This window comes from Adiantum capillus-veneris, chromosome 30, assembly GCF_014529385.1.
Source record: "Adiantum capillus-veneris isolate H3 chromosome 30, ASM1452938v2, whole genome shotgun sequence".
In the NCBI taxonomy this organism is placed as follows: Eukaryota; Viridiplantae; Streptophyta; class Polypodiopsida; order Polypodiales; family Pteridaceae; genus Adiantum; species Adiantum capillus-veneris.
In genome coordinates this window covers 8,860,378-8,932,466 of record NC_140960.1, presented here as the reverse complement: position 1 = coordinate 8,932,466, position 72,089 = coordinate 8,860,378, and the positions used below count along the sequence as shown (strand labels likewise).

The window sequence follows — 72,089 nt, the reverse complement described above, 5'->3', positions numbered from 1 at the left end:
GGTTGGCAACCAAAAAGCTCCAACAAGTTAAGGATTTTCTCCAAGACCGCATGGATATGCAGAAACTCGCTCGTTAGAATGTCTGACAAGCGCATGAGACGTCGACAAGTTACATTTAAGGAAGGGGAGGAAGTATTTTTATGTGTGCCAGAATATTCAGAAAGTCTGAAAATTGGGCCAACACCTAAATTATCTCCATGATATTGTGGGCCTTTCAAAATACTCAAGCGAGTAGGTGATCGTGCCTACAAATTATCGCTACCTACACATTCTCGTATTCATCCGGTGTTTCATGTAAGCCATTTACGTAAGCGGTTATATGGGGACGACAATGTCATTGACCAACAGATTTTGGTTGATTTCCTTGAACCTCCTACCTTACCACATGAACCTGAATGCATTCTCGACTATCATGATTTACGTTCGCGTCATCATATACGTCAACAAGCCTTAATCAAGTGGAAAGATCGACCTGAGGAAGGCGCCACTTGGGAAAACATTAGTGTTCTTAAGAAGAAGTTTCCCACTTTTGTTTTTGAGGACAAAAACTCTTATTTAAGGGGGGAGTAATGTCAGGACAGGGGCAAGGCCGCGCTAGGCAGTGTGGAAAGGGAGTCCAACTAGGGAAAAGGGCTAGGAGCCATGCTATATAGTGGGAGGTTGGGAGGTGGACTCCAAGGCACTAGTTCCCCTTGTCTCACATTTCATGCTAGAACCCCCCCCCCCCCCCCCCCCCCCCCCCTCCCCCTCCTGGGACTCATCTTGGCAAGTGGAGACACCACAAACACTCACAAACACTTGTTTAAGTTCACATGGAGCAAGCATGTGCTACCTTGGACATGTGGCCTAGTCAAGCTTAGTAAACAAAGACTAGAGTCAATTTACTGAATGAGAAAGGTCCGATCTAACCCTAGTCTTTAGCTTTTTCTCTTTCATTTAATAAGAACCATAAGTTTACCTTTTAATTAATTAGCTCGGGTGCAAGACCTTTGTACAAACCTTGGAGGCTTATGAAGCTGACTTGGGGTTATAGCCTACCTGCTAAATTAGGATAATCTTCGACAAAAATAAAACTCACCCTCTGGGCTTTAAAACGTTCACCTCCTGTGCAAAACCTTAGCACAACACTTTGGAGGTGCTGCAAGCTGTTCCCAAAACCTGTTAAATTTAGACATTTTGTGGCAAGTTAGAATTCACTCTAAGGTTTTTGAGACTTCAAGCTTAAAGTCTAAAGAGTTATTCTAATGGCTTGAGCTTAACACATACACTTTCTATTTTTAAACTCATATTAATTGCTCTCAATCTTCTCCTTTGTCGTGCACCTTTTGATCAAGGCTGCTTGGGATATATTTATCCTTCCTTGACCTGTATCTGTGACTGAGATAATTAAGTAGCAATTACCTATGCTCTTTTATGAACTTTTTCCCTTTTGGTCCCAAGCCTTGACCGGTTGGTTTATTAACACTTAATCAATTTCACTTGTTCTCTTTTTATTTTCCGTGTTAAGTGGCCAATTTAAATTGGAAAATACTTTTAGAAGGTTAGAAATTCATGACAAAAAGGTATTTCTTGGGAACCCAAAATTTAATCACTCCTACAGTGCACTTGTTTCCAAATGCATAGTAGGATCTCTTCCCTGATTCCAAGCATCCCGTAGTGCAATCATTCCTCTTATAATTGCCCAAAACCTCAAGTCCAAGGTACTTGTCAAGTGGCCCTTTATTGTACACATTGCATGGCTTCTCCTTTTTGAGAATTTTCACAAGGATAACCTTTGTTGTGGAGCCATCTACTATTAGCCCACTATACAATTGAAAGATTTCCAAGACAATCTTAAGCTTTTGTGTATCTTCTAAACTATAGGTCCAAAAGCACTATATCATTTGCCTATAACAAATGCAATGATTATGCATTCTCAATCATAAACTCTTTTATTCCTTCTTGTTGCATAAACTTAGCTATCTTTGTGTTTCAATCCATTAGTCAGTAACCCAAAGAGAGTCAATGAAAGTGGGCATCCTTGATTGACCGTCGTATTTCTTGTGATTTTTTTAAAATTCCCTCTCCTATATCCACTTGACATATCACATTTCCTATCCCTTGCTTGTAAAAGAATTTGAAATTTCTACTTATAGTTGACACATATCCATACAAGCATATGCCTGCCCCTCTCTCTCTCTCTCTCTCTCTCTCTCTCTCTCTCTCTCTCTCTCTCTCTCACACACACACACACACACACACACACACACACACACACACACACATTCGGAGTCTATTTACCAAATATGCCAATTTTGGGCATGATTGATGAGCAAGCGGGGTGAAGCAAGTTAGTTGATAACTCAGAGCTCTCTTTTTTTAAGGGACGAGTGCCACTTTTATGATTGAACAAATTGCAGTGCATAAATGGATTATTTGATATTGGTCTAAAAGGGAATAATTTATTGACGACAATGCCATGGACTACGCAATTCAACGCGAAAGTTGACTCATTTTGTTGTTAACCGGGTACAAGGCACTTACAAACATCAAATTTGTAGCAAACGAGTGACTTTTTCCTACTTTTAAAAATGGTGCACTTATTATTATCACCTATTTTGAACAATTATTGTAATATCAATAAAATTTGGCATAGGACCACACTTGAAACATCAAATTGGAAATCACTCTCATGCATGCACATAAATATGAAACCAAGCATGAGAAAAGGAAAAAGAATGTAAAGCCTCCTCTTCTAAAGATTTCAATGGTACAAAGCTAGCACAATACTTGCATAGATTAGCCAATTGGATGACTAAAATTTTCACAAAAAACATTTTTCTAGGTGTGCTATGCTTGAGGTGATATGGTTAAGCGTTGCTAACCATCTTACACCAAGTGAGAATGAGCACATGTGAGTGTGTTTGTGTGTGTGTGTGTGTGTGTGTGTGTGTGTGTGTGTGTGTGTGTGTGTGTGTGTGTGTGTGTGTGTGTGAGAGTGTGAAAGAGTATGCCCCCAAGCACACCCCCAACTTGCCTTGGTCGACCCCTCCTTGTAGCTCAAGAATGAAATTGATTGGAGCCCTACAAGCCTAGACAATCACATGCTTTAGTCATATCAAGCAACAATGCTAGTATTAGAACAAGTGTCCTTCTTACCCCTTTGAGAGAGAGGGCTTGATAACTTCTTAAAGAATTAATTTAACTAGGTAAAATATTATTGGACCCCTTTAGAGGCCAATCAATAGGCTTTAGGCACCTTATGAGGGCGACATGGAGAGGAGATTGACATGTGTGCTTGTTGCTTCTTTAGACTAGGCTTGCATTGAGTAGAGGATCCCTTTTTACCCTACAACATCATTTCAAGATGGATGACTAATGCACTTGGGGCTTGGGAGACTTAGCTACCGCAAGCAAGTCTGCTCTTTAGTCCATATCATAGTTCCAAAGTAGAGTGACAATTTATACTTGGTGTTTGATATACGTCATCAACACAAACATGATTCTAAGCATGCAAAATACTTAAATTTGTGCACAATAAAAAGAGAATTAGTCTTATAAGACAAAGACATTGATAATTAAAAGAAACATTTATATTTGCTTACTCTAATGTGCCTGTATCCTATGGATAGACTTGGGTAATCCAAAGATAAAATCCATCGCTATACTCTCCCATGGCGAATTAGGGATTGTCAATGACGGGAGTAGTCCAGGTTGTTTTCCTCTATCATACTTTGTCTTTTGGCATATCACACATTTGAATACATACTCTTGTATGTCCACTTTTATGGTAGGCCAATAGAAGTACGTTTCTACTCCTCGAAGACTAGGTTCAATCCCTCGATGCCCCGCATAGGGAGGAGCATGGGATTCATACATGACTTTCTCACGAAGGGAGGGAGTAAAACATAGCATGTTGCCATGGAGAAGATAACCATCCTGCAAGGTGAATGGTTCCTCTTTCTTCCCTAAGGCGAGGGCTAGCATTATGTCTTTAAATCAGGGTCAATACGTACTCATCTATCATGGAAGATAGATCATTGTGAGTTGCTATAGACACCGCATCAACCCTCGATCGTCGTGATAGTGCATCGATACTTGATTATGTTTACCAGCAATGTGAGCAATACAAAAATTAAATTGCGAAAGAAACTTTTCCCACCTCATTTGCTTGTCGGAAAGCTTTGTTTGTGTCATGAAGTACTTGAGACTTTGGTGGTTCGTTCGCAAAATAAATGGCATCCCCAATAGATAGTGCTTCCATGTGTCTAGGGCATCTAGAACAACTACAAGGTCTTTTTCATATATGCCCAAGACCCGTTCATTGATATTGAGCCTTTGGCTCTCATATGCTATGGCATGCCCTTCTTGAAGCAAGACCACTCCAAGGCAATCACCACAAGCATCACATTGGACCTCAAATGGCTTTGAAAGATCCGGAAGCATAAGCACTGGTTGGGAGGTAAGCTTCTCTTCGAGCTTGTCAAAAGCATTTTGCTCTTTAGCAGTCCATGAGTACTTAACGTTCTTCTTTGTTAAGTCATATAATGGTCCTGCTATTTGAGAGAATTTTGCTATAAAGCGTCTATAGTATGCACACATACCAATAAAGCTTCAGCTTTGTAGCTCATGTAGATTCCTTAGATTAGGCCAGGTATGGTACGACCAGGATCATTAGCATCTATATACATGTTCTTTTCCTTGTACTTGAAATAAAACCTTCTTTCAGGAAACTTTAAATTAACAGTCATACGATCAAACCATGGTGCCCCTAGGATGACATCTTCATGTTTGAGAGGAGAGACCGAGAAATCTTCTTTGGCAACATAGCCTTAGACATGAAGCCTCAATTTCCCAATCAAGGAAGTAATTGCGGCTTCTTGCCCCTTGAAGGCTCCATCGGCTACAACAACATCTCGCATCTCATGAGTTTGAATGCCTTGGTGGCCAACTCCATTGATATGAAATTGTGAGTAGAGCCAGGGTCAAACAGGATGAAGGCATCATGCTCCCTTACCTTTTCCCAAGCATAGGAGAGAGGTGATCCTTTGCAATGAGTATCCTCTTTTGGAGCTTTGATCATGGAAGCTCTAGGAGTCTCAATGCGGGTATTTCTTTTGGGGCAAGAATGATAGCCATGTCCTTGCTCCCCACACTTGAAGCATTTGTGGTCCCTACAAAAAGCTTCTAGCTCTTCACGAGAGAGAGTATTTTACCTCTGTAAACTCCCTTCTCCTTGGATCGATTATTGTTGGTGTTGTTGTTGGAATTGCCTTGGGCAGAGTTTTGGGCATTGTTCTTCCCTCTTGATTCATTTTTGCCTTTGTTTTCCATGGGCTTGGCATTCCTTTTAGCCCCTTGTTGGAAATTGATGCGTGAAGAAACCATAGTGTGGTGGATTACTTTGATGATAGTAGAAGGCCGTTGGGAATTAACATACTCGATCATTTTTTCAAGTAATCCCGCACAAAATTGTTGCTTTTTCTCAACAAAGGCTATCTTTGAAAGACAATAGCCTTGAGATGTAAATCCCAAAACTTGTCAACATATTTATGGATAGACTTATTGGACAACAACCTCAAACTCCCCCAACTTGCCTTGGTCGACCCCTCCTTGTAGCTCAAGAATGAAATTGATTGGACCCCTACAAGCCTAGCCAATCACATTCTTTAGTCATATCAAGCAACAATGCTAGCATTAGGACAAGTGTCCTTCTTACCCCTTTGAGAAAGAGGGATTGATAAATTCTTGAAGAATTAATTTAATTAGCTAAAAGCTTACTAGACACCTTTAGAGGCCAACCAATAGGCTTTAGGCACCTTATGAGGGCAACATGGAGAGGAGATTGACATGTGTCTTTGTTGCCTCTTTAGACTAGGCTTGCCTTGAGTGAGGGTGTGTGTGTTATCTCTCATGCCTCTACTTGTAGGACTCGCCGCACCATATGTAGGGATCCTTGTTGAGTTCTGGAACACCTTAAGCCCCTCAAGCACCTTAGTCATGAAGCACCTCAATCTTGGGCCGGGTTCCCACCTCAAGCACATCCCTAGCTTGCCTAAGGTCCTAGGTCTAAGGACTTTTCACACTAACCTTGGGTGGTCTTTTAAGCTCCATTAGCTAGCATTGCTCTTTGACAAACTATCTCGCATTTGGACCCATTGACTTTGGCCCCGTGTTGGGATAGATCCATAAGCACATGTCTTTATTTTAACTCTTGTTCCTATTTATTCTCCCACATTAAATGATCAGTTTAATATGATAGAATCATTTGGGTTAGTTAGATATTAGATTTTATGACACTTAACAGTGGGCAAAAAATGATGGATGTAAGTATTCCAATGGTTTTCAAGCTACTAATTAGAGAAGTAAAGCCCAAAAGTCTTCTAATTTTGACATGTCTATAGTTCAAGAAACCATTCATTAAAAAAAGGACCACATGTCTACTCAACCAAGCAACCACAGTGACTCCCAGTCAACAATCCTCAACGATTCACTCTGCATATCAACCATAAGCCCAAATCCAATGGAGATGTTTTTAAAAATATTAAACGTAAAAAATGTTACCGCTTTTATCATTTTGCAGATAAGTGTTCAAATTCAAAGGGCAACAATAACAACTATAACAATAATAAGCCTCTCAACAACAATCATCATGGTAAGAATTTTTTATCTGTTATAGCCAATCTTCTAAATATTTTGATGGTAGTAAAGAAGTTAGCACAACACTTGCATATATTAGCCAATTGGAAGATTAAAATTTTCACAACAAACATTTTCTAAGCGTATTATGGTTTAAGTGTGCTGCTAATCGTCTTACCATTAGTATTGCTTTATGGTGGAACTCTAGGAAACAACATACATCCTCACACATGGCATGCGTTCTAAAGACTATTCATAACGCTAATTTCTATCCACAAACCCAAACCCAATGGAGATGCCTTTAAGAATGTTTAATGTTATAAATGTTACAGCTTTGTTCATTTTGTAGATAACAAGAACAAGTATAACAACCACAAGCTTCTCAACAACAACCATCACAGTAGCAATTTTTGATATGCTATAGCCAATCTTTTGAAGATGTTGATGGTACCAAGGAAGCTGGCATAGTACTTGCATAGATTAGCAAATTGGATGATTCACTTGTATTGCACACTCAAGATAAGAGGAGTGATATTTTTCATCTTCCCTCACCCCTACCGCTCACTACCACCAAAGGCCGCCCATTTCCACCTCTGCCGCTCATGGCAAGTGGCCCTTTTTTGAAACCACCACAACTCGTCTTGATCCTCCATGTTGCACCACCAACTTCCAACTCTCATCCTCCAATCACCCTCTATGTGTGTGTGTGTGTGTGTGTGTGTGTGTGTGTGTGTGTGTGTGTGTGTGTGTGTGTTATAAATAGCACTGTCTCTATCTATCCATCTCCATCTATTTCCATGATTTTCTAACATAACGTCTCTCTCTCTCTCTCTCTCTCTCTCTCTCTCTCTCTCTCTCTCTCTCTCCATGTCCCTCTGCATTTCTCACACTATCTCTTTTGATTTCTCTTCCCTTCCTCTCCTTTCTTTTTTCCTCCTTTCTCACCTGCATTGTCTATATACCTCCTCACACCCCCCCCCTCCCCCTCTGTGTGTGTGGGTGTGTGTGTGTGTGTGTGTGTGTGTGTGTGTGTGTGTGTGTGTGTGTGTGTGTGTGTGTATCTAAGGTAGCATCATCTCTATTTATCGATCTCCATCTCTCTCTCTCTATGTGTGTGTGTGTGTGTGTGTGTGTGTGTGTGTGTGTGTGTGTGTGTGTGTATTTATCTAAGGTAGCACCGTCTCTATTTATCGATCTCCATATCTCTCTCTCTCTCTCTCTCTCTCTCTCTCTCTCTCTCTCTCTCTCTCTCTCTCTCTCTCTCTCTCTCTCTATATATATATATATATATATATATATATATATATATATATATATATATATATATATATATATATATGTGTGTGTGTGTGTGTGTGTGTGTGTGTGTGTGTGTGTGTGCGCGCGTGCGTGTGTGTGTGTGTGTGTGTGTTTATCTAAGGTAGCACCGTCTCTATTTATCGATCTCCATCTCTCTCTTTAATTATTTTAGGAAACCTCCTCTCTCTCTCTCTATATATATATATGGTGGAGATCGATAAATAGAGACGGTGCTACCTTAGATAAACACACACACACACACACACACACACACACACACACACACATATATATATATATATATATATATATATAGAGAGAGAGAGAGAGAGAGAGAGAGAGGATCACATGAAGGGGAGGAGCTGGGAGCACAACGGAAGAAGAATACGCACACACAGACTCACACACACACCACCATAGCCACACACACAGGTTGAAGGGGGAGAGCCAACGTAATGTGTGCCCCCTTTCTTTCTTCTCTTATCTTATGCACTAAGGCACAATACACATTGTACTTAGTGTTAGTGGCTCACACAAGTGTATAGCTGTACACTTAGGGTTAGTGGCAATCAGTGATAGGAGGTTTGCCACATGGCCATTAAACCTAACATTCTCCCACTTGATGGCCAATGTGGGAGACTATAAGAATGGAAGAGAACCACTCTTCGCCCAATGCCCATCAACTCACGACAGTGCTGAAACTGATGGCTGGAGAGACTCTTAGTGAGTGCATCCGCTGTGTTTTCTGACGTAGGAATCTTCACTAAATCAAGGCTCTTGTTTGCCAGGCATTCATGACTGAAGTGATAACGCACATCAATGTGTTTTGTTCTAGAATGAAACACTGGATTGTTAACCAAGGCAATAGCACTCTGACTATCACAATGAAGAACTGACTAGGCGAGCAAGCCAAATAGGTTCTTTGCATGCTTCACTCAATGCAACATACTATGCCTCTGTGGTAGAAATGGATGTACAATCTTGAAGAACAGATCTCCAAGAAATAGCAGAACCAGCAAATGTGTAAATCCAACATGTTGTTGATTTACGATTCTCAACACAGCTTGCATAGTCACTGTCTACAAATCCCTGAATGGATGACTCTCCACGACCATAGCATAACTGTCTATCTGCAGTGCCATTCAATTATTTGAGAATCGACTTGACAACATCCCAATGCTTTTTACCAGGGTTAGACATAAATCTGCTGACAACTCCCACTGCATGTGCAATGTCAGGTCTTGTAGCCACCATGGCATACATGAGACTACCACAAGTTGAAGCATAAGGAATTTTAGCCATCGCAGCTTTTTCCTCGGCAAATTTGGGACAATCGTTCTTGCTAAGTTTCAAATATGCAGGCAATGGAGTACTCAAGGCCTTCCCCTTCTGCATGTTGAAACGATCAAGAACCTTGTGCACATGCTCTTTTTGAGAAAGGTACAACAACCTCTTCTTACGATCACGAGTAATGCGCATACCCAAAATGTGATTGGCTTCACCCAAATCTTTCGTGTCAAATTGACTTTTCAGCTTGGTTTTCAAGTCAGCAATGTCCTTCTTAGAATGACCAGCAATAAGCATGTCATCTACATAAAGGATAAACATAATAAGCTGTCCATTTGGTTGTCTTTTCACTTAAAGACATGGATCCTCATTACTGCGCTTATAGCGTAGGGAACGCATAAATGCATCAAACTTTTGATACCATTGTCTTTACAATTGCTTCAAGCCATAGAGACTTTTTAGAAGCTTACAGACCAAATGTTCCTTGCCCTTGAGCACAAACCCTTCAGGTTGCTGCATATAAATCTCTTCCTCGAGATCACCATGTAAGAAAGTTGTAATGACATCCATTTGATCAAGCTCCATATCTTCAGTGGCAACCAAAGCAAGCAATATTCTTAGTGTCGTCATCTTGACCACTGGAGAAAAGATTTCCTAGAAATCTACACCATATTCTTGCTTGAAACCTTTGGCCACTAAACAAGCTTTGTAATTCTCAACATTGGATGCAATCTTCTTCTTGTAAACCCATTTACAAGGCAAAGCTTTCCTACCTTTTGGCAATGGAACAAGTTCCCATGTTTTGTTCTTTGCAATACTGGATAGCTCCCTCTTCAGAGCATGTTCCCACTGAACCTTATCATTGGCTAGCATAGCCTCTTTGTAACAAGAAGGCTCACCACTATCTGTCAGCAACACAAAGTCCACGCTTAGAACAAACTGTTCTGGAGGATGTGAGACTCTTTGAGATCTCCTCGACTGATCAGAGCTTGTACTAGCCTGTGTAGTAATTGGCACTGGAGCTATCTGTGCAGGAGGTGATACATCGAAAAACGTCACTTTCCGGAATTCAACCTCTTTCGTTGGCTGCCTATGCATCTTGGTCTCATTGAAGACAACATCACTGCTACGGATTACTGATCGACTTTCCGGATCCCATAAACGATAGCCAAATTGACCATCTACACCATAGCCAATAAAGATGCATTTCCTGGACTTAGGGTCAAGCTTAACACGCAACTCCTTGGGTACATGTGCATAAGCTTCACAGCCAAATGTACGGAGTTTTTCATAAGACAACTTATGTCCCGACCATAACTCCAAAGGTACACAAAACTGTAATGAAGCATGTGGTGATCTATTGATCAAATACACAGCAGTGTATAATGCTTCAGCCCAAAACGCTTGCGGTAAATTAGCATGTGATAGCATAGACATAATCCTCTCTTGGATGGTCCTATTCATTCGTTCGGCAACACCATTTTGTGCAGGGGTATAAGGAGCTGTAAACTTGCGCTTAATTCCCCTACTTGAACAGAAGTCTGCAAACTCTTTGGAGACATATTCTCCACCATTGTCTGAGCGTAAATCTTTCGACTTATGTTCAGACTGAGTTTCCACACTAGATAAGAACTTTTTGAAACAAGAAAAAGTCTCATCTTTAGACTTCATGGCATAAACCCAAACATGTCGTGTTCCATCGTCAATGAATGTAACATAATAAGACGCACCGCCATGGGATTTAGAAGGCATAAGCCCACATAAATCACTATTCACAAGCTCTAAGGGATTTCTTTCTTTGTCAAAAGATTGTGTACGATGTGCTCGAGTTTGCTTACCATATTGACAGTGTTCACAAAAGGGAAAATTAGAAAATGATAAAGACGGTAAGTAGCCTAAATGAGAAAGAGTTTCCATTCCCTTCTTTGACATCTGACCTAACCGGCTATGCCACAAAGCAACAGTTGGCAGCTTGGTTACAAAAAGAACATTGTTCTTGTCAGATACATAAAGAGGATAAAGTGTACCAAATTTAGAACCATGGGCTAAAATAAGATGACCTTTTGCAATACGCCAAGACTGCTGATGAAAAGTGACTTTGTAACCCGTCATCAAGACGTCCAACCGAAATCAAATTTCGTGTCAAAGCTGAAACATGACGCACATTATGTATGGTAAAGCTCACCCCATTTTCCATAACCATAACAATATCACCTATGCCCACAATGTCACAAGAGTGGTTGTCACCTAACGTAACAGTGCCAATGGTTTCCTCATATGTAGTAAACCAATGCCTATGAGGTGTGACATGCAACGAAGCGCCCGAATCAAGAATCCATGTATGGGACACTTCACACTAACAAGTAGCTCCGCTGGCATAGAACTCTGCAAAGATAGAGTTTCTTGTGCATCATAAAATACATCATCATTTTCAGTCAACATATTGATGTCTTGTGCATCACAATCACCTTGCACTATGTTCAGTTCTTCAATCTTAACTGAACTCTTTGGTTTCTCCTCTTTATCATCATTGTCTTTGCCTTTGCTTTTACCTTTGTCACGCTTCCAAGCATAACAATCCTTCTTTATGTGACCAAACTTATCACAATAATGGCATTGAACATTGCGACGACCAGGAGACTTTGATCTACCCTTTGAAGCATCTCTATTTCCCTCTTTCTTGGATTCACGATTCCAAGAATGACCTTTACAATGTTTTCCATCCTTTTGCACATAATGAGCTTCGCCATGATGCAAGCTATCCATAGCCTTGCGGCGCATTTCCTCTCACAAAAGAGAACTAGTGACATCAATGTACACTAGCATACCAGTAGGAGTAGAGTTACTGACAGCTGTGCAAAAGATATCCCATGAGGGTGGCAACAAACAAAGCAAGAAGATTGCTTTCATCTCATCATCAATATGATCCGTTGTGCACGAATCTGGGCAAATAGAGAATCAAAGTCATTAATATGACTAGCAACACTGGCTAACTCCTTCATGCGAAGGTTAAACGGTTTTCGCATCATGAAAACCTTATTACTTGCCGTATCCTTTTCATAAGTGTTGTATAGCTTTTGCCATAAAGCATAGGCAGATTCACATTCTAGCACTAAAAAGTACACTGACCCAGCAAGGTGCAATTTAATAGTAGATCTGTAAAGCTCATCAAGCTCCTCCCACTGAAACTGAGTCAAGTTCATCTCTTCAGTCCGTGTCGCATAAATAATAGGCAATTTTTGTTTCTTTTGGACAAGCACATCTTGCATCTGATTCTTCCAATGCTGAAAATTAGTGCCATCAAACTTCTTTATGTCATAAATGTCACGGTCTTTGCTAGTAGACATGGTGACAAAACTACCAAAATATTCTGGGAAAATTTTGGCAGAGTCTCCTTTGTATTTGGGACTATGTCAACCAAAATACGAGACAAAATGACCAAGTATGTCACTCACAAAGCATAGAAGAGAGCAATGCCTCTCAAAAGCACACTGTATAGAGACCAACTGAGGTGCATAAACAGTCAAACTAACCATAGATCGCCAACTCGGCATCAAAATTACCTATACCACTCTATACATGTCCTATGGCAAGGCCTCGTAAGGGATGCTCCGGCTACCTGTATCACCGAAGGTATCTCCACATTTGAGAATACCCCAGCTCAATGAAAACCTCACGCTATTGACCCTCAAAATGTAGGTTATGCAGCAAAAACATATAGCCAAGTCTCAGAAATGGCTATCTTCCGGACCAAGTCTCAGAAATGGCCGGAACTGCCGTACTAGACAAAAGATGGCTTCACAAAAGCGTACAATGACAGTATCCACAAAGACGTACAAGTCTGTCAAGACGCTCAAACAGGCGTCAAAAGCATGTGCCTTCAACTAAACATCCCTGCGGGGAGTCAATCCGCTCTCAAAAGAGCTCAAACACTGTCAAAACTGTCAACATATACATGTACGCATAAACAACTGCTCCCACTGGAACCATAATATCGCAAGCACTGAAACCTGTAACCTATGAGCCGATGCCAATGTCGTAAGCCCGAATACCAAAAGTGAGGTCAAGAAGCACAAAGAAAGCTAACCAAGCCGCTCTATGTGCCTGTACATGTACCTGTACCTGTAGTCGAAGAAGACAATGTTGTCAAGCTCCCACTCTATGTGTGTGTATGAGGCCACTCCGAAAGAGGCTACACACTCCCAAATGAGCCGTGGGCTCTCATAGATGGAAGAGACTGCAACAATGGTACCTGTAACTGGCTATGGAAGCACTACAACACAAACTACCACAAGAGGGCTGAAAATTTCAGCTCTTGAATTGTAGCTCGAATGGGGTTTCTGATGGCTCGAATGGCTCCAAAAGGGGGGTAAAATGCCAGGACACCGCAGGACACCTGGTGGAAACGCTCTCGGGAAGCTGAACTTGCCAATGGCAAAATTGGAATCCTGTTTGCACTCTTGAAAGTGTGCGCACGCGGGAAAATGATTTCGGGAATGAACCCGCTCTAATACCAGATGAAGGGGAGGAGCTGGGAGCACAACGGAAGAAGAATACGCACGCACATGGTTTGCCTCAGCAGGCTAGCACGACCCTAAGCGAACAAGCCACGACCCGTTTTGGCGTGGTCAAGCTCTACGTCCTCCTCCTCGCAAGCGGGGTTGCCTACCCAACAAGGTCTCGTCGAGAACTGTCAAGGGAGCTCCACGGCCTTGCCCTCATGCACATGAAAAAAGTGTTCCACGCCTTCCCAAAATTAGCTAGCTCTTGATACCAATGTGAGACAAGGGAAACTAGTGCCTTGGAGTCCACCTCCCAACCTCCCACTATATAGCATGGCTCCTAACCCTTTGCCCTAGTTGGACTCCCTTTCCACACTGCTTAGCCCGGCCTTGCCCTTGTCCTGACATGAAAGGCAAGAGGGGAGAAGTGTTGGGAGCTCTAGAGACGTATTATATGCTCAAGCTCTTGGCTATGGATGCAAATCCAAGCCAATGAAAGTTTCTTCTTTTCCATCTCTACTATTCTATTACCAAGTTATACTAAGAGCTTACCCATGAGCAAGTGTACATGGAATATCAATCCTCTTGCTTGAAAAATACTTCTCTCCACCTTCATCTTCCTCTTTTTCCGTAGTTCCTTTCTCCTCGCTGAGGTGTTTAGGGTTTGGGAAGGAGGATTGTGCCATGGAATCTTGAAGACACTATCTTCTTGATTCAAACAAGGCTTTGCAAGAGCACAAACATGCATTGTATCAAAGCTCTCTTTTGAGAGGATTGTAATACAAATCTTTTTGAAAGAGGAACTGGCTCCAAGAAAATCTGGTCCTCATCAAGTTGTCAATCTTAATTGGTTAATCTCTTTGAATTATGTGCATGGTTAAAGTGTTTTTAATGTGTGTTTGTGTAAAGAAATCAGCGCAGCACAATCTATGTTCTCATTGCTATCTCTTTCTCTCTCTTAAAGGAAAACTTTCTCCTTTCATAGTTAAATTCCACTAACTCTAAAAGCAAGTGTTAGATTTTGTGACATTGTTATCAGAGCCGAGGTTTCTCATTTCTTGCCTAAGAAGAGAGGTCCTTGATTAATCTATGAAAGGTTGGAGTTGCTCATTGCAATAGGGTAAGTGGGACTAGGATTTACTAACTTGGTTGGTATGCTTGTTTATAGGGTACGTGGGACACCATTGAGAATTATGGTCTTAATAATGGAGTCTTTTAAGACTTGCCTACGATTAACCATTATTGAGCTATTAGCAAACTTGATAGGAACCGGTGGCAACCTAATGATATTCTAAACCAGGGTGTAGTTTGAATGCTCAAAAAAATACTTAAGCACCCCTTTACGTTGGTTGAAGCCTTTGAAGCTCGAGGTTCATAGGAAAAAGCTCTTAAATTGAAGAGGAAATGATTCTCGTGCAGGGCCCTGCTATGGAAAAAGTCTCCAAGCCGGGGATGTCAGAGTGTGAAGCAAAAAAGGGCTTTAGACCCTTTAAGCCGCAAGGAGGATGAGGCGGGGGCATCTAAAGAGCGTGATAGTAGGTTCCTACACGCAAAACTGTGGCGCAATGGGCAGGGAAAGATTGTGGTGAGGGATGACACGTGGGGTTTCACAGTAGCAAACAACAAATTTTGATGATGTTGTGGCCGTTGTGAGTGTGAACGCCCAATAATTAACTCCAGCCAAATGCCTCGAGAATTCAAGAGACGTGAGTACCCATTCAAACCTCACGTCACAAGCCTATTTAACTACCCTGTAATCAATCAAACAACACAACCAATCATTTACACCTTATCGTGTCTCGCGTCTCTCCCTCCTTCTCTGTGTATCTGCACCTCTCTCCCTCTCTGTGTTAATACACACATACACACACACACACATATACACACAATGTCTTAATGTTCTCCTTCTGCACCTCTGATAGTGGGAGGCCCCCTAGCCTTCTACTCTCACATGGTATCAATCGCCGGGACGGTCTGGAGACCCTGGGCATGCGCACCAATATGCAAGCGGCTCCACCTTTTCCCATTGCCATCGGCCTGCCTGTACAACCCACTCCAGCCCTTGAGGCTGATGTCGAACACAAGAACGTCCCTGCCTTGCTGCCTGTCGTAATGCACACGACCAATCTGCGCCTACTACTATCAATGGCCATGCTCCTACGTAGCCTGATATTTTGTCGTGCTGGCGAACCATACTTGAACATGGCACGTTGTGCAAGATCCGTCACCAAAGGCACCTTCTTGTTGCAGATGCCACCAAGCCAGATGTTGCCAAGAATGTCGTCAATGCTCCTGCAGCCCAATCTGCTACCACTCTTGTGGATTCTTCACCTACTGCCTGCGCTACTACTGAACATGTAAAATGAGCCTTTGTTGACGCTGGCAAACTTTCTACTATAGAGCATTGTTGTCTTGAGAGCTACATGGCACAAGAGCAGTAGTAGAGTGTCGGGAAGAGCAGCATCAAAAGCTATCAGAGGTGCGCTATTATTGTATGCGTCAGCATGATCAACATCAACCTGCTATAGATGGTCATCCAGGGAGTACAGAGTACAATATGGAGGTAACTCCTCTCCATTTTCATCGACCATGGATGAGTCGGCTTTAGAAACATTGGAAGGATCATCACGCCAACTCATGCTTATTATAGGCATGAATGATGATTGTATGGCAATGAGAGGGTGCCAAGCAATCTAGCATAGGGAAGTTGAAATACCTAAAGAACTATGACCATTGGCTCCGATACCCACGTGAAAGGTTATGGAGGGTATAATATGTGGCATTCATTATGGGGGGGGGGGGGGGGGGGGGGGGGGGGGGGGGGGGGGGGGGAGAGAGAGAGAGAGAGAGAGAGAGAGAGAGATTAGTTTAAGTCAATGCACAAAAGATTAGAATGTAGACATACACACTTGATTATTCAACCAGAGAAAATGATTACCTAGTGCTTAAACCTATACAAAGGTCACTTGACTCTTCATGAAAGGGCAATATGCCTCTTGACCTTTGACCCTTCTATTTGGCTCTAAACATGACTCTTGGGACATCACTTGTCAACACATAAGCACACATGGACTATCACATGATGTTACACACGTGGCAGTCTACATGGATAGGGTGAGTTCTTGCGGTGCAACAAACCCCGCACCTCAACAATTCATGCTAGTTATCATGTGTGCACCCTTGGCATGAGAGTAGTCGACTACTGTGGTGCAATAGCAAGTGTAACAGGTGCAGAATGCTTAAAATTAAAGTGATGATGCAAATCTATGCTTGAATCCATGAAGTGATGTTGTGCTATCAGGAAAGAAAATGAATACCTAGGAAAAACAGCTGCCTTGCAAAGCTTTTTGAAAACACCGTCAAGAACACTTAAGGATCAGCGCACTCTTTTAAGTGTCCCCTTGGCCAATTTTGGCTTCAATTGATGACTACCAATTACCCTTGTGAGTATGAATCCAAGCCCTCATGGCAAAACGCAAATAATGCTCTAGGAGGGGGGGGGGGGGGGGGGGGGGGGGGGGGGGGGGGGGAGAGAGAGAGAGAGATGACGAGATCTTCCCTACTCTGCAACGTGCATTCACCGAGCTAGAAAGAGAGAGATTCTGTGCAAGTTGCTTCGTGTGTGTGTGTGTGTGTGTGTGTGTGTGTGTGTGTGTGTGTGTGTGTGTGTGTGTGTGTGTGTGTGTGTGTGTGTGTGTGTGTGTGTTTTTAAAATTATTGGACTGGGTTGAGAACAAATTGAGGTCTAAATTGCACTATTGGAAATTATTCACTTGGCTGCTACATGTAAGACTCATAATAGTATAGTCCATTTTGGTGGCATACATTCAATTTTTCCTACTTATGTTGCATTGGCCACCTCGTCGCCTTCGAGCCTTGATGTCTCGTATACTAGAGCACTTCTGGTTTACTTCCTCTCAGAAAAAGGGTCTGCATTTGCTTGCGATGGATAAGTTATGCACTCCAAAGCATTGTGGTGGTCTGAATATTCTGCATTCGTGTTCTCCTGTTAGCAATAAAGGCCAATTTGTTATTGGTGTTGGTTGAGCAACAGCAGCCTTGGACGCAAATGTGTGCGTTTTTGTGCTCTCATGTGGTTTCTACACCAGCCTTTGGCCATTGGCAGCCGGCGTATTGGGATGTGGTTTTTTGGCAAGTTTGAAGCCACAATACATGAATGCCCTTTTGCTTCCAGTCTACTAGCGGATTGGAAATTGGACACGCAAGATTTGTTGTGGCATGGTAGAGATGATGCCTGTGGAAACTCACTTCGATTAGAAAGTTTATATTGGAGTCGAGTTTTTGATCAAACTCTTGTTCAACGCTCTCCCGGACAAGCTTATTTTCTCTCCCAGAAAGGTATCCACGGGATAATTAATGTGACAAATGTTGATGGACAGGTGTTCTCATTTAGACAGTCTGCTCTTATCTTTGGGCTTGAGATGCACTATAGGCGCATGTGGCACACCATTTAAAATCTGGTTGGCTCAATATCTCCTGTTCCACAACTGGTTATGGAAAATCAAATTTGTGATTGGCGCTATGATGGTTCTTCCTTCTCTTCGATTTCTGCAAAGAAAGTGTAATGTCATTTGCAGTCATCCTCGTGGATCTACGAGCACTGTAATAAGGTATGGAATATGAACAAGAGTGTTACATGGTGGCGGAGTATAGTCATGAAAGTGTGGCATGAGAAGTTGCCTCTGAAGGAGTGACTGTTTATGTGGAGATGCATCATTGGGGTTCTCCCAATTGGTAGCTTTTTGCGATATAGAAGATTGGCCTCTTCGTGATGCGTTCAATGTGGTGCAGCCATTGAGAACATTCCACATTTATTGCGGTCTTGTCCTCGCTACAGTTTGTGGATTGCATCTCTGTAGCTCTTCGCATGCATTTCCCTGGCATGCATTTTGGTAGACCTTTCTGGATCTTTGGAGTACTTTAGCCATTGCTTCGGCTGTATGCATACTTTTTTGGCTGGTCAGATTCTGGGTGCTCTGCACGGTGTGGAGAGTACGTAATTCCGTCATGTTTCAACAGATTCAAGTGGAGTATGTTTCCTTCTGCAAGACATCTCTCTGACAGTCTCTCCGAGTTGCCTATGACTTGGACGAGCTTCCCGCTAGCCATTTCGAGCTCTACTTTAATTGTTCTGATTTCCTGTTTGTAGTATTATTCATGGGTTTTCCTCGTCTTGAGGTTTCCCATAGGTAATTCAATCTGACATTACAAAAAAGAAAAAGTGTGCGTGTGTGTGTGTTTGGGAAGCTTCACGCGTCCATGGCATCGACCTTCCTCTCCCCTCCTTGCATGCCCACTCCCCCAATCTAATTGAAGCACACTGTGAGAGGCTTAGGGAGGACAAGGAACCACATTTCCCACCTAGCCTCCTTGTCTACTCTAATATATACACCCCTACGTGGGTTCCCCATTGGATTGTACCTAACAGTTGACCCACACTCAACGGAGCCTATATCCATAGAAAGTGAACATACATCAATGCCCTGCACGAAATTCCGTACGCCCTTTGAAACAAGAACATGCATCATCATGTAAGCCCTTATTTGGTAGTTATCCCCATCCAATTATCCTTAGCCACAAACATTTTGAAAACATTTGTTGGAGGCCAAAATGAGCCTGAATGAAAAATCTGAGGACACCAAGCTTTTGGAGGTTTCTCGAAGTATTTGTTGATACCTGATAACGCTCACCAAATCCCACAAAAATTTGAGAATGTGACTGGAGGGTTCTCGGCAACAGTAACAGGAGGACATGGCATGCTCTAATACCAATTGTTAAAATTAGGGTTACAGGGACACACACATAGCTTGAAGAAGATGAAGAAGCTCAAAGCACACAACAGAGAGTATATTGCTTAGTGCACAAATAGAAAGATAAGATAACCCTAGAGTGATGGGCGTATATACAACGCACAGGGAAAAAACCTCCTATTAAGAGGAAAAGTGCCCCGATAGTCCTAAGTGTGCTCACACACACCACCATCACATATATGGTAATAGCATTGGCAAAGACCATGACATTTGGATTGAGAGAGCAAGAGAGAATCTTTGATTTTTTTATGCATAAGCATTGACCATTAGAGAGAGAGAGAGAGAGAGAGAGAGAGAGAGAGAGAGAGAGAGAGAGAGAGAGAGAGAGAGAGAGAGAGAGGCCTTGAAATGGCATAAAGCGAGAGTCTGATCATCTTTACTTTGATAATTTCCCACTATTATTGGTTTGGGGGGGGGGGGGGGGGGGGGGGGGGAGAGAGAGAGAGAGAGGCCTTGCAATGGCATAAAGCGAGAGACTGAGCATCTTTACTTTGATAATTTCCCACTATTATTGGTTTGGGGGGGGGGGGGGGGGAGAGAGAGAGAGAAAGAGAGAGAGAGAGAGAGAGAGCAATGATGGTGCCACGTGGAAGAATAGAGGAAGAGAGAAAGAGAGATAGAACAAGAGAGGGAGAGGAAGATAGCTTGCATAACGTCCAAAGGAGCTAGCTTAGTTGGTTGAGTCTTTGTTCTTCCGAGACCCCGATCATGGGTTCAAAGGTGGCCAAGAGACCATGTGCACTCATAAGGACGTTTGTATCGATTCGCACAGGATGTGTGCGATTTGCTACAAAAAAAGATAGCTTGCATAGGCAATGTGGATGCCACATGGCAAGAGAGAGGGAGAGAGATATTTTTTGGAATCTACTTGTCCAATTCTCAAAAAGCACTCGCCATGAATAGCTTGCAAGAAAAACACGTCCTTTTCTATGCACACACAAAGCATATTGATAATTACGTAGGATGACATTAGAGCTTAAATATTTCACTACTAAAGACAACTATGCATATTTCTTCACCAAAGCTCTTGAGAAGGAACAACAACTACTTCAATATCTTCATCAACTTTGGGTCGGTCCTTGGCCAACTTAGAGCATCTTTAAGAGGGCGGTGTTAGTATACACTCAATGCCCACCTCTCAACTCTTTAACGTAAGCACTTCTCTCCAAGTGCGAATAGCTATGCTTGCATTTTGAAGCCATGTGGCATTGTGCCAGATGGTAATGTAAGCAAGTCACAAAGCAATTGTTAGCCAAGAATTGTTGAAAAAAGAGGTCTTGCTTTTCAATGCTTTGTATAGTAAGTGTGGCATACTCTAAAAGGTGAGATGGATAAATTCAAGGATATCAGAACAAAAATTTGTGCTTACTTTGAAAAGTTGATGTTGAAAGTTAGGGCTGCTCGATTAAAAGATTTATGCTTGGTAATGTTTTGGTGGACATGTATGATGGGATGTAGCCTCTTGGGAATGCACGACTACAGAATATTCCCAATAGAGTCTTAGCATAGAACCACAAATTTCTAATGAAGAGAAAGGGCTCCCTTCAAGTGTAGTCACCTGTGCTTGCATTTCTATTTGAAACAAGAAGTCATTCTTGGTAATGCATTGATCAACATGTATGCAATTGACAAGCTTCTTCTCTAGGATATAGTCTTTGAGCATGCATTGATTGCACAAAATGCTGTCATGCTTGGCAACGGTTTTGTCAAAATATATCCCAAATTTTGAAAGCTAAAAAGATTAGCATATTGTGCCAGGTTCCATTTGTCACTCGTCATGAGACTAATTCAATGTCGTCGAACCAAAACCTTTATATTGGAGCTATCTTTATGAATGATGTCTTAAGTGGCACCAGATCCTATATTTTTGGATGTAAGATTTCCATTAGAATCTTCAAAACTTGTCTGTTGTTTTCTTAGATCAATGTGGCAAGCATATCAAACAATGACACGCGAAAATCTAGTTCTTTACCTTCCCATCATATCTCGTAAGTGCGGTCCATGCGACCATTCAAAAACCAACAATTCTTTAAGAACCCACAAGTTTGTGCAAGCAGGCTATTTGTCCTTCCAATCTGCCCTTGCAGAGTGGAAACACAAAGAGAAATCATCAATATAAGAAATTGGCAAATTTCAAAATTTTGACAAGACAATATAACATGCACACGGGACTCACCGCCCTCATAGATTCAGCACGCAATATCTCTCTAGGGGATGCAATCCTCAATTTACCACATGTTTTTCAAAGTGCAAGCAAAAATTCGCATAGAACTCCTCTTATTTGAGTTGCTAACAATAGTTTGAAGCTTTCCACAGTTTGGCCTTTGGACCATGGATGGATAGTTTAGAATTTGGTTTTTGACTTGATATTCTTGTTTATCTTGTTGTGTAGATCATCCCCAACACTTCAAAAATAGCACATAAAGCCTCCTACTACCCTCAATAGATGGATCGATAGTTTGCAGGGTGGGTAACTTTATTAAATTTTGGCCCTTCTTTGCATCTTTGTCCTACCCATCCTAGTTGTGACACAAATAAGTAAAAAAGTACAAGTTATATGAATACATATTTGTCGACATATATATTACACAAAACAAAAGAAAGACTTGAACCTTGTGACATCCCCCTTGGCTGCCTTATACTCTCACCTCACCCATGCATGCTTCTCAAAAATAATGGAAGTCTGCATGGTTTTGTAAATGCAGGCCGTTGAAGATTCACGTGCATGCAAAATTTGTAAATTTGGGGCTCTAGGGCCATAGCCATGACCCCAAATGCACCCCAACCTTTGATGCCCTCAATATTTTACACACCCATTCATATCGATACATTCATTTCACTGCAACATGTGTCATTGCTCAAAGATACGAAAGCATTGAGCGGTGAGAGCCGCATAACCTTTTCAAAGAGTGATAAAAAGAGTTGCGAGGCAAGTCAAGAAACATTTACAATCAAAAGTGACACAGCTTCTTCTTCTTGTTCTTCTTTTTATATGTTAGGAGCAGGCACATTTTCCTAGGCACACTGACCAGTCCTTCACTTTTTACCTGCAACTTATGTTCAAATTTCTGGATCATTCCTTGATCGAAAGAGACTCTAGAGGTTATTTTTTTTACACCACAATTTTTGTCCATCACCAAGCTTCTACAAGTGGAAATGATGAATGCTCATATATCAACTTTGTATGTCATTTCTCCATTATGAGACCCCCACACTTACACTATACCTAAGGATACTTTGCAATTGAAGCTCAAACTCTTAAAAGTAGCAGCACCTTTATTAATTTTTGCCAACACGTTGTAAAAGTAGAGGTGCTGGTTCTAGCCAAGTCATCCTTTCAAAAAATAGACTTATCTTTTTAGGACATGATTTAGTAATAATTCCATAAACAGCAATATCCACGCTTTTGAAAGTGTGTTTGTCTGTGCATGTATGCACATTCATTTTTTATGTGACAAACAAACCCCTTGCACACTCTCTTAATTTCTTTCTACTTCATATTTTCAATACTCATAAAATAAAAAAAATGTAAGTAGTTGTAGTAAAGCTTGTCGCCATTCACTTTCACTATGTCTTTATCTCCGCTCTCCTCATAAACATTTCTAAAAAGAAAGATGTAGATGATGCAATTCATCACAAACTACAATTAACCTTATTGCCAATGTAAGTTGTTAATTAAAAAAATTACAACATTACAAAATTCATTCAGTACTTTTAACTCAAAGCCTTGTGAAAAAGTCCTTCGGGGAGCATGTCTCCTTTTCCTCTCTTTTTTATCTCTTGTTATAACTACATAGGTATTAATTTTAGAAGTGTTTGGAGATGCTCTCATGAGGGTTATGGTTTCATCAAGGTCCGGGGTCAAGGGGGCAGGCCATCCTGGCCGTATATCAACTAGAGATTCGTGCATGTATCTGCAGCATGTCAACACACGGAATCCAAACCTACAGCAACCACTGGGGAACGGCAAATTGTCTCCTCTACACTATTAGTGAGCACTACGACCAGTCATGCACCTGATCCTCCTCCCTTTACAAATAATGTTGGCTCTGTCTGCCCCCTTCCCCTAGACCCTTGACGGTCAGAAATGGACACTTTGTGTCCATTACCCCATAATACCTGCTCCCCAATGGCTCCCGGCCTCCACCGATCGCTAAGGGGTCGTAGGTATTATGAGGAATGGACACTTTTAGTGTCCATTCCCTACCCCTTTAAATCTCTTGGGACAAAATTTTGTAGGGTTTATTTTGCACAATAGTGTTGTACTCTTGGAAATGTGTGGTAGCTAGTTCATTTTTGTCTCCAACATCACCAGGATGACCCCTAGCCCAATGCCTATTTTGACAGCTAAAACATGCTCTTCCTTATGTATATTTGCTACTGAGATGTTTTCGACCCATTAGTAAGCATACTCAATGTTTGTGATTCACGGGATTTGAAAGGTCCTTGGAGCTTGAAAGGTTGTTCAAATGCATAGCCAGATGGTGTTGGAACAAATTCAAAAATACATACGATTTTATAATTACTGAATTGTGGAAAATCGAAGAAGATTTGAGCACATGACGAGCACACCTGCTTTACAAAACTATGGACGACTAAAGAGGCCAAAAACAACATCACTGAGAAGCTCAAGGGCTAATTTGCATTAAGAAGTCCAAAAAACCTCATTATAAATGCTTACAAGGATCACCAACCCCTAGTCAAAGTCAGAGTCAAAGTCTACCCTCAACTGTCGAACGCTGTTGGAGAACTCAATGACCAAAGCACCATCTTTTTAAAAAGCGCCTCCTTATTTGAAACTGAGATAAGTACAATATCCTGATCCACTCACCTGTACAGGATTCACTCCAATTATTCACAGAGATTGAGGACGCCTCTTTGCCTGTTACACAAAAATACATGGCATCCAAACTGTGATGAAGTGATTGTTGAGTGTGAAGCGCAGAGTGAGTGCATTTATAAAAGCAACAAGAGATCACTTGCAATTTGCAAATTCCATCAGCTGTTCCCTAACGTTGAATGATTTAGCCTAGAGTGGGGCATAACAAATTTCCTTGTTGCAGGATTGTACAACGAGTTTCCTTAAGCTCCCTTACTGCCGATTACAATGGGCAAAAATATTCACAAGGATGATAAAAATAATATGCTTTTCCTCACTTAACAAGTACTTCAAGCTTTCGGTTGACTTCTTTGAATAGCCCATACCAGCTTGGCGAGTTCAGCTGCCCTCTGAGTCTGTTGCACTCGTACGATCATCCGGTTTTTCGATGTCAATATCCTCCCATTCTCCAGTTTCTATATAATAAAAGAATATGAATTTAGGAACTTGCACAAAGAGAACCAATCACTGCCTGAATAATTATTTTGAAACAAAAAGTGACCTACTGACGCATGTAACAACAATGGAATAGAAAAAATTACGGACCTTTCTTAAGAGTCAAAGCAACCACAGCATCGTTCTCTACCTGCACAATATAGCGTTAAGCCAGGAGAAGAGAGCATTTGAACAATATAAAGCTATGTCTCAAACACACGAGGTCACTATGACTGGTTGACATGAAGGTCATAAAAACGAGTATACTCCTCTCATTTCTAGCAGACAATATGGCAGTGGTATAGGAGGAGGTGCCCGACTCTGTTTCAAGTATCATGGACCATGAGGTCACTGCCAGCTAGTGGACATGGTCATAAAAACGAGTGTAACTCTTATTTCTAGCAGACAATACAGCTGCTGGCTGCTGCAAAGGAGATGACGCCTGCCTTTATGTTTCAAATAGCAAACACTGTAAGGTCACTACCAGCTGGTGAACATCAAGGTCATAAAAAACAGTATTTCTAGCAGACCATGTTGCAGCTGTATAGGAGACGGCACCCACCACATAACATCAAGAAAGGTGTTCCTTGGTGTTCCAGACGGCCACCTAGTGTTGCTGAAAATCCTATGCCTACGCATATTGGTTTTGCAAGAGCAGCATTTAGGCTTTCCGTCTACATGAATTATAGCACTTTATCCTTTACATGCTTGTCACATTTAATGTTTTTGGTACACAGCAGTGGCAAGCTGATGGACACTGCAGAGTGCATTCACATAAAGTGTATACTATCTAGGTCACCTCTCACTTGGCCAATTTTTGTCATGACCTTGTGTGAGCGGGTGCCTGCTTGTTTACGTTCTATAGCAAGTTCCATCGTTTTCCCCATTTTCAGGACTAGGTAAGGTTTTGGTGTTTGGTGTGGGGAGGGGGAGGAGAAAAGTTGGTGGTAGTTCTAAGGCCTCTTCTACAACTTTTGCCTTGACAGAAGCATATCTCTTGCAGGTTGTAGCTTCAATAGCCCAGTTGATTGCTGCCAGAAGTGGCAAAAGACCACTCTCTGGTGGTTCCTACTGGAGATATGTCATCACAAGATGGTGGCATCCTAGGTTGCACATCATGTTTGAAACGAGGCTCAGGTCACCTTACAGCTATAAAGGTCACCCCTTGCCCCATGTGTTTCACTTGATCAAGGAAACGTTTCATCTGTCTGTATCTAGCAAAATGCGTTTCATGATGATCTTGATTCTTGAGAAGGTTCCTACTCGTCAGGTGACTCCAGCATGTGACTTAAGCTCTTATGTCACAGGTGGTTGAACTAGATTCTCTTGAGGAGGCTAAGTCTCACTCTCGCTGGAGATAGGCTATGATAGGTTAAATGTCTTTTATTGAGGACAATGATATTTGGGAACATGTTCCTCGTCCATTCCACGACAAAGTAATCCATGCAAAAGCGGGTATTCATGGTGAAGTTTCATTTTGATGGCTCTTTAGACAAGTACAAGGCTCGTCTTACTGCTGAAGGAAAGATCAATAGGAAGGTTTCAACTTTCATAAGACTTGCTCCCCGCACAGCACAATTCACTACCATACGGGTTGTCATAAGCACTTGCTGCACATCATGGACAGCATATTTATAAGCCAGATGTCAAGTATGATTTCTTGAATAGTGATTTAGAGGAGGAAGTTTATGTGGAACAACCCCCTGCTTTTGTCATTGGTGACATTTTAAGAAATCGTGGGATTTTTATTGGCATTGCCTGACCAAGCTTTAATCCTATAAGTGACCCTAGGGGTCGCTTCTCAAGCATAAGACCAGTACTCGTAGTACAAGCACCGGTAGCACCATGCTCTAGCGTTTTTGCAAGCAGTACCACCATCAACATCCATGGCGTTTTTCCACCAGCGTTTTTAGTTTACAATAGCACATTTTCTTTGCTGTCAGTTTTCAGCCCTAGCGCTTTTAGAAGTTGCAGATTTCAGCCATAGTCCCAGTGTTTCCAGATTCAGCCCTCAGATCAGCCAGCATTTTTCAGTTTTCAGCCCACTCTCGACATGGGCCATAGCAAATCAGCCCATAGCCTCGTCAAGCTTGCAGATCCCATTCAACATCCCCAGCATTTTGCATTTTCAGCCCTTAGCTCGCAGATCCAACACCTACAACAAGATATACCTAGATGAATCCAGGATAAGCCCAGATTCACCCTTGAAGGAAAGTGCAAGGTATAGACCCATGGTAGTCACCCACAAGACAATATAACCATCAGCTCCATCATGCATAGTATTGACTAAATACCACGACATCCCCACTAACGACCTACAACAAGATCCCATCAACATCTCAGCATCTAGAACCATTGTATCAGGCTATCAGCATTTGTGCAATCTAAAGCAAATACCTCTCTAGCGATAGAGAGGAGGACCCTTGGAGGGGAGATTGGGACCCCATCTAGTGTGAGCACTGTCCTCTCTCTCTCTCTCTCTCTCTCTCTCTCTCTCTCTCTGAACCTTCACTTACAGTATCATTCTCTCTTCTCTCTCTAGTCTTTGCACGCCTCTCATGAAGTTAAAGGAACTTTGAGTACGCACCAAGCACTTATCTTGAGCATTTACCATAAATCACTTCCACTGCACATTAGAGCAAGGCTCTCTATCAACATCAGGAGCTCACCTGCAACCTTGTCATATCAAGATCATCCATTGTGTGTCCACCGCTGAAGACCAAGAGGGTTAGGACTCCTTGAGCCTAACCCTAGCCAACTTGCAGGTCCTGGCTGAGGGGCCTAAACCCTAGAAGCAGGAGAAGAAGTTGTTTTACCAACTTACTAAAATCGGCCAAGCGGCCTAAAGACTAAAGAGGGTTAGGATAAAAAATCCTAAGCCAACCCAACTTACAGGAACCCGCTGAGGGGCCTAAACCCTAAAATAAAGCAGATCACACACACACACACAAACCCTAGATTGCATGGAGGCTAATGACGTGGCATGTTGTGCGGAATTCCACGAATTGCGTTGTAGATTGATGATGTGGCAACATTGTAGGGACAGCCCTTTGGGCGCTAGCTTTTGGACCGGATGCTTTTAGGACTTGTTGCTTTTCATGTGACATTCTACAAGGAGGTGAAGCGGAGCAGAGTTACCAAAGTGTAACCTGTTGAAGCAATATAAAGAAATACCCAAAGAGGTGCCATCGTTTGAGAGTGGAACTCCGCCACTCCATGTCTCGTGTGGATTCTCTCTCTCTCTTTCAATTCTTGGCTTGAAGTGCTAAACGTCTGTTAAGGTCTATTCTTTTAGTTGGCATGTGGTGCCCGCTCGTTATAGTGGTATCAGAGCTCAAGTCGTATGCTTTTTAAAAAGCATACCGGTCCTCCCAAGAACAGACAAAGCAGCATAGTTTCTGGATTTCACAGAATACCTGTAATTTCTCCTCGACAAGCTTCCTGACAATCTCAGATCTCTCAAAGCATCTTCAACACAATCTCCCGGTTCTGCACAGCTTTCGACAGTATCTAAATTACATGTTACCTCCTCTATTGCCTCGGACTGTTCCTCCTCCTCCGGCACCAAAAAGCACAAGGGCTTCTATTCGACAAACTACTCAGTCTTCAATTGGGATCGGGGGAGTTTTCAAGAATATGGTTCGATCACCTGATGTGTACCCAGTGCAACCGCCTCTTCCACTATCATTGCCACCCTCTCCCCCACCTCCACCCAGATACAATAAATGGCGTCCTTATGGTTTCCCCTATTATTATCCACATCCTAGATTTGCACAGAATCAACCAAAAGACAAGGATGGTGGATCTACAGTAAAAATTTTCACCTTTTCTTGCGTGAAAGATTGGAAGAAAGCCTTGCAATTTCTGAAACAATTTGACAATATCTAAGCCTTGGGGAACTACATAGAAGAATCATATATCTCTCGAGCCGCGGGATTGCTAAAAGATAATGCTATGCACCGGTGGAGTTCCATAACTACCTAGCCGCATGCTCCAAGGACTTAGGCAAGCTTTCAAGAATATTTTTTTGCTCAGAGCCACATGACATCCCTATTTGAAGTATAGCTTTTGGCAAAATGGGGTAACCTGAAAATGCTTGCCACGGAAACAATGGAAGACTACAACCGAAGGTGCCTCGATGCAGACCTTCCGATGTTTTTTCTTTAAGCTGATTACCTTGGAGGACCAATGCGAGCGCTACACCATCGGGCTACCATCAAGCCTACATGAATATTGTCTATCTAAACAAGTATCTACTATGCAAGAACTGATGACCATGCTACGGTTGGTTACAAACTATGAAAGGAAAATTGGAGTTTGTTGAGCATCCGACCAACACTCACATTCCTTCCCCACAACCGAACAAATTCTTGGGATTGTTGTGACAACTCGACTCAATCGACAAGACCTCGTTTGACCCAACGCCAACAAGACACTCTACTACAAGAAGGCCGATGCTTTGAATGTTTCTAGACGGGACACACTTACAATAACTATCCTACTAAAGGACTCGTTCTTGACATTTATGGCATCGCTCTTGCAAGTTCTAATGAATTATGCAAAGCCTATGGAACGATCAATGGCTTCAAGGCACTTATCTTCTTTGACACAAGAGCCACCAAGAATTTCATCCATCCCGAATCCTTAAACAAAGGGATTTTGAGTACGACCAACTCATTGGAGAACTTAAAGCCGAGCTAGCCACAGGGCAAACTCAAGAACTTGTACCCCTCATTGGTTCTCTTCGAGTCACCATCCAAGGATACCATGGCAAAGCAGATTTTCACAACATGCAGTTAGGCAACTGTGACACTCTTTTGGGCATGCCTTGGCACGACAAGAATGATGCGACCATCCAGATGCAGCAGAACGACAAGCCAATCGTCCTTAAAGTTTTATTAACAGAAACCAACCCCAAATGATTCTAAGTTTGGTTTGTATTAGGATACTCTTTGAACCTTGTTTCACAATACAGTTTGAAAAATTGCTAGAAATAGAAACTAGCTATTTTGAGCTTGTTTTGGTGTCGATTTGAGATTGCTTGGTTTTGGTGCTGCTTTCAATAATCTCTGAATATCTTTGGCTCGGGCTTTCCTGAGAGAAATCATGTTAGTTGTAGAACCTTTGAACTACGCAAACCGGTGCTCTGGGGAGCGTTTAGTTGTACTTGGAGCCTCCAAGCGACGCAAGTAGCGGTTTGGGGACGTTTGGTTATATCAGTCCTATATATCTCATGGCCCGGACCTTCTTAGGTTATTTGCGGAGGGAGTGATGAGGTAGTCTTTGAATACCTTCATGCCTAAGACCGTTTGTCTGAGAGGAGTCTTCATCAGCACACGAGGGTACCATTCTTGGGTATTCCAATTGAGCCTAGCAAGGAGGGAGCCCCTCGCGTGCAGATTAGGCCCAATTGACAGGCAAACAAGAGCCTTCAGAGCATTTTCTAGATCTGCCCCAACATTTTTGCTAGGCAACGAGAGTAATGACGAGAGATCCATCTTGGGTGTAGTTCCCTCCTCAGGGCAACCTTTTCACAGGCTTTGTGATTGTGCCATGGGAGAGTTTCCCATCCAAGATGCCGGCTATGGAAATGGAGAGTGTTATGTCCCGCTCTTAGGAGAGCAGAGGATTCTTTCGCAAATTCATCAAGGATTACTCTAAAGTTGATGCTTCGCTTACGCAACTTTTAAAAGGAGGGGTGAAAGGGCCGAAGACTTCAGGTCCTCACCGTCAAAGTAACCCCCCTGTTGTCTGGAATGAGCATCGCGACGAGAGCTTTCGGACACTAAAGCACTTGGTGACTACTGCGCCAATATTGCACATTGTGGATCCCAGCAAACCGTTTGTGGTTGAAACGGATGCTAGTGATTATGCCATTGGTGCGGCATTATACCAGGATGGACGTCCTGTTGCGTTTGAAACTAAGAAACTTTATGACACTGAGATGCGTTATCCAACATATGAGAAGGAGCTTTACGTTGTAGTCCACGCCTTGAGGAAATGGCGACACTACTTGCATGGCTCTACAATTGTTGCATGGACAGATCATCACTCTTTGTGCTATGTCTGTGATCAGGGTGATCTCAGATGCCGGAAGGCTAGATGGGTTGAGCTTATGCAAGAGTTTTGACTTTGAAATCCATTATAGAAAAGGATCCAGCAATCGAGTTGCCGATGCACTTGGCAGGATTCGTGAGGTTAATGCCTTGTCTATGGCTGAAATCTCGACGGATTTCTATCTCTCTCTCCGAGGGCTATGTCGTTTCGATGGCCATTTTGGCAAGATATGGAACGAGGTCGAAGCGGGGCATGACTCACGTACAAGCTTGGGTGATCCAGAGACCCAAGTGAGTCGTGTTGGAGAGACGAGACAGCGACAATATTCCGTTAGAGGGGGACTATTGTTCAGAACATCGTTGGTTTGCCAAATACTAGTCGAGGTGGTGACGCTATTTGGGTTGTGGTCGATAGACTCAGAAAAATGGCGAAGTTTATACCAACAAAGTCGACAGTAAAAAGCCATGAGTTGGCGGTTTTATTTATCAGTCAGCTTTATAAGCTGTATCATCTGCCAAAGGATATTGTCAGTGATCGAGATACTAAGTTCACTGGCCGATTTTGGCGAGATGTGTTTGCTCATCTTCAAACGAAGTTGAGTATGTCGTCTTCTGAGTTGAGTATGTCACTTACCCGTGGAGATCTTGAGTTGAATTCAAAGGGTGCTATTGCTTCCAAACCGAAGGCTAACTGAAATGGGGTGTGGTTGGTCGTGGCTTTGAAAGAAGTGCGGTAAGCCCAAAGAGTGCCGTGGATAGCTTGAGCCCAAGACGCCGGATGTAGATGACATGCTTTCCGCAGAAGGGCTATCAGAACCTTATTTGTACTCTCGGCCTGTCCATTTGCTCTAGGGTAATAGGAAGAAGACTTACGATGAAAATTCTTGTAATTGGCGAGTAAGATTGAAATCATTTCATTAACAAAGTGACTGCCCCTATCACTGGTGATCTCCAGGGGACATCCAAACCTACACAAAATATTTTCATATAGAAACTTGGCTACAGTATTGCTAGTGCAATCAGTTGTTGCCATTACCTCTGTCCACTTGGTTGCATAATCTGTAGCCACCAGCAGATACTTCCGGTTACCTGGTTGGGCCGAGGGAGCAATTGGACCCACAAAATCTATGCCCCATCTCTCATAAGGCAGCCATGCCATAGAGACCTGCAGAGGACGGTTAGACTGCTTGCTTGGTTTAGGTCCACAGTGCTGACACATATCACATACTTTCACATAGGCAATTGCATCCCGGAAAACGTAGGGCCACCATAGACCACTTTGTAGAATCTTCTGGGCGGTGATGTCACCAGGGTAATGGCCACTAGTGGGACCATTGTGGGCATCCTCCAGAATATTCTCAACTTCATGAAGGGAGACACACCGTCTCAGAACACCATCTCGTCCGGATTTATAGAGCTGACCCCCAATTAGAGTGAATGGCCTCGAGTTTAAAAGCAATCTTCTCTTTTGCAGTGGAGACGCATTATCAGGGTACAGGCCAGTGGATAGCAAATGCAATACATCGGCGTACCATTTCGGAGTGGTCTCCACCTTAAAGAGACTGCTATCTGGAAAGTCATCTGCAACCCCTATTGCTTCTTCACCTGTGTGAATGCGAGAGAGGTGGTCAGCAAGGACATGATGTTTGTCGAGCCTAAGTAGCACTTCGAAATCAAACTCTTGAAATAAGAGTAGCCATCGCCATACTCGACCTACAACTTGCGGCTTATTAAGCAGATAGTGCAGGGCATGGTGATCAGTAGTAACTGTGAAGTGAACTCCTAATAAATAATGACGAAATTTTTGTAAAGCATACACAATAGCCAAACCTTCCCCTTTTGTGGTGCTATAGTTGCGCTCTGCCTTGGTGAGCAGGCGACTTGCATAGTGAACAGGGCGATCCACGTTGTCCTCCGTACTCGGTTGAGTCAGCACAACACCCACAGCCAATTGACTGGCATCAATATGCACATGAAAAGGAAGAGACCAATCGGGAGCCAATAGAATAGGCACTTCAGTTAGACGTTTTTTGAGGTATGCAAATGCTTCAGCCTCAGGTTTGGACCATTGAAAGGGGACAGTAGCACTAGTGAGTCGGGTCAGTGGTTGAGCCACCTGTGCATACATGCGTATAAACTTGTGATGATAGCCTGTGTGGCCTACAAAGCTCTGCACACCTTTTGGGTTGATGAGAGGTGGTAACTTCAAGATTGCTACTATCTTCTCTAGGTCGGGCGCTAAACCTTTAGCAGACACGACATGGCCTAGAAGTGTACCTTCAGTGACCAAAAATGACATTTGTTCGGATTGAGCTTCAGGCGTGCCTCCCTGCACCTCAGAAAGACAGCAGAGAGCTGAGCGAGGTGCTCCTCTATATTTTCCACTAGGGTTGAACACTGAGCACCCGAGAAAGTTAAAAAATCATCCATGAAGATGCGAAGATGATCCGTAAGCAAAGGACGGAATATGAGATATACTGCTCGATTGAAGGAAGGTGGAGCGTTTTTCAACCAAACGACATTCTAGTGCAGATAAAAATACCCCAGGGAGTCACGAAAGCTATTTTAATTTGATCACCTGGATGGATGCCCAACTGATTGGATCCACTGAACCCATCCACGAAACTGTACAATACATGGCCTGCTACATCTTCTAGCACCCACTCAGTGAAAGGTGTGGGCAAACCATCTGGGATAGTTACCTTGTTCAGAGCGCGGTAATCTACGCACACACGGATTTTATTGGACTGCTTCTTAGGGGCTATCACCATGGGTGATAACCACTCAGAGTGTTCCACAGGCACAATGATCCCTGCCTCTTGCATTTTTTCTAGCTCTGACTTGACAACCTCTGCATACTTTGGGTTGAGCTTGTAAGCTCGGCCTCTGACAGGCTTAGCCCCTTCAACCAGAGGGATAGTATGGACACCCAATTCTGGTGGAATCGCTTCCAAATCCTTGTAGGACCAAGCAAAAACATCTTTAAAAGAGTGTATAAAAGAGACTACCTGATCGAGTAACGCGGGATGCTCCCATAACCAAGTTGCTAAGAGGACGTGTTGAGGGTTGTCAAGGTCGCCCAGGTTGACTTCTTTGACTGGGTCTGGAGGTGTAGTTGGAGAGGGACCAAGGCTAAGAAAGGTTAGGTGATGCTACCTTCAAAGACTTCTCCAAGGACATCAAAGGTTGAGACAACTCTTGCCGTTCAAGATCCTTGGAGTTGGTTCCTAGATAGTGTTGTTGCACGGCACAAGACCTGTTATCCAATATGCAACAACACTATGGATCCGTTTTCATTGGCGAAAAATTGAAAATTCCTATTCACAACGAAGGCACCATGGGGTTGATTCCAGATGGTAGAGGGAATATGCACACCTCCAAGGTACTTAATGCTCCAAAGTTGGGTTTCCATCTCATGTCGGTGCACAAAGTGTGCAAGTTAGGCATGGAGGTGGTCTTCACGGAGGATGCACTTTCATACGAGATTTGGACTCCGGCAAAAAGGCCAACGGGGCACGCTGGAGCGAGGTCTCTACAAACTACGAGCTCTTTTGCAGTTACACGTTCACCTAAAGGTGATCTTTAGCATTAATGGTTTGGCCATTTCAATGTTGATGCTCTTTGTTGTGCTTTTCATTATCAGACAATAGCGAGGTTACCACATGTTGGGAGTAAGCAAGGACGATGCACTTCGTGCATTCGTGGGAAGTTGTAATCACTTACGGTGAGGGATTGGACGGAAACACAGAGATGACTACAATCTACTAAACTTTGCAACACTTCATCGCTTCAAAACATCTTGAATGATTGAGAGAGAGAGAGAGAGAGAGAGAGAGAATCCATGCAAGACACGGAGTCATGGGGTTCCACTCCCAAACGGAAATGGCCCTAAAGACTAGCACCCGTTTCAATATTTCTTTATTATTGCTTCGTACAAGTAGAACTCCAAGAGGGGCCAACTCTCTGAGACTCTATGTCCAGATGCAGCAAAAGTAGCCCTCGAGACACTTATAAACAGCACAAAGAATGCCTAAAAGCAGAGCCCCAAAAGCACTTGATCCAAAAGCTTCTGTTCCAAAAAGCAATTGCTCCCAAAAGCTAGCGCCAAAATCTGCTAGATCAGCCAACACAAAACGAGAAAATCCGTACAACATGCCACATCATCATCTGTTATACAAATCGGTCCTCTGCTTGTCTTTTAGTGCTCTAGGCCTCTAAGCCTCTGCGTCTAGATGCCCCTTTTAAAGTCCTAAACTTCTTTAATCTTTAGACCCCTTGGCCGGGCTCTGTAGGTTGGTAGGTCTTCTTCTTCTTTTGCTAGGATTTAGGCCCCTTGATCGAAACCTACAAACCTCAATCAAGTTAGCTCAAAAATTCGAGGGTTGTTCTAAGGTCGATCTCGAGGGTTTTTCCAAGAATCAATCAGTATTTCTCATTCCATAATGATGCAACATAGATAGTACAATACATCAAAAAGGAAAGAAAATGTGCACGGTATAGAGGATTTTGGCTCCGACAAAGAGATTGGCATAATTAACCCCTCTAGAGAGAGAGAGAGAGAGAGAGAGAGAGAGAGAGAGAGAGTCTGTGACTGGCTAAACAAATGCAGTGATTAGATGCGCCTATTACCTCGACAAACAAACCCTAACCCTAAAACCCGTCACATACCGCTTTCTAAAATCAAAGCAACCGTCCTTGATTGCACGATATAAAAGAATGTCCACGCTTTTAACATTTCCACAACTAAAATCCCTCGAGTGATCATGCAGTGATGCATACTTGTGCAATGTGTATAGGAGATAAGCTAGCTATAGACACCTCGAGTGCATCAAAAAGTCTGTCATGTGGCCAGTATCATAGCCAATGCCTATAAAAGGACAATGGATCATGCTTGGGCGCTAATCGCACACCCAAGATCATCATAATCATCATACTTCCAGTCAATATGGAAAGTATGGCATACGTGTACAACATTTCAATGCATATACAAATGACATTGGATCTCATAAGAGGGCACGTTCCCAACCAATGTCTCTTTGGATGCGATCGACCATCCAAAGTTTGTGGGGACTCACAAAAGTGGACATCTTCCTCATGATACAACGGATGCATGCCATCAGCCATACCATGTCAAATTAATCATCATTCATCATTCATCATTCCTCATGATCATAAATTCATTCAAATTCATAAAACAAAACAAAATGCATGGTTCTTATTGTCAATTGAAAAATTATCGCATTGATTCCTAAGCCGCCGTTGTTCCAAATGCTTTCAGATGCATGTTCATCACTCTTATTACCTGTTATCTGCACACAAATAACAAGAGCTTCCAAAAACATTACATGCTAAATTTTTTTGCAAAAACCCTAATTTGCTGCTGAAAACCTTGATTTTCCAAAGTTGTCGGAATAAAATTCCATTCCCGTCAATGCGTAGGTCTCAAAACATCAAAAAGCATGTTCTTAAAGCTATTTAAGGCAAAAACAAACTCTTATTTCTTCTTCTCCTCCGCTTGCCCTTTCTTCTTCATCCAACTCCATAGCTTCCATATATATGTTGATGTAGAACCGGTTTGCTCGTCAGAACGGTAAACGAGTCACACAAGAATCGTAAAGTAGTCACTAAATTAGCTTTTCCTATCACATAAAGCTAATTTAGTAACACGTATTGAGCATGTGTCTCCTGTGAGTGCTTTTGGGTCAGTGAATTTCCCCTTCTCCGTTGTGATCTCAATGTTGTTAGAATCGTGCTTCGATTTGCAAAGGGCGAGGAAGCAAGCTCATCTCTAATACCAAGGTAATCACTTTCGGTGAGAATTCAGACAAAAACACAAAGATGACTATAATTTACAAAACTTTGCAACACTTTATGTCAGGTGCAACGGAATTGATTATGGTGAAGATCTACGTTTTTTTACACTTCCACAAATCCTTTTTTCTTTCTTTCCTTGCGTTAGTGATTCCTTTTAGGTTCAATGATGATTCCTTTTACTTTTCCCTGAAGAGAGGGAATGAGAGAGTTTGGTAGAGATGTGTAAAGGGAGAGAGAAAGAGAGAGAGGAGGAGAATGAACCCTCTCAAGGACCCCCCACACCGTTGCCAATGTGGTATTTGCTTTAGATTGTGGTAATGGAATGTACACATATGCAATACCTCAAGTGCAGACTCTACTGACTCGAATGATGATTGTCGCCGCGGTAACTCCTCAAGACGAGGCACCTCCAGGGCTGATTTGATGCTCCTTTGAATCCTTCTCGATGTGGGATTGCGGATGGCCACAATAGGGTAGATCTAGGGCTGAATTGAGCTCCCGATGTGAGAGGAATGAAGGGATGAAAACGCAGACCACGACGAGGCAGATGATGGACAGCAATGAAGCACTCGATGCCCGCAAGGGAATGGGCGAGGTGAGGCTCGATGGGCTGCCAAAGTACAGGGCCGCAACGGGAAGAGAGCGAATGCAGATCCACGCCGTTTTCCGCGACGGAACGGGGCTAAATCTGAAAACGCTGGCTGATCTACTGAAAATCTGCAAGCGCTAGTTGGTCTGGCGTTTTAAGCAAAAACACTAGGGCTGATTGTTGGCTGCAGAAAACACTGCTGATCTGAGCAAAAACGCTGGGCTGATTGCTCTCCTATTCTTAGTAGTCCGATTTTATTGATGGTGTGATTCTTTTTGAGTCTCCAGTTCCATGAGATTTAGGTTTCGCTATTCAGTTACATAGTAAGCGGTTTTAGTCCAAATTGTCTCGGATTTCTTTCTGGTGGTACTCGTTCTCTTTTACTAGGATTGAGCAAGAGGGGGGCCTCCTATGCCTTTACCCTCAGTTTTGATGCATTCTTTGGATTGGTCAGCAGCAATACCTTCTGCAGATGCTGGTTGTGCTGGCTTGAGGAGATTCTTGATAAAGCTGGATTTATCTTCAGCGGACAACATTTTACTTCTCGGACGTCTTTCGAGGGTAGCAATTGGATTATATAATGCAGGATACTTTTAAACTGCGAAGTTTGTAGCAAATATTCTCGTCCACGAACAGGGTTGCATTCGTGCGTACGTACGGTACCTTTCTGTACGGTACTATACCGTACGGTTCTGTACGATGGCAAGGGATAAATTTGGGCGAATTCAACGTGCATCATGGTGGACATATAACGCGAGCCCTTTGGGCCTTTTTGTGTGGTCTGGAGAGCAAATTGAAGTGTGTGCCAAGGGTTACTTCACCTTACGATTTCCAAAGAGCAAGTTTCTGCAGAGAACTTCACTTCCAATATGTTCATTTTCAGCATTGTAATGTAAATTTGTTTATGAGTCTATGGGTTTTTCAATAAATATGGCTTTTTTACAAATGGTGCATACCTATTACGTACCTGAAAGGTGGTTCAGTACGGTAGTACGTTCTGTACATACCTGAAACATGCCTACTACGTACCTTTCCACCTTGTCCACGAAACCCTCTGTTTACAATTGCAGATTGCTCACTCCAGCTTCCTGGTCCGACTTCCTTTCCAGGAGGTGAGAGGGGCTGTTAGAGTTCACGCATCTCTCTTGATTCACATCGTCAGTCCCAGTTTCTCTTCGGGACAGGTGTTAGGGAGTGGGTGCTATTTTGTGGCTGTGCCCGCCCAATGTGAGGTAGGTTTCTCATGTCGGGATATGTCTAGCCATGTTTAGCCTTGGGTTTTGGCTCGGTTTTCCTAGCCACATAGGCTTCCTTTGCCATAGGGTACCTCTCCCCCTTGGACTCCAGTACCCTCTGAGAGCCCTAGTAGCTAGCAAGTCCCCTCTGCTAATTTTTTCCTCATTTATGCAAGGTCGTGGGGGTTGAGGGCTGGGTCGGGCAGCGAAGGGCAGGACCTATATATGGTGCATGGGAAGTCACCTCCAAATGCATGCAGTTCAGCCCCAGAGTGGAGGCGCCCTCGCATGGGTGCTCCAGAGGGCAACAGGAGGAAATCCGCAACATGCAGCCCTAGCGTTTTCCACCATGCAAACCTAGTGTTTTCCACCAACAGCCCTAGCGATTTTGCCTGGCATCCCCCAACGTTTTTGGTGGGCAGCCACGGCAGGGTTTGCAAGTGATGACAAGCTCCTTGTGAAGGTGGTCCTTTGCTAGGAGCGATGGGAAGTAGATCTTCCCCTTCAAGTTATCCCCTCAGGGCAGCCCATCCCGTGGGATCTCAGTCGAAGGTATAGCACTATCTTTGTGTGTCGACCTAGGAGAGCAAAGATCCAGTTCTGTCTCTCTCTAGTTCTTCCTTGATGCCAGGACGTGGACCAATGTTGGGGTTGTCGCCCATGTTGTCGTCATGTCAGTGGTCTCATGAGCAAGAGCAGTCGCAGTTGTGTGTACCTCGGGTCTATCCAATTGGCATGTCAATTCTATGCCGGACCACCCTTGGTCACTTGTATGAGCAGATGGTTATCAGCATGGAGAGCCTTTCCCAAATCTCTCTCTCTCTCTCTCTCTCTCTCTCTCTCTCTCTCTCTCTCTCTCTCTCTCTCTCTCTCTCTCTCAGATGTCCTATCTCTTTCTACCTCAACGATCTCTCTTCTCCACAGGTGTGCCTTGTTCATGTGTTTGGCATTGCAGGTGTTCTAGATCGGAGTCGAGGTGTCCACCGGATCACAAGCCACTTCTTGTCTTCATTGCATCTTCCGTTGCCACCTTTGACAAGGTATCAAAGCCTTAGGTATCACAACCACCTTGGAGGCTTAGATTTGGCTAATCCGTTACCGTTTTGGACATGATTGAGAGAAGAGAAGCTTGCTGTTTTTTTCTGGTTTTCTCCAAGTTTGGAGCACATTTGGGTATGTGGAGGCCTTGGACCTCGTCTACGACTTCCCCATCTTTACCCTTGACTAGCCCAACCTCTCTTCACCGAGGGGAACCCGATGGAGGCTTCAGGATGTGTAGCAGTGCTGGATTACTTTGGTTTCTTCAGAGATGGAGTCCTGTTACCGTGCCTTCCTGCAAGGGGAGGAAGCATGCAGTTGTTGGATCCATAATTCATTTCCGGCTTCTTCTTCAGAGAGAATTGTTTGGACAGCAGTAGGATTCTCTTCATCACTTCTGGAGCAAGTTTCTATCGAGGAGATGGAATGGCAGATTTGTTGTGCCTTTTGCAAATGCACGTCTTTCTTGGAATTGTCGATGGAGCTACCTATCCGATGGGTAGCAGGTTGATAATTCGGTTGCACTTTTGTACCAGATTGTGGACTATGGATGATAGAGGGGGATCTCTTTTCTTCTTGCAGCAGAGGATGTTCTTTGATTTTCTCTTATCCAACGATAGAAGTCCAGTTCCGGATTCAAGTGACTCTTGTTTATCCGGTATGCAACAGTTCCTACATCTGTTAGAGTTGGCTATGACAAGCACTTTTCTCTCACGAACCACTTCTTGTCTGATCATCCGACTTTCTTGGATGAGGTTTAGAGGTGGAGCATGTAGTGACAGACTCTTAGCCAGCAATGCCAACAGTTGAAGAAGTCTTTTGTTGGAGTGTGGACTTCTCCTTTCTCCATGTTCTCTCTTTCCCTGTTGATGGTAGTGTGGCCCTACAGATTTGGTCATTCCTTCGTCCTTTTGTGAGCTTGTTAGTACCCGTTGTGGGGCCATTTACAATCCTTGTGAGCTAGTTTATACCAGTTTCGAGACAGGTTTGCAACCTATTATGGATAGTTTTTCCTGATGATCCATTGCAGATTTGTTGAGATCCTCTGGATGACAGGTTTGCACGTAGTGTCGATGGTTAGTGGGGACATCTAGTTCCGACTCCCGCAGTCGGCAACACTTGGATGCTTCTTCCATACATCCCTTCACAGAGCTCCATCCTTGGGACATCCCATTCCGATCTTTGTGGACATGTTGCAATTTCCCCAACTGGTTCCTTTACTCTTCCCTTGAGTATTGGAGTCATGTTGTGTATTGGGTAATGATTGCACAGTTCAATTGTGGGTATGTTCTCTTCAACACAAGTACAAAGGCCACTCTTGGTGAAGATTTTAAGGAAGCAAGTTACAACAGTGGGAGTATATATGCTCTTCCGAGTCTGTATGTTGTTTGGCCTATTGTATTGGATTGTACCTGTAGGGTTGATCTTGGCAGATGCAGAGAAGCGGCGAACATTTAATTTGATCTCACGGAGTTTGCTTGATTAGCTAGGTTCTTGTTGGACCCCGACGGCTTCTTTGGAAAACATGATCCTCAGGTGTCCATCATTTGGAACAACTCATAAAATTGATGACCTTTAATTTTAGGCCCCTGAAATCAATTATGCAACTTCGTACAACTTCTTCTGCACCTTTCAATAGGGTTACGACCCCTCTCTGTCCCGAGTCTATCCACTTCATGACATACCTCCCTCTTGAAAGAATTGTAATCGCCCTAGATTACGCTTGAAAAACTAACATAAGCTAGAAACCAATTTAGTAGCCACTAACTCTAAGTACCGGCGCACTAGACAACACATTTCAAGTACTTGCACGAAGACGACAACCACTGAACATTCAAATCACATTCACATCACCATCCTCGTCGTGATCTTGGATGAGAATCATGATCACCGTAACGTATTTAGCAATCGCATCAAGATCTCACCGATCTCTAGCGGATGTCTTGATTGAGTAAATCTTGTTACTATCATACCCACATCACCCCTCAAGTGAGCAAGACCAAAATGCTGCAGTCATTTCGTCTTTCAAATATGAACTCAAACACGACACACATGAGAGAGCACATATAACAGATTCATTTTAGGAGTTCCCATTCCAAAGTACTTTTCATAAAGTCATATAGCAGAATATTGTCAGCCCATCAGTTGCCCTCAAATTTCAAAAGAAATCAGTGACTTTATTCCATCTGGGTAGTCTATGACAAAGGAGCAGAGTAACTCCCCTCTTGTGCAGTCCGCACCGCACCAAATTCAAACCGTTGATCATCAGTAACTCCCCGAACAGTCGAAGCTAGACCAAAAGCCTCAAGGTAAAGCTCTAAAATCAAAGAAGTATCTGCTAGGTCCTCCTTCTCCATCCATTCCGCATCCAACGCCGGATAGTTATTAAACTTGACTAAATACCGGCATTTCAGCTTACCTTTCACTTTCCTTTCCTTGTAAGCTAGTATATGTTCTAGAATGAGAATCTCCTCTGTCTCTTCCACCTCAGGTTGCTTCTCTGGCTCCTCTCAACACTCACATGAAATGCATTGTGAATCTTCTAAGTATCCGGTAACTTCAGTCTGAAGAATACATCATTTATCTTGTCCTGAATCTGGAAAGGGCCATTGTATCGCATACTCAACTTTAGAAAAAGTCGCTCCTTACCCTCTCGTTTCCGTAGGCGTGCCTTCTCAAACTGTAGAAGCACCCAGTCATCTTCCTTTAACTGCAAGTCACGTCGATGCTTGTCCGCTGCCTTCTTATGCCGTGCTTGAGACTTCTGCCTCACAAACCTTTGCAAAAGCATTGTCCAAATCCTAAACATATTGATCTGCTTCAAAAATCTTATCCTTGGTGGAGTTTACCTACAACAACACAGTACATATGTCTACCGAGAAGGCGCCATTTGAGATCATCGAGGGTGCTAGCAAGATTCCACCTATTCTTGGCCCAAGAGCTAGCGGTAGGGACAACCAACGCGATTTGCAAAAATCCATACAATTGCCACGTCAACAACGGAAATCGCGGAGATCTGTACGGCTTGCCACATCATCAACGAAATTCGTCGACCTCCGTACAACTGCCACGTCATCAACCCTCCATGCCACTTTTAGCCTTGTGTTCCTTAAGCCCTATCGGACAGGGCCCCATAGGTTGGAATGGCTTATAACATTGATGAGCTTTAATTTTAGGCCTCTTGGATCGATTCTGCAAGTTGATACAACTTCTAGGTCAATAGGATCGAATGCTTTAAGAAGCTTTTCATTGTGAGATGGAAAAGCTAACTTTGGACACTTACATGCCTTCAAGGATCTTCTCTATAATACAAAGGCTCTTAATGACCCTACGGTCATCGTGCAGATGTTGTACCTCTTTCGATTGTCGTCAGCATATCAAATCGAGGTTTTACGTAATCCGATTACATCTATTGAGGACATCTATAAGTTCACCAAAAACTATGATAATACTTTGGCTGTAAGGTGCAACGGAAGTGAATGTTGATATTGCTCAAGATGAGTGCTCTGAACTGTGCTCAAGGGTTCCTTTTACTTACGGAAGGGAGAGCCTTCCGTTCCTTTTAGAGAGAGAGTGCAATGATCACAAACAAAGTGAATGCTACTATGAATGAAGGTGTTGAGAATGAGAGAGAAAAGAATACGACACCAGACGGTTCTCAAACCCTCCTCCAAGGGCCCCCCTCTCAACGAGAGGTCTATGCTATGGATTGCACAAATCTGGTACAATGGTCTAGATGCGCTGGGCTTGCCAACGATATCGACGACAATGCTGACGACGAGGACGGGTTGAAACTGAAAACGCTAGGGTTGATCTGCTGAATTTTTGAAAACGTTGACTTTCTGCTGAAAACTGACATTGGGTCAACGAGAACAGCGATGGCGACGACGCAATGATGATGCGCCGAAAACGTAGATGCTGAAATCTGCAGACAACGGGCTGAATCTGAAAACGCTGGCTGATCCGACGATACGGCGAGGATCTCCTACAGGTAGGTGAGATCTGTGAAGCTAAGAGGTTAGTCTGCAAAGACTAAAGGCTACTTGATCTGGCTGAATCTGGCGATGGAAAACTGCAAACGCCGGGTAGATCTGCTGGAAAAACACTGGAGCTGATCTGCAACTGAAAACGCTAGATACTCTGGAAGAATCCAAAAACACTAGCTGTCCTGTTGGCTGAAAACGCTAGGTCTTCTGTCGTCTTGCTGAGGAGAGAACACTGCAAGTCTGAGCTTCTTCTATCTCTTCTGCTAATAATGACTGCCCAAGTGCTCCCTTTATAGCAAACTGAAGCTGGGTCGAGCAGTCTTCCGAACAGTCCCACAACCCCATAATGGCATAATTAATTAATAAAATAAATGAATATGTCAATAAAATGTATTGTCCCCAAAGTGGGTTCACTGACTGGAACATGGACATGCTGGGTACTAATGGTTGTGCAATCAGAGGGTATGCAACTAATCTAAGTGCATGGACATGCACGGCCTGTGCACAGGCTCAAAAGGGTATCAGAACAGTTCCTAAGTTGACCTAAACCCTAGATCTAGTGTAGCTTGTCCACATGCACATTAGGGTTAGATGTGCACGTGACATCCCCTCCTTTTCAAAGTGAGGTACTGGTACCGAGCTGCATGGCTTCTTTATAGTTTACCAACAACACTGGATAATCTTTGAAAAATTCTTCATCGACCCACACTCCCTCGTGGGTTCCTCGATCCTTGAACTTCAAAAAATACTGTCTGACTTGCTTCTTTGAGCCATGGCGAAACCGATGCAACAACACTTGCTCCGGCTCCATGACTTGGACTTCATCGATGATCTCTAGTTCTTCTTCTTTGGAAATGTCCTTTGGAGGTGTACCCTGAAACACTTTCAACCAAGAGACATGGAAAACGTTGAGCATTGACCATGAGTTAGGCAATTGCAATTTCATAGAAACCTCATTAATCTTTTTAATGATTGGAAATGGACCATACATTCTGAAAGACAACTTAGGACACTTCTTTCCGACTTACTTAAGTTGTTGCTTCATGATTCTCAAATAGACCCAATCCCCTTCCTTGAAAGTAGCATCCTGACGATGCTTGTTGGCCTGCTGTGTGAATAAGATTCCTGAGCCTTGCTTAGCCGAAGCTTCACACTCTCAGTAATCTCATTTAATGACCGACTTTCAGCATCGGCATCAGGTAACTAACCGACCAAACGAGTCAAAAGAGACTGGAACGGACGGCCAAAGGCTGCCTCATACGGAGTTCTACCAATAAGAGTCATTCAAAATTGCTTGCACTAATGGGAGATAGTGCTCCCACTGAGACTGTTGATCATGCACATAAGATTTTAGAGCATCAAAAGCCAATTGATTGTAAATCTTTGTTTGACCATCTAACTGTCGATGAAAAGCATATGAAAAATTCAACTTTGTGCCAAAATTTTCAAAGAGAGCGTGCCAAAAGTTTGACGTGAACTTAACATCCATATTTGAAACGATTGACTTTGGCAAACCACAAAGGGGATACTGTCACTTGCACATCTAACCCTATGTGTACGTGGACGACATGGGTTCAGTTCAGTTAGATTAGGAAGTGTTTAGGCACTTTTGTGAGTCTGTTCGCAGACCGTGCATGTCCAGGCACTTAGAGTAGATGCATATCCTCTGGTTGCACACAGCATGATCATCACATTACCATCAGAACCCATCAAGAGTATTTTTGCAGTGCATAAAACTATTTTCCCTAATTTAGCCATTTTTCACTTATTGGTAGGGCAATTTTGACAAGCATGTATATAAGAAACTCTAGCGCTAGCATTCTCTAGCAGGAGAGGCAGCAGGAACCGCGTGTTCAACAGGCACCTTCTCGCAAGACCCTCCCCAGCATGATCACCTAGTGTTTTCAGCCAAAGGACAGCCTAGCGTTTTCTTCAAGTGCAGAACCAGCTTAGCGTTTTGCATTTGCAGTAGCCTGGCGATAGCAGATCACAGATCAGCCCTAGCGTTAGCAGAACGGCAGAATCAGCCCTAGCATTTTTGCAGCACACCACACATCAGCCTAGCGTTTTTGCAAACAGCAGACCTCCTAGCGTTTTGCAGATTCGCCGCGACAGAACAACTAGAAGCATCAGCGTTTTCAGTTTTCAGCATTTAGACTCTAAAGTAGAACCCCCGAACCTCGCAGACCTCACCTTCCCGCGGTAGATCCTCGCCACACGGTCAAATCCACCGAAGTTTGCACTTTCAGCCCGGAAAACGCAGATTTCAGCATCTGCGTTTCAGCGCGTCGTCGTCGCATCGTCGTCATCGACATAGAGTCAGAATTCAGCAGATAAAGATTTGCAAATTTCAGTCCTTTGCGTTTTCAGATTTCAGCCCGTCTCGTCGTCATCCTCATCATCATCAACATCGTTGGCAAGTCCAAGCATTGTAGAGATTTGTGCAATCAATAGCAATAGACCGCTCTCGCCATAGAGAGTGGGGCCTTCAGAGGAGGGTTTGACAACATTCTAGTGTCGTATTCTTCTCTCTATATCTCTCAGTCTCAGCACCTTCATTCACAATGTTTGCCACTTTGTTTGTGATCATTTGCACTCTGTCACTAAAAGAACGAAAGGCTCTCCCTTCCGTAAGTAAAAGGAACCTTGAGCACAGTTCGGAGCACTCATCTTAAGCAAAGTTCAACATTCACTTCCTTTGCACCTTACATTGGTATCAGAGCTTTGGCAGTGTTGTGTATCACTCAAGGAAAGAACCACAAGATTTTTTTTTTGCTTGTTGCGGTCGCACGTAACCCAAGTCTCTTGGGCGTGTCGATTCCTAATCGTGTTTTTGAAGAGTGACAGGAAACCCAAGAAAGAAGGGCTTGTCCAACCTCCCCTTGTTTCTCTTTTCACTCATTGAGAGCGGACCGTGCACTTAGCAGCCGGCCAATCGACGTGAGGTAGGAAAAAGCAACCTTGATGTGAGCGCAAGGCCGCCAAGGGGTGCGCCCGCGGGAAAGAGAAGAGCTCGGGTAAGAGAACAAATTCCTCTGCCACCAACTCCATGAGTTGCCGCTCTAACTCTTCTTCTTAAGTTCTGCTTAAACGGTAGAGAGCCTTACTAACTGGTTGTGCCCCCTCCGTGAGTTCTATGCGATGGTCCTCCGGCCGCTCGGAAGGAAGACGGGGTGGACGATCATCCTGCAAAAAGAGGTGCTCATATTTGGTAAACAAACCTGAATACCTTTATGGAGCCTTGAGGCTCTGAGTGATTGGAGAGGCAAAAATGAATGTCGTTGATGCTCCTAGTCATAATTCACGCTTTGCCTGCACATGAGAAATGAGAGATAAAGAATGCACACCCTCCTCACCATGAATGATCATGGGAGAGTCACCTTTGGCATTTAGAGTGAGCGTATTCTCTCTCCAATCAATGAGAGAGTTATGCTCACGAAACCATCTAATGCCCATAATCACATCACATCCTGAGAAAGTAGACACAACAAATTTTCTACGGAAGGAAGCTTGCTGAACAATGAATAATAAATCAAGGCACTCTTGTGTAATGAGAGAGTCCATAACGGGAGCGAAGCCCGACACCTCGAGAGGAGTTGTCTCGCTAACCTCCAAGCGGGCTCTTTCTACAAGAGAGTCACCAATTACATGATGCATACTGTCTGTATCAAACAATATGACAAAACGCTGACCCTTCACACGACCATAACATCAACCTTCCTTTGCATAAATGATTTGTTCTTTTGGCGTGATGTATCCTCCTATAATGCCTTGTGCAACTTTTTCATCTAAGGTTAGCTTAGGTTTAGCTGGCGTTTTAGCTTTACCCTTAGATTCATTTTGAGAGTTCTTTCCTGAAGGATTAGAAGCTGTGCTAGAAGAGTTACCATTCTTAACGTTCTTACCATTTTGTGGGTTCTAAGGATTCTGAGAGGTATTGTGAGAAGACTTGTTCTCCTTAGGCTTTCCTTTGTTGTGCTTCATCTCCTGAGCGAGAGCAATCGCTTCCGCCTTGTGGAGATCTATAGGATCGAGGACTTCAACATCAAACTTGATATACTCGTCCAACCCGAAAAGAAATGCCTCTTTGCTCTCATCATCTAATTTGTGTAATTGGGTGCCGAGTTGCAAAACACGGTTAGAGAAAGACATAACTGACATACCATTTTGCTTGAGATTGCACCAATCTTCTTTCAACCGCCGTAAGTACTGAGGTGGCATAAACCGTGCCTTGAGCTTGTCTTGGAAGTGGCCAATTGAAAGAAAGGGACACGCCTTCCTCGGCTTCCTCTAGGTGCGCGGCCAACTGTGCCTCTTGCCATGCGTGATACCAATTAATGGCATCATCAACAAGATACATGGCTACCGTCAAAACTTTGTTGTTCCCTGTTTTCTTGGTTGTCGAAAAGAAAGCATTAAATTGATGCAACCAAGAATGAATAACATTAGCATCCATCTTACCGTCATACTTACTGAACGTCAACTTCTCGGTGACTGGGTTGTTGGAATTTGCATCTCTACATGTGCTATCTGAGGAAGTGCCAACGTCCTTGATTGGCTCACATTTCGAGGTGAGTACCTGTAGGACCAACTCTTCCATGCCTTTGTCTCTCTTCACCTCACGCTCTAACTCCATAGCCGCTCACTTTTCTTCGGCCGCTATGCGTTGAGCTTCATACGCTTGCTCGCGCTCAAGCTCCATAATTGCCTTTCGTTCTTCAGCCGCCAAGCGCGCTTGCTCACGCTCCATCTCCATGGCTGTCCTTCTTTCTCCTAAGGCGGCACGTTGCATCTCCTGTTGTAGCATCATCTCCATCATCGACTTGACCGAAGCCTCCATAGGATTTAGTGCAATCCATGGCGTAGATGGGGATGGGGGAGGATCGAAGAACCATCCTCATGGTGTAGAAACTTCTTGTTCTCCAACTCTACTCTTATCACCTTCACGCAAAGTATCCATTCCGCTTTGGGTAATGACCATACACTGAGATCTTGGGTACTTGGGTTCTTAAGGAACTTCGGTTCTTGAGGTTCTTGGATTCTTGAGGTTCTTGGGGTCTTAGCTTGCAATCGGTGTGTGAGAAGGCTTTGCTCTTACCCGAGCTCGACTCTTTCCTGCGGGCGCACCCCTTGGCGGCTTTGCGCTCACACCAAAGTTGCTTTTTCCCACCTCACGTTGATTGGCCGGCCGCTCGGTCCGCTCTCAATGAGTGAAAAGAGGAACAAGGAAAGGCTAGACAAGCCCTTCTTTCTTGGGTTACCTATCACTCTTCAAAAACACGATTAGGAATCGACACGCCTAAGTGGACTTGGGTTACGTGCGACCGCAACAAGCAAAAAATTTCTTGTGGTTTTTTCCTTGAGTGATACAGAACACTGCCAAAAAGCTCGGATACCAATGTAATGCAGCAAAAGTGAATGCGTGCTCCGAACTGTGCTCAAGGGTTCCTTTTACTAACGGAAGAAAGAGCCTTCCGTTCCTTTTAGAGAGAGAGTGCAATGATCACAAACAAAGTGTATGCTACTGTGAATGAAGGTGCTGAGAATGAGAGAGAGAGAGAGAGAAAAGAATGACACCAGACGGTTCTCAAACCCTCCTCCAAGGGCCCCCCTCTCTATGGCGGGAGAGATCTATGCTATGGATTGCACACATCTGATACAATGGTCTAGATGCGATGGATTTGCTGACGATGTCAACGACAATGACGACAACAAGGACGGGCTGAAAACTGAAAAACGCTAGGGCTGATCTGCTTAATTTCTGAAAACGCTGACTTCCTGCTGAAAACTGACATTGTGTCGACGAGGACGGTGATGGCGACAACGCAACGATGATGCGCTGAAAACGCAGATGCTGAAATCTGCGGACAGCGGGCTGAATCTGAAAATGTTGTCTGATCCGACGATACGACGAGGATCTGCTACGGGTAGGTGAGATCTGCAAAGCTATGGGGTTAGTCTGCAAAGGCTGAAGGCTGGAACTGACAACGCTACCTGATCTGGCGTAACCTGGCGATGGAAAACTGCAAACGCTAGGTAGATCTGCTAGAGAAACGCTGGGGCTGACCTGCAACTGAAAGCGCTAGAAGCTCTGGAAGAATCCAAAAACGCTAGCTGTCTTGCTGGCTGAAAACGTTGGGTCTTCTGCCGTCTTGCTAAGGAGAGAACACTGCAAGCCTTAGCTTCTTCTGTCTCTTCTGCTGGAAATGACTGCCCCAATGCTCCCTTCATAGCAAACTGAAGCTGGGTCGAGCAGTCTTCCCAACAGCCCCACGACCCCATAATGGCATAATTGATTAATAAAATAAATAAATATGTCAAAAAAATGTACCGCCCCCTAAGTTGGGTTCACTGACTGGAACATGGACATGCTGGGTACTAATGGTTGTGCAATCAGAGGGTATGCAACTAATCTAAGTGCCTAGACATGCACTGCCTGGACATGCACAGGCTCACAAGGGTGCCAGAACACTTCCTAAGCTGACATGAACCCTAGATCTGGTGTAGCTTGTCCACATGCACATCAGGGTTAGATGTGCACGTGACATTGGCGGCTTCTGGAGGTGGCCCGACGGATGTGTCTAAATTCAAGCGCTTGAACGCTTTGGCAGCCATTTACCTCCGCACTGTGAATACTTCGGTGAACACCATCGATAATCCAGTCACTTGGTCTTCTTTTGATTCACAGCCCGGATTGTCGCGTTAATAAGGCTATGTTTTGGCCGCATGATTTTCTTCACGTTAAAGGAGAGATCAATGGCCAGGCTGTAACGGTCTTATTCGACAACGACTCTACTCATAATTTCATTTCTTCTCGTTTGGTACAGGCACTTAAGCTCGACACGTCTCTCGCAGACCATCCATATATGGTCCGTTATGCGGAACGTAGGAGCAATCAATGGACTGAGGTTGTGCCGCGACTCAACCAATCTTACCAATAAGCCTTGACTTCGCATCATGGGCGTTGAACATGTAGATCTTATTTTAGGCATGCCATGGTTTTACGATAAGACAGCTTCTTTGTCTATCGATCATGGATCACATACACTTGATGGTGTGTACTATGTGGTTGAGGGATCACCTTCTTCCCTGATCGCCGATTTTAATGTGAATCTGCTTTCAGCTAATGAATTCAATGCATTGTCTCATGATTCCAGTGTACAACTTGCAGTTTGTTGGATTAAAAATTATAATGTTGATTTTCCATCTCAATGTCATTCTCTTCTTTCGAAAAGTGATGTTACTGCATTGGACACTCTTGAGTCTTTGTCTGATCATGATGTAGCTGTTAAACGTTATTGGATTCCGTTTTGGCTGAATTTGCAAAAGCCTTTCCGTCAGATTTACCAGATGGGCTTCCATCGTCTCGTGGGCCTGATCTCAATCATAAGATAGAGCTTTTGCTCGGTAGCCATCCCTCTCTTGACAACCTTATAGGTTCAACTCGAAAGAGGAAGATGAGATAGCTAGGCAGCTTCAAGCCTATCTTGCCAAGAATCACAAGCTCGCATACGTGCACACGTTATTCACCACAGGAGAAGGACTTGTCGGCAGTCATTCATGCCCTAAAGGTTTGGCGCCATATCTCTTTGGTGCCCACTTCGTGATATGGAAGAACACCATTCTTTGAAATATCTATGTGATTAACTCGACCTTCGTGGTCGAAAGGCAAGGTGGACCAAACTTATGCAAGAGTTCGATTTCAAGTACGCTATCGTAAGGGTGCTACCAATACGGTAGCTGATGCCCTCAGTAGAATCTCTAAGGTAAATACTCTTTCGTTTGTTGACAGTGTGGTCCGTTACGGATCACATAGAAGATAAGTGGGGTTTATCATAAGTTGAACTGCCTCGAGGCATTGTTGTACATCCTATGTTTCACGTAAGTCGTCTGAAAGACAGTTGGAGCAAGATGACTTAGCGATTCCTCCTGAGCAAGTCCCAAACTGTCACGTGACACATCCAACCCTATGTGTCCGTGGACAAGCTACAGCATGACCAGGGTTCGGTTCAGTCAAATCAGTCTAGAATAGAAAGTGTTCTGGCACTTTTGTGAGTCTGTTCGCAAACCATACATGCCCAAACACTTAGTGTAGATGCATTTTCTCTGGTTGCACACAGCATGATCATAAGCATTCCCATCAGAATCCTTCAGGGAAATTTTCCAGTGCATTTAGCCTATTTTTCCTATTTTTGACATTTTTCACTTATTATTTTTAAGTGACTTTTGTTGAAAAGTAGGTAGGGCAAATTTGCTAAGTTTGTATAAATAGAAACCTAGCGCTAGCACTTTCTGGCAGAAGAGGCAGCAGGAGCACCTAGCTCAACAGGCAACTTCTCAACAAGACCAACACCCGCAGTAGCCCTAGCAGTTTCAGCCATCTGAGGACCTAGCGTTTTTGCATCAGATCAGCCTTGGCGATTTGTGCACAGCAGATCAGCCCAGCGTCGTCAAGACACAGCAGATCAGCCTAGAGTTTTGCATTTGCAGAACAACCGGCGACAGCAATAGATTTTCAGCCTTAGAGTTTTTGCATTTGCATTATATCCCAGCGTTTTGCAGATTCTCCGCGACGGAACCTCAAGAACCATTAGCGTTTTCAGTTTTCAGCCCTTAGACACCGCAGAGATCAAGTCCCGAACCTCGCAGATCTCACCTTCCCACAGCAGTTCCTGCCACACAATCAGTTTCCGCAAGGTTTACAGTTTCAGCCCGGAAAACGCAGATTTCAGCATCTGCGTTTTCAGCGCGTCGTCGTCGCATCGTCGCCATTGACATCGTCACCGACATAGAGTCAGAATTCAGCAAATAAAAGATTTGCAGATTTCAGCCCTTAGCATTTTCAGATTTCAGCCCGTCTCGTCGTCGTCCTCATCGTCATCGACATCGTCGGCAAGTCCAAGCATTGTAGAGATTTGTGCAATGATAAGTAGACCGCTCTCGCCATAGAGAGTGGGGCCTTCAGAGGAGGGTTTGACAACATCTCTGGTGTCGTATTCTCTTCTCTCTCTCTCTCTCTCAGTCTCATGCACCTTCATTCACAGTGTTCATTCACTTTGTTTGTGATCACTTGCACTCTCTCATTAAAGCACGGAAGGCTCTCCCTTCCCTAAGTAAAAGGAACCTTGAGCACAGTTCGGAGCACTCATCTTGAGCAAAGTTCAACATTCATTCCGTTGCACCTTACATTGGTATCAGAGCTTTGGCAGTGTTCTCTATCACTCAAGGAAAGAACCACAAGAACCACAGGAATTTTTTTGCTTGTTGCGGTCGCACGAACCCAAGACTTCTTGGGCGTGTCGATTTCTAATCGTGTTTTTGAAGAGTGACAGGAAACCCAAGAAAGAAGGGCTTGTCCAACCTCCCCTTGTGCCTCTTTTCACTCATTGAGAGCGGACCGTGCACTTAGCGGCCGGCCAATAGATGTGAGGTGGAAAAAAGCAACCTTGGTGTGAGTGCAAGGCCGCCAAGGGGTGCGCCCCCGGAAAAGAGCAGAACTCGGGTGAAGAGAAGATCCTTCTCTAACACAGATTGCAAGCGAAAGAAGAACCTCAAGACCCGCAAAGAACTCAAGAACCCCAAGAACCAAGACCCCCAAGAACCCAAGTTTCTCGTGAACTTAAGAACCCAATACCACAAGAACCCAAGACTTCAGTGGATGGTCATCACTCCAAGCGGAATGGATACTTCGCTTGGAAATGATGAGCATGAGAGAGGCGAAGAAGAATTTCCCCACCAGGAGGTTTTTCCGACCCTCCCCCTTCCCCATCTACGCCACGAGTTGCACCAGATCCTATGGAGGCTTGGTGCAAGACGATGATCGACATGATGACAACGTGGCACGAAGCAAGAATGGCAGCCATGGAGCGTGAGCGCAAGCAATTACGCTTGGAGGCCAAAGAATTTGATCGCAAGCACACAGAAAGAAAAACAGAATTGGATCGCAAGAACGTTGTTCATTCTTCCTCTCTCATTTCTAATGTGCAGGCGAAGATTGAAAGGATTCAGGAGAAGGAGACTCTCTCAGTCTCTTCTTCTCCAAAGCATGACACACAGGATTTGCATGATGATAAGCATGATGATTTGAATGATAATGATAAGCATGATGATTTGAATGCCAATGCCAAGCATGATGATTTGCATGATGATCACGATGTGATTTCTCACGAGCATGATGATTTGTATGATCAAGACGTGATTGTTCACAAGAATGAAGGTTTAGTTGATGCTTTTTCTCGCGAACCTAACCTCGTTGCAGGTTTGATCAATCACAAAGAACCGATCTTGGCTCTCGAGTCGAGGTCCACAGAACTCCCACAGGAAGATTCGATCAAACACGAAGAACCGATCTTGGCTCTTAAGCCTAGGTCCAAAGAACCCCACAGGAAGTACTATGTGTTCGCATGATTAGTCAGCATGGATTGATCGAGTGTTTCATTCGTGGTCATTTCCTGTATTTTAGTCACCGTCTTTATGTGATTCCTTTTCCTAGGCATGACATATTGTACGTTGAGCACGTTCCACTCATGAATGAGCACGGATGTATGCGGATTTTTCATGAAAAGCTAAAAAGTATGCATTCAAGGAAGTCACATTTCATGTCTCTTCCTTGGCACGACACAGTTGTAGGAAGAGCACATGAAAGTATGAGCACCAAGCATGGGCATTTCCGTTGTGAATTGCCACAATTGATTGCTTTAGATCAGAAGAGAAAGATTCGATCTCATTGTTTGCGTGTGTGTGGTGAACGGTTTGGCACTCCGTCTCTTTGTTCATCTACATTGCATGCACAATCTTTTAAGAAGACAAGATTTTTTCAAGTCACTTTACATAGAATAGGTGTGTTCATGGTTTTGTGTTGGAAATGGGAATTTTCAGCCATGGAGATTCTTCAAGAAGAAAGAAGCATGACTCTCGACGAAGTTGAAGCATTGAAGGAGCCACAGAAGACTTTGCATCGCTTTCGGCGCAGCCCAAAGAAGCAAGCGTTGCAGACCTTTATGAAGTTCAAGTACCGCACGATCCACACATCAGAGTGGGCCGGCGAAGAGTCCCTTCCAAGATTCCAGATGCTATTGGCGATCTTCCTCGACGCCATACAGTTCGGTACCAGTACCTCACTTTGAAAGGAGGGGATGTCACGTGACACATCCAACACTATGTGTCCGTGGACAAGCTACAGCATGACCAGGGTTCAATTCAGTCAAGTCAGTCTAGAATAGGAAGTGTTCTGGCACTTTTGTGAGTCTATTCGTAGACCGTGCATGCCCAAACACTTAGTGTAGATGCATTTCCTCTGGTTGCCCACAGCATGATCATAAGCATTCCCATCAGAATCCTTCAGGGCAATTTTCCAGTGCATTTAGCCTATTTTCCCTATTTTAGACATTTTTCACTTATTATTTTTTAATGACTTTTGTTGGAAAGTAGGTAGGGCAAATTTGCTAAGTTTGTAGAAATAGAAACCTAGCGCTAGCACTTTCTGGCAAAAGAGGTAGCAAGAGCACCTTGCTCAACAGGCAACTTCTCAACAAGACCAACACCCGCAGTAGCCCTAGCGTTTTCAGCCATCTGAGGACCTGGCGTTTTTGCATCAGATCAGCCTTGGCGATTTGTGCACAGCAGATCAGCCCGACGTCGTCAAGACACAGCAGTTCAGCCTAGCGTTTTGCATTTGCAGAACAACCGGCGACAGCAACAGATTTTCAGCCTTAGCGTTTTTGCATCTGCATTATACCCCAGCCTTTTGCAAATTCTCCGCGACGAAACCTCAAGAACCATCAGCGTTTTCAGTTTTCAGCCCTTAGACACCGCAGATCAAGTCCCGAACCTCGCAGATCTCACCTTCCCGCAGCAATTCCTGCCGCACAATCAGTTTCCGCAAGGTTTACAGTTTCAGCCCGGAAAACGCAGATTTCAGCATCTGCGTTTTCAGCGCGTCGTTGTCGCATCGTCGCCATCGACATTGTCACCGACATAGAGTCAGAATTCAGCAGATAAAAGATTTGCAGATTTCAGCCCTTAGCATTTTCAGATTTCAGCCCGTCTCGTCGTCGTCCTCATCGTCGTCGACATCGTCGGCAAGTCCAAGCATTGTAGAGATTTGTGCAATGATAAGTAGACCGCTCTCGCCATAGAGAGTGGGGCCTTCGGAGGAGGGTTTGAAACATCTCTGGTGTCGTATTCTCTTCTCTCTCTCTCTCTCTCTCTCTCTCTCTCTCTCTCTCAGTCTCATGCACCTTCATTCACAGTGTTCATTCACTTTGTTTGTGATCACTTGCACTCTCTCATTAAAGCACGGAAGGCTCTCCCTTCCCTAAGTAAAAGGAACCTTGAACACAGTTCGGAGCACTCATCTTGAGCAAAGTTCAACATTCACTCCGCTGCACCTTACACAAACTTGGCAGACCCCACCTGCTACGTTTCACTTGAACCCGAATCAGTTCTCGATCAAAGGGTCCGCAAGTCTCGCAAGTCTTCGTACCCCAAATATTTGATCAAGTGGACGCATCATCCTGAATCCATTAGATCGCTATAGAATCGTTTCCTCGCTTATAAAATCGAGGATATTACTGAGGATAGCTATTAAAAATGAGGGAGGAAGTGTTACGTCCCTAGACTTCAGGATGGGCGCTTGCAGTATGGCAAGCAAATGTGAACCTGGCCCTCTGGTTATGAAGTCCTGTAAATAGAACTTGGTTCTCATTTATGAGACATCTTGTGTGATCATCACACTTAGACTCTTGGCCCTAGGCAGCTCTGCGCGCATACCCATACTGGTGTGGACTTGGTGGTATGGGACACCGGCCCTTGTGGTAGAAGGCTAGCCCGCTTGGCTGCAGGCTCCCAGGCTCGGGGGTGAGTCTGTATTGGCTCTATGGCTAGGAGTAGAGCCTGATGTCCACTCACTACATGTGTCTAGGTGTGAATTTGGCTTGTGTCATGTGTGCAGGATGGATCCGCCAAGGGACTCACACTACTATGGACACTTCTACTTATGAGGCCGGTGTAACTACGAAACGTTTCAAACCCGAAACGTTTCACCCCAAAACGCCGACGTTTCGCCTCGAAACGTTTCACCCAAGAGAGGAGCCTCGGTGAAACGTATGACTGAAACGTCAATTTTGGGTATATACAGTATGGGTGATGATAAAAACCCCCAAAAATATTTAGGCATTTCAACAGAGACGTTTCACCTGCATGCTGAAACGTTTCGGGCGTTTCACCCTAGTCATAACGCATTTCGCGGTTTCGCTATGTGAAGCTGAGTACAAGGCTATCTTCACAACTACAGTTTTGAGTGTGTGGCTCAGATGCCCTATCGCTGATTTAGGTGTTGGACAGAACATTGTCAACATCATTTACACTGGCTGTCAGAGTACATTGATAGTTACGAGGAACCCAATTTTTCATGCTTACACAAAGCACATTGAGGTGCATTATCACTATGTCAGGGAGAGACTCACAGGAGAGATTAGCTTGGCTTATGTGCCAACACAAAACAACCTTGCAATTCTGTTCACAAAAACATTGCACAAAGCCTCGGGCTTGCTTTCCTTTGTGGATTGATCATGTCCTTAGGGCACGGCGCCGCTTCCCTATACACTGTGTCACCTCTCGATTCACCACATCACTCCTCGGGGGTTTGTTGCCATATATGTGGTAGTGATGTGTGTGAACACGCTTGGGACTGTCGAGCACTTTTCCTCACTAGGAGGTTTTTTCCCCTGTGCATTTGTATGTACACCCATCACTCTAGGGGCTAACTTATTTTCTATTTGTCCACTGGGCAATATACTCTCTATTGTGTACCTTGAGCTTCTTTTGTCTTATCCAAGTTGTGTGTGCATCCCTGTAACCCTAATTCCAACATTCTCTTTTACAAATCAACAAAATCACTAACCCACAGTAAATTAAAGATAAATTGCTATAAAGCCATTTGTAAAATGGACAATATAGATAATGTTGCAATGCATACGATTCGACGCGTGAATGAGAAATCTCAAATAGTAGTAATAGAGAGAATAACTCTATATTCAAGTCTAAAAAGTAAAAGGTCCCTCCCTCAATTAGAGTTACTTACATAAGAAACTCCAATGCAAGGAAATGACTAATTTGTCTAAGTGAAAAAGAAAATGATAAAACTAAGGAGAGGGACTTTTCTACAAGTTCCTACATTAACCATAAGCGCTCTCCCTAATGTCTGGAGAGGTAAAGATCTTAACCTTTTCTACATATCATTCATTCTCTTGGGCCCAATCATGCTTGTGAACAATATGCAACCACACACGCACACCAGTCCACGATGCTCTAGGAGCATTTCTAATCTAATGAGTCTGACTTGCATGTGGATTGATTGTTTACTAGTGATCAATTTTCTTTTTTCTCTTATCCATCTCCTTTTTATGAAGGCTAGATTCCCAAAATCCATTGGTAGCCATCTTTCAAAAAAATCAAACATAGCAAATCCAAAAAAACCCTTTAGATTAAAAATTGTGTCTCTAATATCCAAGTTTTCATTTAAATCCTTGACACTTGTTTGTTGAGATTCATCAAACACCAAATGAAGAGCTTGGACTTTAGAAAAGTCTCAGGTGCAGAGCAATGGAGGTGTGACCCATGTCAATACCTCAATTTCAAACAAGCACCTCGGTTCGTCCCTGAAGGTTTCTCATGATTTTGGTTTATGAGGCAGAAACGCAACCTTTCAACTGTCATGTTGTTTTCCTATAGGTGAGCATATAAGTTATGCCAAAAGAGCACAACATACTGAGCATTTGTTTGTCGCTCTCCATTTCTTTTGTCTTAGCACAAGGGTGTCTTTCTGGAATTCCAGCAGTGGTTCTCAATGGCCTGCCGATGCTGAATTTTCAACTTGAAAACATGCAGCATCCTTGAAACCAGCCATTCTTCATGTCAAGATCATGTCGCTGGCTTGAAACTTTAAAGGTCGAGTATGATTAAGGACAAACATGCATTTGTTGTTGTCACACGAGCGTAGCTTTGAAACCATACCTTCTGCTCCGCTAAAGTCTTGGCATCCTCCAGCACTTGTTGATTTGAGACAAGAATAAGTCGCTGAATATCCACGTCATGGTCAGTTAAAACCTGCAATTTCGACTTGATCTCTAGGGTAGTCTCGGAGGGTTCGCAGTGCAAAAAGAATGTCGTCTTCTTCCTCTTCACCCTGATGAACATCGCCTGCAAAATAACACATAGGAGTCGTGCACACTGAACAAAGTTACGAACCTAACTACGGTAACAGAATGACTCGAGACAACTACCATTTCGTCCGCAAGAGCTCGAACTGTACAAAACAATTCGCTGATACTCCTACCAGCCGGTGGTTAAGTTAATGTGTTGCAGCAAAAAAAATTCATGAAACTCCAAAAGCAAATTTGAAGCACCAAAAAATCCCTCCTTCATTTTACATTGTGCTCGTCCACGCGCACGCACAAACGGGGACATGGATATGTGGCAGTCCCACATTGTTTTCCACATGACCACTCAAAAGAACCCTCAGAAAAAAACCTCCTTTTTGGTATAAATTTGGCTCGACATATTATTTTGGGACTCATGCCGCAAATCCTACAATATGGTGCTCCGTGCGATCGTTCCATGCTTCCATATAAGATTGGCAAGGTCAAGTTGTTGTGTGAATTTAGCCAAGGCTTAATCTTCTAAATTTCTATGGGCAATGTCGAGGTTGAAATCAAGGCTAATGACAATTTCAAGAGGTGAAATATGAGAGGAGCACCCACAAATCAATATCACACCGTGCACAAACTCCCTACATCCTTTCAAATTTGACTCCAAAGAAAATCTTTGGTTTTCTACGAAAAATCCTTATCGAGGCACATTGATGAATTGAGCTTAAGATAATTTCAACCTCTTGGTGGTTTTGAACGCATGTGAGAAGAAGCGTTATCCATCCTTGGGCTAAACTTTTTGCCATTTACCTAGGGTAAAGGGGCCATATTAAAAACCTTTAAGGTGGTGCCGGGCAGAATTTGTCTGTACTACTCCATTTTGGGCAAGAAGGGGCACATTCCATATGGATAGTGAAGACCTACTTGTAGTGTAAAGCCCGGAGCAAGTGATACTTCACATACTGAGATCGACTTGCTTCTCAATAGTGAGTCACAACATTGAAAGTTATCTCATGAGTTTCTAAATCATTCTATTAATTTTTTTCTTTTAATTTATTGTCAAAAAAAGAAACTTTGGCCCCAATATTATCAAAACTATATTAAAAAAATATGTTGTAATTACCATGGCTTTCTAACAGTGTGTGGAAACTTTGAATATTATCTTATGAGTTTTGAAGTTATTTGGCTATATTTTCTCTTAATTTTAAGCATTAAGTTAGACAATTTGAGCTCTAAAATTATCAAAATTATATACATAATCTTGATATATTTTCCACAGCTTATTAAGAGTGTGTGGAAGCTTTGAAATAATCTCATAACTACCTAATTATTTTAGTATGTTTTTTCTTAGTTTAAGCTAAAACCAAACAATTTTAACTCTAATAATTTAGTAAGCATATAATTATTTTCCAAATCAAAGAATTATTATTTTAGTAGTTCAAATATATAGAATAAATTTACTATATAGAGAATTCTTGATTTATAATATAAAGTATAGAAATAAACATAGATTAATTTTCCTTTCACTAATTTGCATGGTTTAGGATTGATTACCTTACATATCTAATTAGAGTTCAACTCTCATAGTGAGTTTGAGAAGACTCTTAGAGCTAGAGAGGGTTTCACTAGGGTCTATGAGTCTGAGGGGAATTGTGAGAAGCACCGGCCTTTTATAGGCTTTGCCAACAAGCACCCCCCAACTTTCCGAGGAGCTCCCCCACTTACCCACGGGTCCCCTACTACTATTTCTATTTCTAGCATGGCTTGGTTTCATTTTTGAGTACCTACTCAGCTTGAAAATGAAGGTTTACCAAGTTGGTTGCATTCTCCGCTTTAACTATAAATATATGTCCATGTGGTCAACCCATATGATTAATTATCTGTTAAGCCATGTGATATAGTATCTTTTAGCCCATCTGATATAATATCTGCTAGGGCTTCCAATCATTTACTCATTTAAATTAGCCATGTAAACTTCCAAATGTAATTCGAGGGTCGGTTATCGTTTGAATTTGATTCAAAAAATTTATAGTTGAAGTACAGTTGTGCTTAAGATTCTAAGAATACTAAATGCAACTACTTTTATGATTAATGTTTACCAATTTTTACACTTGGTATTCTCAATGAAATTCGTAGTGCATTTTCTTTATTCTCTAATGATGGAAACCTTACATTTAGTCCAACTTAAGAATTTCAGATGTCCACGTCTCAACCAAAGTTATTGAAATCTTCATAAAAGGAGATTTTACACTCCCATGTAGGCATCTTTAGTGGGGTAATCTTCCATTGGACAAGATTCTCTTTGATCACTCTACTTATAAGGGTTCTTTCTCTCCTTTCAAGAATACAATCTAGTTAAAGTTCAAGCAGTCCTTGTTTTTGCAATACGATATGCTCATCATCTAGGGCATGATTGGGATTCTCTTTGATCACTCTATTTATAAGGGTTCTTTCTCTCCTTTCGAGAATGCAATCTAGTTAATTGTATTCATTTACAAGGCTCTCTATTGTAGTGGACTCTATGGATGTCTTTGATTACCTGATTTACTTATTCATTGTGGCCATATGTCTAAGGATGATAAGTTGAATTGAACATAATTGAGTTCTTAGGGCTTCAAATAAGGCCTTCCAAAACTTGGAAGTAGCTTTGCATTCCTATCCCTAATTATTATTTTGGGTACTCCATGAGGTCGATTAGCCTTGATTAAATGAGCTTTTGGTTTTTCATTAGCCCCTTATACTAGCACTTCTTCACCTAGGTCATTTTTGAAAGAGAAACTACCATGTGCACAATGAATGTGTTCTTGATTGAAGGCATTGTCATTCGAGATGCATAGCACCATAAATATGCATACTTTGTGTAGTATTCCTATAGAAAAAGCCCTAATTGATGCAGGGAAAAAGCCTCATTCATCTTTATAACTTAATGTGCAGGGGGAGATAGCACTCATTTATAGTCTGCTTTATCTTCTCCCAAGATAGGCTACTTGTTGGGTTGTCTCTACAATGTTGTTTCCATGAGAGTTTCCATGATGGGCTACTTAAAGATACACACTTTGTGTAGTATTCCTCTAGCAAAAATCCTAATTGACAAAGGACAAAAAATTGATTCATCTTTATAGCTTAATGTGTGGGGGGGAGATAGCACTCTTTTATTTTTTGTTTCGTCTTCTCCCAAGATGGGCTACTTGTTGGGTTGTCTCTACAATGTTATTTCCATGAGAGTTTGGCATACTTAGTGAGTGAAAACATGCCTAGATTAGCTTGATTTTCTTGGGTAGTACCCATTGCCAAAAAGTAATCATTCATGGCGTCAAGCCAAGCTTTAGTGTCACACTCTTAGGTCCCTCTCCCTTAAAGATTGGGAGTTGTTTAACAAAAGTGTTTTCTTGCATAACCATGCATATGCTATTCGTGCAAACATTAACCTATGAATAGATAGTGAAGTTTTAGTACTAGGTGGTGATTTGGTTCACTTCTAATTTCACAACTTATCTCATGCTTTCAATAGGTAGAACTTAAATGAAGACAATGGCTCAAGTGGCAGGCATAACATACCCATGAAAATCATAGTAGATACAAGAGTTGATATAATCCATGAAAATCCTACTATATACAAGGGTAGAAAAAATCCTATATTAAAAGCCTGAGGACTACGGATGGGTTAGACATAGGATCAAAAAATATAACATCACATAGCTTCTTAAATCTCGAGGGTGCACACACAAATCTAGTTCTAACGGAGTAGATAACTCTGGTGACCTAATTAAATACCCACTAGTTTTGAGATACATGCACACCATCCACAGTAATGGTTGCATCCAGCCTAAAAAAATTAAACTTCAGGCCACTTGAGTCTCTTCAATTTCTATGCAAACTTGACCAGCTGATCCTCCATCCTTTTTAAATCCTTGAGGAGGGAAGAGAAAACATCTTGTCTAGCAACTTCATCATGCTTTTGCAAAGTTGTATTGTTGACATCTACATGTAGTCCCAAACATAATGTTAAAAATCATATACCTGCATAGGCTTGATGGATATCTTCTTGCATTGATGGGAAAATCCTCGTTCTTTTTCTTATACCACAATTGCACTCGCAAAATAACATATTTCAATCATATACTTTAAAACTATACTAGGTGCATGATTTTGAACGATACATGCTCTAATACCAAGTGTAAGATTCTCAACCCACCAACTCAAAAGTCGTGATGGGATCCTTGATAGCTCTTTGGGCTTAATAAAAAAACAAAGTCTCTAAAAAGGAGGATAATCCAAGGGATAAACCCTCGCCATTAATAGTGACTTGAATCTATAGCCCTAGAAGAAGATTTACTTCTATCTCACTAGCAAAAACGGGACAAAAACCTCAAAAGAACTAAAACTTTTTCGGACCTAGAAATTCCATATAGGGACCAACGAATCCTGTTCCGAGGCTTTTTACTCAATACGTATATGGGAGCACAACCGTTTGTAGACTTCTCTTCCAATGGGAAAGCCTACTAGATATTTATGCAGTGGAAATGGATAGTTACCCAACTTCGACTCCACCCATCTGTGATCGACAACCTTAGTCGATCCCCACTTACTACCCCCCGCTCACACATGATCTTTTATTTTCTTATTACTACCACACTCTTTTGACACATAAAATATTGGTTCAATTCATCTTTCATAACAAAGTTTCTTTAAAACAATCTTTGAAAACAATAGTACAATTAGTATTTATCAAATAGCCACCTTTAGACTTAAGACAAAGCAATGTCAATAAAAGCAATTGTGCCTAGTATTCAACATGTCTTAAAATCACCTATACAAGAGTGAAAAATAGCACCCATTTCTTTATTCAAAAATTGGAGTGGAAGAAGACATCATCAAAAAAGCGTGAATGCCCATACACCCGTAACCAGTTGCCCATACAACCTGGTGGCTTCCCTAGGACTAAAAGAATGACATCCTAACATATGTAGAGACATAAACATGGAAGGAATAGAGACTCATTGTCCATGGGGGTGGTCAACTTAAGATTGGACACATAGCCATCATCGGTCTTCACCTAAAGAGAAAATATATCAAGGTTTCAGGGGTGGCCTTGAAACAAATTAGTTTTAAGGATGATCAAATAATTTTTGTATAATTTATCCAAACCATCCAAAGCATTTGGTTTCTAGTTTCTCAATCAAGTGTATGATGTTTCTTAGAAGATACACTTTCGCTTTCAATCATTTTTATGATCTCAAAAGTACTTATCTATTACATAGTAGATGAAATTTGATAATTTTAATGCTCGTGTTAGTAGGAACACTACTCAGATTGGCCTTGTGATCGTGTGTGGCCTAGATCTGTTAAGTATGATAATTTTAATGCTCGTGTTAGTAGGAACACTACTCAGATTGGCCTTGTGGTCGTGTGTGGCCCAGATCTATTAAGTATGGAGCTTGATTTACCCCTTGTAATTTTTAGTTTCAAAAATGCACATTTGTTAGTCCTCATTATGAGGAGGGGAAGCCATTGTGCGTGAGAAAAATCACTCGCCAAAAAATAAAAAATCACGCCCATCGGAATATTCCCTTTTTGCTAGAATATTATGGCCAAAGGGTGGCCAAAAAGTGGTCCGAAAATGGCCATTCGATTGGCCGGTAGTCAATGACCGGTTGTCGATGGCCGGTAGTCAATGGTCGATGGTCGATGCGTAGAAGTCTTTGGGCAGTGGCCGAATTCAATGGCCAGTGGCCGATTTCTAGGTGGACTTGTCTTCTCAAGGTCGGCTACACATGGGCGCATAGGAGAATTCAACTCGGACTTGTCTACACAAGGTCGGCTACACACGGCTACCTCTCATAAGAGAGGGCAACCCTTTTGGCCTATAAAAGGAGGCCTCTTCTACACACGAAAGGCATTACGAAGCTGATGAAACAAGGTGTATGTGAGGTGGTGAGAGTGAAGCAAGGCGAGAGCTCCATTAAGGGAATAATCCCTTTGTAACTTACTTCTAGTCTGAAGTACTAAAGCCATTGAGTGGCTGCTTTCCTTTGACGTAGCCCACATTGGGTGAACCATGTATATTGTGCTCTCTCTCTCTCTCTCTCTCTCTCTCTCTCTCTCTCTCTCTCTCTCTCTCTGGTATCTCTCGTGTGTGAAAATTATCTCTTTCTATTAAGTAAACTTCTATAATATCTACTTAGCTATGTCCTATCTTCTAACAATTGGTATCAGAGCAAGGTTTGCTCGTAGCTAAAGTATCTTAAGGAAAGGATTCCTTGAATTGGGTGGTGAGTAATGGCATAGGAAGGTAAGCTCAAGATCAAGAATTTCAATGGCAAACACTACCGGAAGATGCAAATTAAAGACCATCTCTACCAGAAGGACGTTTTTTTTCCACTAGACGATCTTGCAAAGAAGCTCGCAACAATGGTAGATGAAGCTTGGATTTTCCTTGACCAAAAGGCATTAGGAAAAATCCGGCTAAGCTTGTCGTCAATGGTGGCCTTCAACATTTTGGAGATGAAGACCACAGACGACTTGATGAAGTCACTTGACAGACTTTACGAGAAACCATTGACATTCAATAAGGTATTTCTCATGAAGTGCTTGTTCAATCTTAAAACCGTAGAGAGTGGTTCAATTGCAGAACACCTAAACGACTTTAACACCAACATAAGTCAACTTCGATCGGTGAAGATCAATTTTGACGACAAAGTGCAAGCCCTCCTTATACTATCGTCTCTATCGAATAGTTGGGACAGCCTTGTGATGGCTGTAAGTAACTCTGTCTCTGACACAAAGACTATTACGTTTGATGATGTTATGGGTATTCTCCTAAGGAGGAAATGCAAAGGAGAAACAAATGTGAATCATCGAGTGCTCCACTATCAGTGAAAACGAGGGGAAGATCAGAGGAGAAGTTCAAAAACATGATCGCTCAAGTTCTTGAATGTTGGAATTGCAGCAAGAAGGGTCACGTCAAGAAGGATTGTTGGTCCAAGAAGAAGAAGCACTCAGAATCTCAAGACAACAAGCCAACATCGAAAGCTAATGTGGCAGGTAAAGTAGAGTAAGATTATCTAATTCCCTCATTAGACAATATGTCTAATTCCTTTATAGTAGACTCCGAGGCTTCATTCCATGTGACACTACACAAGCAGCATTTCCAAGATTACATCAAAGGAAATTTTGGGTATGTATACTTGGGAGATGATGAAGCATGTGAATTGTCAGCAAAGATTTAGTTTGTGTCAAAACTACTAATGGAAATGAATGGAAGCTTAAAGATGTTAGACATGTTCCTTCTCTTTGCAAAAAATTGATCTCTACAAGACAATTGTATGATGAAGGTCACAACATTGCATTCGAAAACAAACGTTGGAAGATTTCAAAGGGATCTTTGGTGGTTGCCAAAGGAGAAAAGGTTGGTACACTTTACTTGTGTACTGTCAACACGCAATCCTCAACTTGTGCAACAGATACAGAAGTCGATAGTGCGGTGTGGCACTATTGGCTTGGGCATATGAGTGCCAAAGGAATGCAAATCCTTCAATCAAAGAAGCTTCTACCAAGTTTGAAAGAAGTGGACTTAGAGTTTTATGAAAATTGTGTTTACGATAAAAAAGAGAGGATAAACTTTCAAAAAGCAAAAAATGAAAAAAAAAGTTGAATTGGTTTATTTTGATGTTTGGGGGTCCTGAAAGTACACCATCCTTTAGTGGCTCGTTGTACTATGTAACATTCATAGACGATGCAACTAGGAAAACACGAGTTTATGTAATGAAGAATAACTACGATGTATTTTCCATATTTCAAAGGTGGAAAGACTCTGTGGAGAATTAAGCAGGTGCCAAGCTTAAATGCTTTAGATCCAACAATGGAGGCGAATATTGCAGCCAAACTTTTGAAAGCTTTTGTGCTAGCAATGACATTCGAGACAAAGGACAACCCTAAGGACACCTCAACAAAACGGCATTTTGAAAAGGATGAATAAAACAATCATGGAGCAAGCACGAAGCATGCGGCTACATGCAGGCCTACCGCTTGAGCTTTGGGTAGAAGCAATAAGCATGCTTGTGTACTTAATCAATTGGTCACCCTCAACGACATTGGATGGGGAGTTCCATAAGAGGCATGGACAGGTAAACCAGTGAATTATGCATTCCTTAAAGTGTTTGGGTGCGAAGCTTTTATGCACATAGATACAAGCCTAAGGTCAAAGCTAGATGCAAAGTCCAATAAGTGTTTCTTCATTGGCTATGGAGAAGCCGGATTTGGGTATCGCCTATGGAGTCTCGAAGATGGTAAAATCTTTAGGAGTAGGGATGTAATTTTCAATGCACAGAATAAGTACAAAGATTACTTGGAAAGAAAACAAACAAAAGATACAGGTGATAAGTACATGGAGCTTGAGGACGGTGAAGACTCAAGGAGTGCAAGCAATGACAACGTGCAACAACGTCAACCAAATGAGGAGCCTCAACCTATGCCCCAAAGGTCTACGAGAGCAAGTAGACCTCCAGAAAGGTTCATTCCTTCATTCAACCATCTCTTGGTCTTAGATTCTAGAGATCCAAAATCATACAAAGAAGCTATGCAACACAAATCCAAAGAAGAATGGATGAAGAGCATGCAAGTGGAGATGGACTCATTACATCGCAACCAAACATGGGAGTTGGTTGAGTTGCCTTAAAGGTAAGTGGGCATTGTAGAACAAATGGGTGTACAAGTTGAAGGAAGAAGAAGGTGGGAAGAAAATGTACAAGTCCAGGCTTATGGTAAAAGGGTTTTCTCAACATAAAGGTATTGACTTCAATGAAATATTTTCTCTTTGTTGTCAAAATGAACTCAACTAGGCTTGTCTTAAGCCTTGTGGCTGCTCATGACTTAAATCTTGATCAAATGGATGTAAATATTGCATTCCCTCATGGTGACTTAAAGGAGGAAATTTACATGCCTCAACCAAGGGGTATGAAGTAAATGGTAAGTAGAAAATGGTTTGCAGATTGAAGAAGAGCTTGTATGGTCTAAAACAAGCATCAAGACAGTGGTACTTGAAGTTCAATCGATGGATACTGGATTCAAAAGATGCAACTCAGATCACTGCGTCTACACAAAAAATTTGGGACATGGGAAGTTCACCATCCTAATGTTGTATGTTGATGACATGCTGATTGTAAGTGCACATAAGTCTTTGGGCGGTGGCCGAATTCTAGGCCCACTTGTCTTCTCAAGGTTGGCCACACATGGGCGCATGGGAGAATTCAACTCGGACTTGTTTAAAGGGTGGCTACACACGACTACCTCTCATGAGAGAGGGCAGCCCTTTTGGCCTATAAAAGGAGGCCTCTTCTACCCACAAAAGGCATTGTGAAGTTGATGAAACAAGGTGTATGTGAGGTGGTGAGAGTGAAGCAAGGTGGGAGCTCCATGAAGGGTATAATCCCTTTGTAACCTTCTTCTAGTTTGAAGCATTAAAGCCATTGAGTGGTTGCTTTTCATGGACGTAGCCCACATTGGGTGAACCATGTATATTGTGTGTGCTCTCCCTCCCCCCCCCCCCCTCTCTCTCTCTAATCTCTTGTAAGTGAAAATTATCTCTCTCCATTAAGTAAACTATTATAATATTTACTTAGCTACACCCTATTTCCTAATAGGGCCCTCTTTAGAGTGACCCCTCCTCCATCTTGTAGCTTGCACGCATCCTTTTGTGGCCATCTCGTCTATCATTTTCTAAAAGGATGTTGAACCATTATATAAAGTATTGAAAACTTGCAACAATTACCATGAAATGATTAACTTTTCCATTTTATAAACCTTTTATTTATCTCGTATTTCAAGTATCTAAGTCTTCTATTCTCTTTATTTCACTATAAAAAAACAAACATTAGCCCTAATAACTATAAAAAATAAATACCCAATTAAGATAATCTTACACCCACTTTCTAATAGTGGTTTAACTCTAAAAAATATTACATAATTTTTAAAGTTAATTTTTTGATTTCTCCTTTTAATTTACTGCAAAAAAATAATGAATTTTGATCCTACTAATTATTTAAACTAAATATCTAATCAATATATTTTTATCTTGACTTTATAACAATGCATTTTAACTCAAAAAATTATCACATAATTGTATAAGTTCATTTTCTAATATATTATAAAAAAATAGAGAGTTAAGCCCCTAGTATTTATCTAAATTAATTCTCTAATCAAGATATTTTTATCCTTGCTTCCTAGCAATGTATTTTAATTTATCTTCTAATTTATTATCAAAATAGAGATCTTAAGCCTTGGTAATTACTTAAATAAATATTTGATCAAGATGTTTTTATCTTGGCTTTTAAATAGTGTTTTTTTAACTTTAAAAATTATTACATAATTTTTTAAATGTTAATTTATTAATTTCTCCTCTTAATTTATTGCCAAAACAAAAAAATAACCCTAATAATTATAAAAGCTAATTGTGTAAATTGATTATATGATTGCACTATTTATATCATGTCTTTCTAATAGTTATTTTTTATTTTGAAAATTATTTCATGAATTTTTAAATCATTTTTCTAGTTTTTTATTTTAGTTTAGAGTATTTTGGACCTAATAACTATCAAAATTATAAATATAATTTTGATATAACTACCACAATTTGCTAATGGTATGTGGAAACTGTGAAAAATTATCTTATTAGTTTTTAAATTATTTTGCTATATCTCCTCTTAATTTTAAGGCTAATACCAGACAATTTGAGATTTGATGATTACAAAACTATTGAATATAATTTTGACACATTTTCTAGAGCTTATTGATAGTGTATGAAAGCTTTGAAAATTATCTCATAACCATTTAATTTTTTTAGTATCATTTTTGTTAATTTAGGCTAAAATGGAGCAATTTTAACACTATTATAGCTGAATAATCATATAATTAATGTTTTTGAAATTAAAGAACTAATATTAAAGTAGTTCAAGTATATAAAATAAAATTAATTTACAATAGAGAGAAGCTAATCCTTTTCAATTTATAATATAACTATAAAAATAAACGTATTTTAATTTGCTTTTCACTAATATGCATAGTTTAGGGTTGATTACATTGTCCATCTCACTAGAGTTTTTCTCTCGTACTGAGTTTGAGAAGGCTCTCTAGAGCTCAAAAGGGTTTTAATAGAACCTTCAAGTTTGAGGAGAATTATGAGAAGCACTGAGCCTCTTATAGGCTTTGTCGGCAAGCTAAGATTGTGCTTAAGTAACCTTCTAGCTTCTCACACAACCCCCCAGCTTACCCAAGCATCCCCTACTGCTATTTCTATCCTTAGCATGGCATGGTATTATTTCCCAATACCTGCTCAACTTGAAATGAAGTTCTACTAACTTGGTTGCAATCCATGCTTTAACTATACATACTTTTTCCATGTGGTTAGCCCATGTGACAAAATATATGTTAGGTCACGTGATATATTATTTTCTAACCCATGTGATAAAATATCTACTAGGGCTTCTAATTATTTATTTATTTAAATTAACATGTAAACTTCTAGATGTGATTCTAGGGTCGATTTTTGTTCGAATTTGATTCAGAATATTTCTAGTTGAAGTAATGTTGTGCTTAAATAAACATACCAAATGCAATACTTTTATGATAATAATTTACCAATTTTTATACCTAGTACTGTTAATCAAGATCAGGGGACATTTTCTTTATTTTGTAAACGTATAAACCTTACATGGTAGACATGATAGCAAAAATTAACATGAAAGTCAACATGAGGGCAAAAGTTACAGTAGAAATGATGATGGATACCATAAAAAGATGTTGTGAAGAGAGATTAAGAGGTATGGGTTAAGGTTGTTTCCATAGCTCAAAGTAAAATTAGCCTTTCCATGAGAGATACGGACCAAGATACAAGGCAAGATCTTATACTAATGAAAAGAAGATGATCCTTGGATAAGGAAGTATTCTCTCTAATATGAATCACCCTTCAATAGGTCGCAGCAAAGGGATTTCTAGGGTTATCATCACAAATAGGGGTGAAAATGTCTCTTCTACGTGACCACTAAAAAGGATGACTTCACTTGAAGCTAAGTAGCTAATAGCATTAGAGTCTAGTAGCTAATGATGCTGATAGATTGTGACTCTTGTATCAAGACAAAGGTGTCAAAGAGGAGCTTGAAATTGAGCTTAGGGAGGATGAACCAACCTTTTTAAGAGGTCAAACAAGGTATTCCATTGATGTTTCACCTGTGACATCATAAGATATCGAGATGTTCATTTCACATAGCTTTATTGGCACCATCTACTTTGGCCAAAGACAAGAGAAAGTTATGAGACCAGTAGCGAAAGACCATGCTTGATTCACATTCCCAAATATTTGAATTGTCATTGAGAAAATTCTATGCCAAAAACAAGAGAGATATTCGCATGGCCATGGCATGGACTTGAATATCAAATTATCAGAGAGATCATATTCTTGTTCTTGAATAACATGATTATGTAGTAGGACATGGACTATGGGGTAGGACACGCCTTTTGTTTCTCATAAATTTTGGAAAGACATTGTGTTGACTCTCCACGGATCAATAAAACTTTTACAAGCATGTAGAACCCAATGCTAGATAGCTAACAAATCACAAAAACCTTTATTTGTTTACATATGCAGATGCTCAAGGAGTGCAAGTTCTATTGGTAGATAAGTATGGATGAGAGTACAAAACTGTCGATCCAATCGGGTTGGAGACGTAGACTGCTTGGGTACTCCAATCTCCACCTATTATATACAACCAAATGTAAGTCCATCAAGGCGATCAAAAACCAATGTACAACTACTATTTATGGGAGTCTAGCTCACAATCCAACGAGCCAAACGCGTGGATATACCATTGTATTGGGGTCAAGTGGGTTGCAATTTGGTGATAGAGACTTAGGAACTATCACAAAAGATTCCATTTGGATTTTTTGAGTGCACAAAGTAGGAATAGAAGTCTTCGCAAGAGACCCAAGAATGATCAGATATGTGCCTAAACCACAATGAATGAGACCATCACAAATAGCCAAAGATGTAAGCAAGAAGTAAGGTGGATCTGGGGATCCTCATGCTCATGTGCCCCGCAATCCATGCTGTTAGCTACCGGAGGTCAACAAGCCAGGTGGCCAAGTAAGTTAAGGTAAATTTTTTGTTTTTAATTTATTTTGTTTTAAATTAATTTTATTTTTTGTTTTTTAATTTAATTTAGTTTATTTATAATAATAATAATAAAAAAAAACAAAAAAATTACAAAATCATAAAAATAATAAAAAATCAAAAACTCATAAAAAAATAAAAAAAGGCTTAAAATTCTACAAAAAATTTAAAAAAAACTCAATAAAAGAGATTAAAAAATTCTAGAAAAA

General features: G+C 42.2%; 1 protein-coding gene across 3 annotated transcripts; it reads right to left on the bottom strand.

Annotated features, from left to right (window-relative positions):
• Nucleotides 1-24,157: 24,157 nt before the first annotated feature.
• On the bottom strand, nucleotides 24,158-59,009 carry LOC147417517 (uncharacterized). Of its 3 annotated transcripts, none has more exons than XM_086506650.1 (5): nucleotides 58,854-59,009; nucleotides 58,585-58,770; nucleotides 24,963-25,002; nucleotides 24,743-24,832; nucleotides 24,158-24,419 (listed from the first exon to the last, which is right to left on the bottom strand). In XM_086506650.1, exons 1-4 carry the CDS (start codon nucleotides 58,854-58,856, stop codon nucleotides 24,756-24,758), a joined length of 306 nt encoding a protein of 101 aa, XP_086362776.1. In that variant the 5' UTR covers nucleotides 58,857-59,009; the 3' UTR covers nucleotides 24,158-24,419; nucleotides 24,743-24,755. The 3 variants fall into 3 exon arrangements, with proteins under 3 accessions (XP_086362776.1, XP_086362775.1, XP_086362774.1); XM_086506649.1 differs by having other exon boundaries at nucleotides 24,158-24,368; XM_086506648.1 differs by lacking the exon at nucleotides 24,158-24,419 and having other exon boundaries at nucleotides 24,460-24,832.
• Nucleotides 59,010-72,089: the final 13,080 nt, after the last annotated feature.

Bases quoted from the DNA above. Each gene is read 5' to 3' on its own strand.
- LOC147417517 (XM_086506650.1), bottom strand. The intron at 25,003-58,584 runs GTATGGTTTCAA...TATATTGTGCAG, and splicing joins AGACTTTAGCGGAGCAGAAG to GTAGAGAACGATGCTGTGGT. The intron at 24,833-24,962 runs GTCCGTAATTTT...TTTATTATATAG, and splicing joins TGCTTTGACTCTTAAGAAAG to AAACTGGAGAATGGGAGGAT.